Below are 59,458 nucleotides of genomic sequence, written 5' to 3'. Positions count from 1 at the left end.
GATTCCCAGCACCAGTGTTCTGCCAGCCGGGGTGGGATGAGGAAAGTGGGAGTTGGGAAGGACTGATGGATGTGGAATGATGTCACCCAAAGGTCCTGGTGCCAGGGAGCTGCTCCAGGAAGCACGGGAAGAGCTCTTCCCTCCGGATTGATGGAATTCCCGCTGGGCAGGGACACCTCCCACTGTCCCACGCTGCTCCAAACCCTGCCCAGCCTGGCCTTGGGCACTGCCAGGAATCCAGGGGCAGCCACAGCTGCTCTGGGAATTCCGTCCCAGCCCCTTCCCACCATGGCCACGTGGAATGTTTGGGAGCAGAGCAGGAATTGCTGCTGATGGAAATGCATTTGCTCAGAATTCCATGGAAACGCTCCTGTTCCCAGGACATTTTTCCTTCTTGGGACACCCCTGCCGATCCCACCACATTTCTGAGGGATGGGAGAACTAGAAGGACACAAAACAAATGGGAAGGAACAAGAGCACCACCTGTTCCACTGGGAGAACAAATTCATGGATAAATCCTGGAAAGTTAAACAGGAAATTCTGTCCTTAAAGAACACCAGGCAGGTTCAGTCCCAGCTGAGCCAGGAGTGTTCCCATCACCATTCCCTGGGATTGTGCCAGGAATTCCCAGTTCCCAATATCCCACCCATCCCTGCCCTCTGGCAGTGGGAGCCATTCCCTGTGTCCTGTCCCCCCATCCCTTGTCCCCAGTCCCTCTCCAGCTCTCCTGGAGCCCCTCCAGGCCCTGGAATGTGCTGGAAGCTCTCCCTGCATCCTTCCCTTCTCCAGGGGAACATTCCCAGCTCTCCCAGCCTGGCTCCAGAGGGGCTCCAACCTTGGAGTGGTTCCAGGTCCTCCTTGTGCTGATTATCCCACAAACCCAACCTTCCCACACCTGCTCCATCCCAGCTGAACATTCCAGGGGAGTTTTCCCATCCCATGGCCTGAAGTTTGATTTGATTTTAGATCCATTTAAACTCACCTGGGCAGGATTTCCCTCTAGACCTCCTTTTCCTAAAATTCCCTGAATTCAGCACCTGGAGGCTTTCCCAGGCTTCAGCTGATGTGGGGATGGTGACAAATAAATTAAAAAATCATCTTATTTATTTTTTATTTATTCCCTGAATTAACAGAGACATTCCCAAACCTGTCTCCTCCAATCCCACTGCCTGGAAATGGATTTGAGGGCAGATCCTGCTGTTTTCCCTCGGGAAAATTAATTTCCAGTTTGAAGTGGGAGTTGGAACAGGCAGTCATGGCATCAGTGCCAGGATTATCCTGACCCCAAAAATATCCTAATGGATAAATCCAGAGGGAATCCCTAAATCCCTTAAATAAATCCCAAAAAAGGGGATATATCAGATTTCCAGGGAAACGAGATAGAGGTTGGTTCCTTCTCTGCAATTTTATATTAATCCTAATTATTAACATTTCTGAGACATTCCCAAAAAAAAAAAAACCAAAAAACCAAAATAAACGGGGAAACACCTCCATGCCTGCATTCATCCCTCCCAAAGGGATTACTGGGTGATTCCTCCCGAGGCTCCACAGCCCATCATTAACAGGAGCAGTTAATTACCTCTAAATGCTTTAATTAACAGCAGGGGACCAGGGTTTGGTGTCACCTGCAGCTCCAATCCCACCACACACCTGCAGGGACAACCTGGAACAGGGAATTACTGGGAAAGGGGATTTTATTTGAGGTTTTTCCCTATTTTTTTTCAGACAAGGAAGCAACTCTGGATGCAGGGAATCTCACAAAATGAGTTACTAATGAGTCCTTTTGCGATTTAATTGATTGAAGGGCACTGCAGCAGTGTAGGATGAACTATAAAGTTAAATATTCATATAGACATTTTATTTATAAAATAATAATATTATAAATAAAATCTTAATTTATTTGTAAAACTTATTTATAGAATCCTAATTTTATAAATAGCTCCTGCTCCGATGTCAAGGAGCCTTGGGATGGGACCGGGCAGCGTTGGGAATGTGGAGCTGGCCCCCTTTGGAGCCAGGGGTGTTCCATAGGGAAGGGACACTGCCCTCTCCCACTGTCCCCAAGACATTCCCGAACTCCTCCTTCCCAACCCAACCCAACCCAACCCAAATTCCCGGCCCCAGGACCCACCCAAGTCTGTGGTGTGGCCAAAATCCCGGGGAAGGAGATGAAATAAATAATTGATTCCTCTTTTCCTGTGTGGAAATTCCTGTTTAAATTTGATCCTGATGTTTTCCCACTCTTTTTACAGAGCTGAACAAAACCTCCCCCTTTTTGGGGGGATCTTTTCAACCACATTTTATTCTTTTGGGGTTATTGGAGGATGAGGAGGAATATTTGGGCAGGAGGCTGGAGATGAGGCCCCAGTCCAAGTTAATCCAGGACATTCCAGCTCCATGCACACCCAGCAATCCCTTTTCCAGCTGAAGTCCCTCCTCTTCCCGTTTAATCCAGCAGACATCCTCTGTCATGTCCAGCACACCCATAAATCCCGGGATGAATCCAGAAACACCAGAGCAGGATACAGAAAATACTGGCATTTTTAATGACCCAGTGCATTTACAGAGGTTTTTGGGAATTGTGAGGAAAATCCTGGGAAATATTTCCCCACTTACCCATGCTGCCCTGGGATTTCAGTCTCCTGAGCCTTCTTGGCAGTGAGAATTCCCAAAATCCCAGCCCAGCCCAGTTGCATTTTGGGTGGCTCCCAAAGGACATCCCGGGAATGTCCCTGTCCCCACATCCCAGCTGGGAGCAGCTCCCGAGGGCCAGCAGCACTTTGGGAACAGACACACCTGCAAAGGGATTGAGCCCCCAAATCCCTAAAAACAGAAAGGAGCCTCTGTGGTTCCTGTGGGAGTGGGAAAAGCTGGAGGCAGAGCTGGCTGTAGATCCAGGGATGGAGCTGTGCCTGCGGCCTGCTGGGATGCAGGGATTCATGGATTCATGGGCTGGGATGGAGGGATGGAGGTCGTCCAAGCTCCAGAGGCCTCAGTTTTGCTCCTTCCAGGTGTCCCCGGAGCCCCAGGTCTGGCCCCAGTTACATTCCCATGGAAGGCAGGGACAGCTCCATTCCCATGGAAGGAGGGGACAGCTCCATTCCTATGGAAGGGACAGCTCCATTCCCATGGAAGGAGGGGACAGCTCCATTCCCATGGAAGGAGGGGACAGCTCCATTCCCATGGAAGGAAGGGACAGCTCCATTCCCATGGGAGGAGGGGACAGCTCCATTCCCATGGAAGGAAGGGACAGCTCCATTCCCATGGAAGGGACAGCTCCATTCCCATGGAAGGAGGGGACAGCTCCATTCCCATGGAAGGAGGGGACAGCTCCATTCCTATGAAAGGAGGGGACAGCTCCCTCACGCCATTCCAAGGTCCCATGAGTTCCACTCCTTCCCCTCGGCATTCCCATGTCTCCTGTGGCCTCATTTGTTGGAATTCCTGGTGAAGTGCAGTCTTGGCCTGGTTTTCCCAACACCAGATCCCATTTTTTTCCCCAGCACAACCCAGGAAGCTTTGGTGCTGTCAAATCCCACTGGGCACGAGGGAACACCCAAGATCCTCCAGGATATTCTCCAGCAGAGCCCAGCACATCCCACCAGCTCGGGCCACACCTCCCAGGACAGCTCCCAGTGCCAACTGGTACCACAGGGCTTTTCAACTGGGCCACCTCTCTGTGGTGACACGTGACAACACCACCTCCATATCCCGACTTCTCCAGCGTCAGACGATGCCTCTGGAATCCCTGGAGTGTGCCGGTGTCGGTGTCAGCAGCTGTCGGATCACTCGGAGGCTCGGACGAGTCCAAGGGCACCTCGGCTCCAGGAACCCTGCAGTCGGGAGAGGGCTGGGCACCGCCGGGTGCAGCAGGAAAAGCAGGAAAAGCGGGATGGGAGGCGGGAATCAGGCCCCCAGGGTCATGTTGCGAAGCAGCCACTGCTGGGAGCGGCCGCTGCCGCATTCCCGCATGGTGGGCACCAGCCGGTCCTCGTCCGACGGCTCCGCCAGGCACTGGTTGCTGTTCAGGTGCCTCAGGGTGAGCTTCTGCAAGGGGGGGACAGAGAATTCCTGCTGAAACCCAGCATTCCAAAGGAATTACAGCTGGGGAGTGGCATTCTGGGCTGGGTTTGGTCGTGTCAGGGAGAGCCAGGAATGTTGTGAAGTTCCAGGGCATGGAAGGGACAGATCCGTTCCCGTGGAAGGGATAGATCCGTTCTCATGGAAGGAAGGGACAGATCTGTTCTCATGGAAGGAAGGGACAGATCCGTTCTCATGGAATGGACAGCTCCATTCCCATGGAAGGAAGGGACAGCTCCATTCCCTGTCCTGGAGCTCCAGGACATCCCCATCACATCCCACACGGACCCACTCTGCTCCTCCCTCTGCTGAGCCAACAAATCCCCCAGCAAAGGGAAAAGAATTCCAAGGAAATCGTGCATTTCCAAGGCAGGGCTGTTGGATGGAGGAGTTTGGTCTCCATGGCCACGTGGAATGTTTGGGAGCAGAGCAGGAATTGCTGCTGATGGAAATGCATTTGCTCAGAATTCCATGGAAACGCTCCTGTTCCCAGGACATTTTTCCTTCTTGGGACACCCCTGCCGATCCCACCACATTTCTGAGGGATGGGAGAACTAGAAGGACACCAAACAAATGGGAAGAAACAAGAGCACCACCTGTTCCACTGGGAGAACAAATTCATGGATAAATCCTGGGAAGTTAAACAGGAAATTCTGTCCTTAAAGGACACCAGGCAGGTTCAGTCCCAGCTGAGCCAGGAGTGTTCCCACCACCATTCCCTGGGATTGTGCCAGGAATTCCCAATTCCCAATATCCCACCCATCCCTGCCCTCTGGCAGTGGGAGCCATTCCCTGGGTCCTGTCCCTCCATCCCTTGTCCCCAGTCCCTCTCCAGCTCTCCTGGAGCCCCTCCAGGCCCTGGAATGTGCTGGAAGCTCTCCCTGCATCCTTCCCTTCTCCAGGGGAACATTCCCAGCTCTCCCAAGAACTCTGGGAATGGGGAATTTCAGAGTGGAAATCCTGGCTGCAGTTCATCCACTGGAGAAGGGCCTGATTTCACAGCAAGGAAACAAAGAGCAAAAACCAGGATGGGCAGGAAAATCCTGGGGCCTCTCAGGAGAGGGGAGAAAGGAGGAATTCATCCCAAAATTCATCTCAAACTGCCCGTTCTGATGTCAAAACTTGGGATCTCCTCAGGGATAGAGCGGTTGGAATGGTGGGAGCTGCTTGAGGGCTTGGGCTCACCCAGTAGGATAATTATTGATATAATATTAAAAAAAACCCATATAAAATAAATAAATAACAAAAAATAAAATAACATAAAATAATAATGAAAATATAAAATAAAATAATATAAAATATTGTGTTATAAATAATACAAAATATATTAAATATAATATAGAGTAAAACATGTACCATATAAAATAAATAACATAAATATAAAAATAATATTAAATAATAAAAATAACATTAAATAATATAAAATATAAGGTTGTGTAATATAAAATATTAAATAATATAATATGGAATAATAAAAAATATATTATGCAAAATGTAAAAATATATCAAATAGTATAGACTAATACAAAATGTTTGAAAATAATACTAAATATGAGAGAATATAATATAATTTTAAATAATATAGGGGATAATAATTAAAAATAAAAATAAAATAATAATAATAATAATACTCTTAACTGAAGGAAAATCAGGAATCATTTTCACAAGAGCCTGATGCTGTCAGGGCTCATAAACACCATTTATGTTTATTATTTATAATATTTCTACATAATATTATATTTATTGAAAAATATAGCATTATATTTATATATTACATAATAAACATATAATGGTGCTTCTTTGTGTAATTTAAATCTGCTATATTTCTATATATTTTAATATTATATAGAAATAGATAATACACATATATATATGTATATGCATATGTATATAAAAGATTTTTTTCTGGTGTTCCAACTAAACCGGGTTATTCTAACAGGGAATTTGGTTTTCCTACCACCCATCTCCCTGTGCTGAATATGAAAATTCCATCAAAATTAAAAGAAAAAAAATACTTAAAAAATCAAATTCTAGCGAAACTCTAGGAAAAATCTAGGGACTTTACTTAATCTAAAATTAATTAAAACTAAAAATAATTAAAGCTAATAATTACTAATAACTACTAAGAAGAACTAAGATTGAAGATCTGTCCTATCCTGTAGCTATAAAATCATTTTCTGTCTTGTCTTATATAATATTTGATATGAAAAATTCTATTTAATGATATGAAAATTTCCATGAAATTCTAGGAAAATTCTATGAAAAAATTCCACTGAGTTTTATGAAAATTCTGTCAAAATTCTGGTAAAATTCTACAAAATATTCTATGAACATTCTAGGAAAATTCCATGAAAAATCTCTATGAAAAAGTACATGAAAATTCTATGAAAAAATCTATGAAAAATTATATTAATAATGTCTATGAAATGTGTATGAAAAATTCTATGAAAATTCTATTTTAAAGTCTATGCAAAAGTCTATGGAAAAGCTTATCAAATTCTATTACTATTCCATTTAAAATTTCTATGAAAATTCTACAAAAATATAAGAAAATTCTTCAAAAATTCTACAAAAATATAAGAAAATTCTTCAAAAATTCTACAAAAAAATAATCAATTAAAATTAGGTGAAAATTTTATGAAATTTTATTTAAAAACTGATGAAAATCTTTATGGCTCAAAAGCAACACGAAACTACGAAAACTCTGTGGAAAAGTGTTTGAGAAATCCCCTTAAAATTCCATTAAACATTCCACGGAAATCTACGAATTCCGCGAAAAACGAATGTTTTCAAAATCGTCCAAAAAAAAAAATTAAAAACCCAAATATAAAACAAGACAGAAATCCCGCAGAGCTCCTCCGGCAGAGCTCAGAGCGGGAAGATTTCCTGGGAATTCCTTACCCCAGCACATCCTGGATTTGCTTCCAATGCCAACGGCCCTACAGGAAATACTCCGTGGGGCTGGAGTAAACCTTCCTAAAGACTTCCAGGCGGGAATAATTCCTGAGGATCCAGGTCTGCAGGGGGCTCCCATCGCAGGCCTCCACCGTGGGGCCCTGGGAGCCGTCCTCGATCCTGCCCAGCGTCAGGCACGACTGCGTGATGATGTGCAGGAACGTGCGCCGCTGGAAAACCGGGAATCGTCAGCGGGAATGGCCGACGGTGGCGGGAAGAGCGGGAAAACCGGCGGGCTTGGGTAAGGACAAAGTGGGAATTGCTAATGGAGAACGGGCTGGGAATGCTCCGGGTACAAATGTGAGTGTCCAGGGGGAAATTCATGGGCTGGGATTTAATTCCATGTAAAATCTCCCTTCTCAAGACCATTCCTGTGATCCAGAATGGATTGTGGTTCCCAATCCCATTCTCCCTATCCCTGGATTGCTGCAATTCCCCACTGGAAAGATCCAGGCAGACTTGGGGTTTTCCTAGCAGGAATATCCCAAAATTTCCTCCCTGCTCTTGAGACCATTCTCATGGTCCAGCACAGATTATGGCTCCCAATCCCATTCTCCCTATCCCTGGACTGCTGCAATTCCTCACTGGAAAGATCCAGGCAGACATGGGGTTTTCCTAGCAGGAATATCCCAAAACTTCCACCTTGCTCTTGACACCATTCCCATGATCCAGAGAGGATTATGGCTCCAAATCCTGCCTTTCCAACCCCTTGGATTGCTGTAATTCCCTACTGGAAAGATCCAGGCAGAGATGGGGTTTCTTTTCTGTGCAAATATCCCAAAATTTCCTCCCTGCACTTGAGAGGGAGAATGAAACAATTCCCAAGATCCATCATGAAGCATGGCTCCCAAGCCTGCCTCTCCAACCCCTCAGATTGCTGCGATTCCCCACTGGAAAGATTTGGGCTCAGATGGGATTTTCCCTGCACAAACCACCCTGATTCCCAATTTGGAATTACCCAATTAATTAATGAGGTTGTTTTTCTCCTCCCAACCACAATTCCAGCTTTTCCTTTCCAGTGTCAATTCCAGGAGGGGTGAGATGAAGGAAGGGGAGCTTCCACTTCCTTAAATTCTTCCCACTGCCACCCCATCCCTGAGACAAACAGGGCTGGAGCAGCTGGAATGCTCTTCCCACATCCCAGCCCCTCACTTGCTCCTTTTCCATGATTTTGGCTGGGGAAAGGGAAAAGTGACGTGAGGATAAAGGAGCCACTAAAACATCAGGGCCAAGTGTCCCTAAAATGTCACTTGGAGTCACCGGGAGGGACAGCAGAGCTGGATCACTCTGGATCAGCGCTCCCTGCTCCCTCCTGTCCATGGATTTTCCAGGGGAAGCAGAGGTCCATAAGGAAAGGACGTGGAATTCTCTCTCTCTGGTGTTTACAGGATATGAAATATCCAAAGGTAGCGGATTCCTCACATGGGGATAAATGTCAATGTGGGAATCTGAGCAGGCTTTTCCTGCTACGTGGATTCATGGAATGGTTTGGGATGGAAAGACCTTAAATCCCATCCCAATCCAGCCGGCAGGAACCTCCCAGGCTGCTCCAAGCCCAATGTCCAGCCTGGCCTTGGACACTTCAGGGATCCAGGGGCAGCCACAGCTTCTCTGGGAATTCCAGCTGAAACAGGAATTCCCAATTCCCAGTATCCCACCCATCCCTGCCCTCTGGCAGTGGGAGCCATTCCCTGTGTCCTGTCCCTCCATCCCTTGTCCCCAGCCCCTCTCCAGCTCTCCTGGAGCCCCTTCAGGCCCTGGAATGTGCTGGAAGCTCTCCCTGGATCCTTCCCTTCTCCAGGGGAACATTCCCAGCTCTTCCAGCCTGGCTCAGGGAGAGGGAAGCTCTGGAACGTTGGAGCAGCAGCTACGGAGAAGCTCTGAGCGAGGGCACTGCTACAGGAGCTATTCCAGGGATTGGGATTTGGCACAGGGATTGCACCAGACTTACCTCAAAGCTGTATTCCCATTTCCCAAAATACTGAGGGAAGGGAAGGGAAGGGAAGGGAAGGGAAGGGAAGGGAAGGGAAGGGAAGGGAAGGGAAGGGAAGGGAAGGGAAGGGAAGGGAAGGGAAGGGAAGGGAAGGGAAGGGAAGGGAAGGGAAGGGAAGGGAAGGGAAGGGAAGGGAAGGGAAGACAGAAGGAAAGCAGAGTCAGTGATCCCAGGAACATTTTTTGTACCACCTCAGCTCTCCCTGGATGGAAATCCCACAGCTTTGCGCAGACACCACCATTGGGGACAAATAGTGGCAACTATCCAGGAAAAAAAATTACGGAATTCCGAGCGGGAAGGGATCCATAGGGATCACTGATCCAACCCCTGGCCCTGCCAGGATATCCCAACAATCCCATCCTGTCCCTGACAGCGTTGTCCAAACACTCCTGGAGCTCTGGCAGCCTTGGAATAAACCCTGAGAGAACTCTCAGGAAGAAGTCCTGAGGAATTTTTCAGGAATCAACCCTGACATCACCACCCATCCACAGGGAATTAAACTCCCTCCTATTAGCTGTGACACATTTCCAACTGTATTTTTTCCCTGGATTCTTTCGTGCCTGTCACGTCCCAAGATTTCATCCCTCTCCACATCCAGAGGTTTCCCCAGATGTCACAGTGGGATCACCAGGTGTTGGAGCCTGGAATTCATTCAATATTTAAATACTACAAATTCAATTAGAAAATTATAAAAAATTAATAATAGCAGGAAATCATAGAAAATTCCATGAAAGTCCCTCAGATAAATCCCTTTTTAGGATTATTTCATGTCCAGCTGTGGCCCTGTTGTCAATTGCCAAGCCAGAATTCCTCAGAATTCCTAGAAACCATCCAAAATCCCTCCATGCAATTCCTAAATAAGCAAGGAAAAGAAAAATCAGTGTAATTCCACTGGAAAATCAAATTAGTGAATACGAGGAATTCAGGAAATATCCTGTAATTGTTTCTCTGGGGGAAAAAAAATGTAGCATCACAACTGGCTGTTTTCTTGGGGAAAAAAAAATCCTGGATATTAGGAATGCTTGGAGGCTAATAATACACTAATTAATATATAATTAATAGCAATAATGAAATTAAAGGGAAAATGGGCAGCTGAAATCTGAATATTCCAAGGAAAATTGGTAATATAAAGATTTGCTGAATAAATCCAGGGACAGGGAATGCAATGGGACGTTTTCCAGGAGAACAAGCAGCCAATCCTTGGAGACGCCATAAAAAACACGGAGCATTCCTGTTTTTGGAGCTCCATCTCATGGCCGAGCTGGGTTTTACACCATTCCTGGGAAATTCTGCTCGATTTAAAAAAAAAAAAACAGCACATTCCCTGTGCGCATTTTATCGGAGGAATTCCAGCCTTCAGGCAGGAAAGGTGGAGGTGTCCAAGGAATTCCGGGATGTGGCTGGGCTGGGGACAAGGTGGGGATGGACTTGATGACCTGGGAGGGCTTTTCCAGCCTCAGGGTGGACATCAGCAAGAACTCCCCCATGGAAAGGGTGCTCAGGGATTCGAAGCGACCAGGGAGGTTTGGAGTGCCCATCCCTGGAGGCGATGGCATTTTGGAGCACCATGGAATCCCTCCAGGAATTCCTGGAGGCGCCACTCAAAGCTCAGGGCTGGGGACAAGGTGGGGATCGGACTCCATAACCTTGGAATGCTTTTCCAACCCAGGGATGCTGGGATTGTCCCAGATCCACCCCCCGGGCCCGGGATACCTCGGCATCGTATTCCCAGAGCTGGTTGCCCCTCAGGTGGTGGCACTTGAGCATGAGGACGGGGCCGTTGAGCCGCGACACGTCCAGGCACAGGTCATCCGTACGGATCTCCTTGTCCGCCGTGTAGGAAAACACCTGGAACGCACAGCAGGGCTGGGAAAGGGCTGGGAAGTGAAACCCCAGCCCCGGGAGTGACCCCGGGCTGGCTCAGGAGCTGGAGCCTTCCATTGGAAAAATCCATTGGAATTAGAGAAGGGAAAGGTTTTCCTTTGGAGAAATCCATCGGAATTAGAAAAGCAAAAGGTTTCCCATTGGAGAAATACATTGGAATTAAAGAAGGGAAAGTTTTTCTATTGGAGAAATCCTTTGGAATTCAGGGCAAGGGAAAGGTTTTCCGTTGGAGTAATCCATCAGAATTCAGGGGCAGGGATAGGTTTTCTGTTGGAGAAATCCATTGGAATTAGAAAAGCAAAAGGTTTTCCATTGGAGAAACACATTGGAATTAAAGAAGGGAAAGGTTTTCCATTGGGGAAATCCATTGGAATTAGAAAAGGGAAAGTTTTTCTATTGGAGAAATCCATCGGAATTAAAGAAGGGAAAGGTTTTCCAAACCAAAAAGCAGCGAAACGAGGCCAATCTCCAGTGAGGATGGCAGAAGTGACAGGAGGAGATGGCAGGAGTTGGGATGAACCTGCAGGATAAATCGGGGATGGGAACACGGAGCATCCTAGCCTTTCCCACCAGGAATGTGGGGTCTGGAATACCAGAGCTACCAGGGAATTTTGACTGTACCAGCCTGGCAACACTCCTGGAAAATTTCACACATAAATAACAAAAAAAATATTTCTAATTTATTAAAATAGAGTTAATTTTTAATATACCCACAAGTCCCTTCATTATCATTTACATCCCAAATCCCATCTGGAACAGCCCTGCTAATTTGAATATCCACTTGAATATGCAAATTTTATTCTAATTAACCCAGAGTCATTGGTCACAAGACCAAGAATTCCATCCACTTTTCCACTCCCTATCCAGCCCCTCCAAATGAAAATCCCCAGGCCCTCACTGCTGGAATTCCACTAAACAACTCAACTTCCATGAGTATCCTGGATATTTATTTTCCCTGCACACATTCAGAATAAAAGGATCCAGCCATATTTATGGAGATTCTTGCCCACTCCATTTTTTATGAAAATAAATTCAAATTCCTGATCAAATTTCCTAATGTTCGTGTCTGAAATGTTAAATTTCTTATTAAATGACAGCAGGATTCTATTCTATATATTCACTGGGATACTCCCCATGGATAAGCACCAATATTCCCCCAAAAATTTGAGCTGAAGTTGGAGGAAAGGGCTGAGTCCTCTTAAAATCCTTCAGCTCAAAATCGAAAATATTTTGGAATTTTCATTGGTTATTTTGGCATTACTTTCGCACAAGATCTAAAATAGAATTGAAATAGATATTTAAAATATTCCAAAGGAATTCTTGGACAAACAAGCCTCTTTCCCCCCTGTTTTTATTTACCTGGTTCCCTCCCATGCCATGGCAGTTGAAAAATCCCACTTTTTCGTTCTCCTTGCGGCCCATGTTATCCAAGCACTGGTTGGTTTCAACATTCCTGATCTGGAAAAAAGGAAGAGGTGAAAGATTCCTTAAAATATTCCCTGGACCTGCCAGATTTGTGCAGAAAATTGCAATCTGTAAGCAGATCACATTCCCAAATAGTCATGGAATGGTTTGGGACTTGGAAGTGGCCCCAAAGCTCATCCATGGCCAGGGACACCTCTCACTGTTCCATGGCAAGCCATGAGGGAATTCAGGACGATTATCCCAAATCTGTCAAAATTCCCATCCTTTTTCTGCCTGTTTATCCCAGGAAACAGCAAAATATCCACTTAGGAAAAGCAGTTTGAGGCCTGGTGCTCCTCACCTTTGATTTCCACCATTTTCCCTTGGATTTGAGCCCAGGAGGAGCCATCCAGGGCACGACATGGATCATTTATGGCCTAACGATGCTGCTCCGGCTTGGACCGATCAAATCTTGCTCAAATCTCTTGTGAAAGGCAGGAAAATATCCAAAAAATGCACTTGCAATGCCTTAAAAATTCCCCGTTTCTCAGCTGCTCACTGGGCTTTAATTCCCTTTTCCTGCTCCGCTGGAACAGCCAAGTATGGCTTTAATTCCCAGCTCCTGCCTGAGCTGCTGTTTCCATGGAAACTGAGGCCACACTGCACAAATCAGGTGTTTTAATCACTATTTTCTGCCTTCCTCATCCCATTTTCCAGCCTGACAACGCGGCACAATCCCACTTTATTTGACATTCCCTAGACAAGTCCTTTCCTCACTGGAAATCCCTATTTCCCTTTATTTTGGCAGGATTAAACCTGGAATCCTCCAGTGCCTTTTCTTCCTGCCTACAATGGCAAATTTCAACGGGAATCACTTCCCTGGATGTAAAAAAAAAAAAAAAAAAAAAAAAAAAAAAAAAAAAAAAAAATAGCCACTTGTTCCTTGGAGGGTAATTCCAGGATTGTTATTCCATCACCATCAAATCCATTTCAGAGCTTTTAAAAGGCAGCAGAGGAATGACTCAGTGCAATATTTTTTTTTTTAACTGTGAATTTGTTGAATTTGAAAGAAAATCTGTCTCCTGGTGGCCCCAGTACCTTGGGGTTACCAGGAATGTCCGTGATCCTCAGCTCCAGGCTGGAAAACGCTCAGTGACCAAACATTCCTTTAAAAAAAAATTCCAAAAAAAGCCATTTTTAGTCTCTTTCTAAGCAATAAATGATGATGGAAGGTTCCCCTCAAGGGCTGCATATTCATTGTGTCAAAACATTAATCCCAAACTTCACTTTTCCAATCTCCTGCTCCATTTGGGAGATAAATTAGCGTGGTGAGCACTTGGAATAGACTCTCGATTTAAAGGGAGATTTTTAAGGAGAGGGAGCACGTTTGGAACAGTAACTTCTCCTTGAAAAGGATTTATAAAAATGGAAATAAAGAGAAAAAAAGAATCAAGAGGAACAAGGGAACTCCAGCACACGAGGCTTGGCTCCAAAGCCAGCTCATCCCCTCGGGAACGGATCCATTGGCTCTGGACACCTCCTGGTTTCCAGTCCTTAATGGTTTCCTGTTCTTACTGGTTTCCAGTCCATATTGGTTCCTGTTCTTACTGGTTTCCAGTCCTTACTGGGTTCCTGTTCTTACCGGTTTCTTTTACTTACTGGTTTCCAGTCCTTACTGGTTTCCTGTTCTTACTGGTTTCCTGTCCTTAATGGTTCCCTATTCTTAATGGTTTCCTTTCTTTCTTGGCTTTCCTGCTTTCCTAGACTTCCTGCTTTGTTGCACTTACTGGTTTCCTTTTCTTACTTGTTTGTTGTACTCTGGGTTTCCTGCACTTCCTGGTTTCCTGCAATTCCCGGTTTCCTGCAATTCCTGGTTTCCTGCAATTCCCGGTTTCCTGCAATTCCCGGTTTCTTTTCTTTCCTGGTTTCCTGCTCTCCTGGATTGTTGCACTTCCCGTTTTCCAGCGTTCCCAGTTCATTCCATGCCAGGTCAGGGCCCCTACCTCTCCCAAGGAGTAGTAGCGCCGCGGGATCTGCGAGTCAGGGTAGACGTTCTCCAGGTACCAGGAGAAGGGTTTGCACCTGAGGCTCTCCCGCAGGGCTTTCCTGACGGAAACGTCTCCGTAATCCACCTTCACCACCCCTGGAACGGCGAGACAAGATCCCATCAAACATTTAGGGAAAATCCCAGAGCCGCCTCCAGCTCCTCTTGGTTCCAATCCATGAGCTGGGATGTGAGGGATGAGTGGCTGCCTCCTCATGGAGGTGCACAAGGGGTAATTAATTAATTCCTTCATTAATGGAGCCAAGTGAAATGCTCGGAAAATGATCTTTTTTCTTTCCTTTGTCAATCCGGAAAGGCTGGACTGCAGAATTCCTTGATTTCTCCACATTCCAAAATAATGAAGGAATCTGCTCACAATTTTTACAAACCACTGCGCTCTCCTGACAGGAATAACTCAGACGACGTGGGGAGGTCCTGGCAAAGATTCCCAGAGAAGCTGTGGCTGTCCCTGGATCCCTGGAGGTGTCCAATGCCAGCAACTGAGCTGGATTTTTTTTTTTTTTTTTTTTGGCTAGCATTGGAATTAAATGAGTGAGATTATATTTTTTTTGTTTGGATTTAGATGTCTATTAGTTTTATTTATATTACAGTTTTATAAATTGTTAGTTTTATAGTATTTTAAGTAAATAAAAATGGAGTTTTATATTTTATAAGGTTTTTAAAGGATAGATTGTTTAATTAAGAAATGTTACTTAAATAATTTTTATTTTTAACTTAATAACTAATTATTTGTGCCTTGTAATGTGGATTTTTAAATTTAATTATATAGTAGTATTTACACTGATGAAGAAGGACTAGCTTTTTATTTTGAAATTTTTATTTTGTTTTGTATATATTATTATATTTTCAAACATTAAATTTCAAATTTTTTATTATGTAATAAATATTTTAATTTTAATTATATATTTATAATTTTAGTTTTATTATTTAATTTTTGAAGCTTTTTTTTTTACGCCTTTAGGTTAAATGCATTCAGGAATTTTTGGAAATTTAGGAATATTTTTGGGGGGGTTAATGTTTGTTAGCACAGAAAGTTTAAAATTTTCAGTGACTAGGGTTCTAACAGATCCCAATCCCAATTTTTGTCCTCCCACCCAGGCAGGGAAGAACCTTTTATTGCAGCCAGACAAATGTGAGGATTTGCTGCAATTCAGGAGGAAAATCCCTCCCAGTTTCCTCTCCCAGGATCCTTTGAACCTCATCCGACCCAAGTTGGATCAGGCAGCAGCTCCTGGATTCCACATTCATCCATTTCCTTTCTTTCCTAAGAAATGGGCTTCCTTTAATTCCATCGGAATCGTATCCAGGATTTCTGGGATTTCTGAAGCCCTCCTGAATTATCTGGCTCGTGAGCTGCCGGCCTTGAGCCAGGCTCTTCCCAAGGAAAACAAAACTCCCATTCCTTGCTAATGCAGACTCACACTAAACACAAAAGGGGAATTTTTCTCACTGCTTCAGGATTTTTTTTTTTTTTTTTTAAATCCAGCTTGGATTTATTAAAAATTCCAGCTGCTGACCCATCTCAGCACAAATAAAGATTTTCTTGCTATCCACATAAAAACAGGAGAAGGCACCAATTAAAAACATGCTCAAGATCCCAAAAATGAGAGCTGGGCTCTCCTCCAGCAGAATTCTGTTTTCCCAGGGAACCGGATCGCTCCAGATGTTTAATTTGGGATATAATTACGAGGTGTGCCCCTTATTATGCTGTAAGCTCTGTTTCCTACTGGGAGCAGCCCCTGGCTCCTCTCTCCTGGGATCTGGGCTCAGGAATGGGATGAATCAGCTCCCAGAGGAGATGCGGGATGCGGATGTGCCAGGACAACAGATCCTCATTACCAACAGGAAAATTCCTTTGCTCTCCCAGAGAATTATCCTTTTCCTCATAAATAGGAAGGGAAAAGGATCAAAAGGCAGATTAAAAATATTTAGGAATATTTTTTATATTTAAGAATGCCCTATTTAAGAAAAAAAATCTATTATTCCCTACTTCTTTTAATGGAGAATTTCCATGAAAATGTTTATTTTATTTGCCTTTCTCCTCCATTTCCTTTTAATGCTGGGGAACCACCTCATTATATTTTATCGACTAATTAATACAGGCATTAATAAATAACTTGGGAAGAGATCAGGGAATACAAAGGCCACCTATTCCCAAATTCTTCCCCATGACTGAAATTTTGGATTGCAAGCCCTTGTCACTGGCAGTGACCTAATTCTGCCCTTTCCCTGCAGTCCAATTTTCTCCAAGAAAAAATTTCTCTGTTGGAATTTTGTATCCAAAATCCTGGGAATGTGTAACTGGGAAGAGGAGAGAGCACTTCTAGGAGCATTAAATTCCAGTTGATTTGTACTCATTCCAGAAGAGAAAAACAATTTTTTCCCCATGGACAAACAAGGAATAACCTCACAATAAATAATATAAGCAGGTTGGCATTTCATCCTAATTTTTTCTGTATTAAAGGAACAGATTCCTTAAAAATTGATGGGACAAAATCCACCAGGGAGAGATCCATAAATATATCTATTTTTTACACCATTATTGGGTGCTTAAAATGAGCACAGACTTTTTAAAATTTAAATTTCCTGGCTTGTTAAGAGGTTTCCAGGATGGATTGGGAATATTCTACGAGCTCATCCCGTGCAGCCACAGGAGAAATGGGATTCCACAAGCAGAATCCCAGAGATTCTTTCCAGCTGGGATTAAATGCTGGCTCCTGATATCTTGAACCCCTGGGAAAAATCAAAATCCTGGAGCAGCCTGTGGAAAACAGCAGGAATTCAGCTGGAATAGGTGAGGGATAACACCGAGAAATCGTGCAGGAGAAGAAGCACGAAACTCACACGGATGTTATTGACTTGCCAGGGAAAACTGAAACTGATCCTGCTGCCATGGAATTTCGTTGGGAAGGAAGTTTGAAAATGGGAAAATGGGAAAATTATCCCATAATAAAAGAGCGCTGACACTTCCATAGCTCATCGGCACTCCTGGCCACATGTGGGGAAGAAAATTCCAGATGTTGTGCTCCAAAGGGTTCCTGCTCTCCATGCTGGAACCTCTGCTCTCCTTCCCTTGGATTCCTTGGGGATTTTAGGGATAACCTGGGCCACTCCTAACAAGAGAGACCTTGAGGGGCTGGAGCATGGCCAGGGAAGGGAACGGAGCTGGGAAAAGGCTGGAGAAGTCCTGAGGGAAATGGGAAATGGGCTGGAGAATTCCCGAGGGAAATGGGAAAGGGGCTGGAGAATTCCTGAGGGAAATGGGAAAGGGGCTCAGCCTGGAGCAAAGGAGGATCCAGAGGGATCTTTTCCCTCTCTGGAATTCCCTGACAGGAGGGGACAGCCGGGGGAGATTTGGGATCTTATCCCAGGGAACAGGGACAGGAGCAGAGGGAACAGCCCCAGGCTGGCCCAGGGGAGCTCAGGGGGGATATTGGGACAATTCCCTCATGGAAAAGGTGCTCAGGTGGAGTCCCCATCCCTGCAGGGATTTCACAGCCCTGGGGATGTGGCACTGGGGACAGGGACAGTGCTGGGAATGGCTGGACTCAAAGATCTCAGGGAACTTTTCGAACCCAAACACCTCCACAACCCCACAGCACCTCCCAAGTCAAATTCCCCTTTTTCAGGAAGCACTGCAAACCACGAGCTGATCCCAAATCCAGCCGTACCAGGGGAGATGATGTAGAAGAAATCCTTGAACTCATCCATCCAGACCTCGGCCAGCCTGCGGTTGTTCTTGTTGATGACGTGGCCGGTGCCTCCCGGGAATGTGTAGGGAGTCGCCTTCCGGAAAACGTGTCCCACGTGGGAGCAGGTGACGATCTCCAGAGAGCCTCCACACTGCCAGATCTGAAACAGGAATGTGAAAAATGTGGAGGAAAACGTGGAGGAAAAGAGCACCAATGTCTTGGGATGCAAATCAGGATATGTCCAGCAGTGTGTGTTCCATCAGTTCCATCTGTTAAAGCAGCTGGGGCAGTGCTCTTTATCTTTCCCACAGCCCATCCTTCCTCCAGGAGAGATCTCCTGTTAATGGCCACTGAGTCCCACTGCCTGGCTGAGAAAATTCCATCACCCCATTGGGATTTGCTCCACCCAGGGGCAGGAGCCAAGCATTTCCTACCCGGATCAAATCTGGGATTTGGAACATCAGAGCAGCCTTTTCCCACTGGATCCCAGAGGAAAACCAGACCCTTGCACATCATCACTGGAGCTTTGGAGGAAACCTGCACCTTCCCCAGGAGCACTGCTCCAACAGAAGCACATCTGTCACTGCAGGAGGATGCAGCCACCATTTAATGGGACTGCTCCAACACCCTGAGTGACTGACGGGGGCAGCTTGGATTCTCACTCTGACAGTAATTTGGGTTTGTTTCTTGTAATACTGTATTTTTATTTTAATTTTTCATAGTAAAGAACTGTTATTCCCATTCCCGTATCTTTGCCTGAGAGCCCCTTAATTTCAAAATTATAATAATTTGGAGGGAGGGAGTTTGCATTTTCCATTTCAAGAGAGGCTCTTACCTGTCTTTCAAACCAGGACACCCAAACACAGCAGGGGCAGAGGGGTTGGGAGCTGTGCCCCCGTCTGTGTCCCCACCCAATTTAGCTGGAATTTCAAGGGAATTTGAAGGGAAAATTCAGGGATTTGGCTCTGGGTGGCAACGAACGTGAGGGTGAAATTGGTGGAATTTTGGGGCCTCCTGAGTGAGCACCAGCTCAAATCCAATCGGGAATACTTGGAAGGAGCTAAATGGGGGGAAAAAAAGACTTTTTAAAGGACACTGTGGAATTTGCAGCACGTTTCACCACACAGGAATTCTAATTCCTCCGCATCTCCCCAATAGGAGCTTTGAAAAAGAGAATTTTGACCGGATTTTTTCTGTTCTTTCCCCAAATCCATGGATCACAGGCCCAGCCACACTCCAAGGAGCAATAAAGACAATTTTTGACTGGATTTTTCCTGCTCTTCCCCAGATTTCTCAGAGTGGAATTGTTGGGAATGTGCTGCCTGGATTTGTGCCCTTGGAGCACAAACAAGGCCCCATCCCACTGGGAAAAGTGTCATTCCTAACTGGATTCATGGAGGGCATGGATTTTCCAGGACTCCATAATATTTAAATATTAAAATGTTTAAATAAATATTTAAATATTTAAAGGAACAGAACACAACTTCTACCCACATACTCATATATATCTCCATATAATTGTTAAATATATTTTTATATACAGTTATTTATACATATTAAAAATAGAAATAGAAATGTGTTACAATATATTTATATTGTAATATATTTACATTATATATATATATATATAAATTTTTCCAAGCAGAATCCTGTCCATGGCCATCCTGAGGAAAGTCCCAGCATTCCCAGGATATTGTCACACCCAGGGACACAAAGCAGCATATCCCAGACTCTCCGAGGCGGAACCCGGGAATTCAGGGTGTGTTCTCTGCCTCATGTGCTGGTGAAATCTCAAAAATTCCATAGGAAATGAAGAAGACAATGTGGGGAGCAGAAGGATTTTTAAAATTTATTTTTGGGGATTTTTTTTGGGGGGGGGGATTTATTTTAATTATTCTGAACCGATCCCAAATCTCCTCCCTGCCTTTGGGAAAAAAATCCTGGATGTAAGAACAGCGTTTTCCTGACAGGAGATATTCCCAAATCCTGCTGGATAAGGGCACCTTTGGAGCTGGAGGAACCTTCCCAATCCCTCAGCTCTCCTGGCTCCCAATTCCCCATGGATTTGTTCACCCAGCTGGGGTTTGAACCCCTTGATGCCCCTGATAAAGTCACACAAAATACCCCTGGATTTTCAGTTGGTTTTCCTTCCAGAACTCTCAATCCCAGTAAACAGCACCAGGTGATTCCTTGGAATTCCTATGGCAATATTCCTGATTTATTCCTATCCCTGACCCCATTAATTCTCTGGTTTAGGGTGGGAAATGCTTGAACAGTTCCTGCCATTCCCTGCTCCAGGGATCTCCTGTAAATCATGGAAAACCAAAGAAAATAATTCCTGCACAAGGGCCTTGGCACATTCAAGGAGGAATTATAGGGATTAAACAAGGAAAAAAAATGTGGGAATCTCATTTGAAGCATCCAGGCTCAGAATGGGAACTGAACCCTTTGATTTTCCTGCAAAGGGAACAATTAAAGCCCAGAAAAATGACCTGGAAAAGCTTGCTAATTCCCAGCTGCTTTTCCCTGGAAAAATCTGTTCCCTAAAAAACTTCAAAGGGGTTCCTGGCAAGGAAAATGGTCCTGGTTGAATGAAAAAGACAGGAAAACAGGGAAAGGGCATTCCCAGGATGTGCTGTGGGTACCAGAGGGATCCTGGGGGTTAATTCCCATCACTAAATTCCAAAATTGTGACACATCAAAGCCATTCCCAACATCCTTCCCAACCGTTCCTTATCCAAGCCTCAATTCCCCACTTTTCCTTTCTATCCAAAGGGCAAGGACAGGATGCATTTCCCTCAGAGCTGTGGCTCACACCTATCCCAGCAGGAATATCAGCATTTTCTGCAGGATATGGAATTTCCCCGCCGCAGACCCAGAATTCCAGCCAGAACTTGCAAGTCCATGATATCACCATTCCCACAACGTCTTCAAACACGTTTTTAGTTTTATTTCTTTGACATAAAATTTAATCAAATTTCCACCAAATTTCTCGTTTCTTCCAGGAAGGAATGACTAAAATATATGGAATTTTGGAGGGATGAAACCCTCAACATTAAAAATATTCCAAGCACCAAAAACAGCCCCAACGAGGTTTCCCCAAATTTCAAAAATTCCATTTAACCCATGACTTGCAGGCCAGCTAAAGCAGGAGCTCCCTGAAGGAATGACAGCACAAATGGGGGATTTTTTTTTTTTTTTTTTTTTTTTTGGTGGGAGGGGGAGGGAAAGAAAAGGAAGGAAAACAGGAATTACCCTAAAGGACATTTCAAGATTCTCACCACCCCAGATATCCATTCCTGCATCGTAAGTTCCTATCTCTTCAAAGTAGTTCCTGTCAATAGAAAACAGGCCACCAGCCATAGTTGGGGTCCTGGGGGAAAAACAAACAGGAAAAAAAGAAAAAAAAACAAAACAACAAAACAAAGGAAAACAGGGGGGAAAAAAGGGAGAAAGGAAAGAAAAAAGAAAAAAAGACCTTTTAAAGGACACTCTGGAATTTGCAGCACATTTCACTACATAGGAATTCTATGGAAAACCAACAGGAGCCATGAAAAGGAGAATTTGGACTGGATTTTTCCTGCTCTTCCCCAAAATTCATGGAGTTTTGACCCAGCCCCACTCCAGGGTCGCTCCTATTTCCAGGGATAATTTCAGGAGAATTGTGAGGGTAAAATTGGGTGGAATTTTGGGGCCTCCTGAGTGAGCACCAGCTCAAATCCAATCAGGAATGTTTGGGAGGAGTTAAATGAGGGGGGGAAAAAAAGACTTTTTAAAAGGCACTGTGGAATTTACAGCACATTTCACCACACAGGAATTCTATGGTAAAACAATAGGAGCTTTGAAAACGAGAATTTGGACTGGATTTTCCTGCTCTTCCCCAAAATCCAAAGATCTCAGGCCCAGCCACACTGCAAGGAGCAATAAAGACAATTTGGACTGGATTTTCCTGCTCTTCCCCAAAATCCACGGACCTCAGGCCCACACGCATTCCAGGGTTGCTCCCTGCCCACCAAATCCCATTTCCATGGATTATTTCAGGAGAATTCTGAGGGTAAAATGGGAGGAATTTTGGGCTTCCTGAGTGAGCAGCAGCTCAAAACCAGTCAGGACCGTTTGGGAGGAATTTCATGGCTTGGATTTGCCCAAAACGGCATCAAAGGAGCAGGAAAATCTCAGATAAGAGGATTAGAAATCCTTCGCCCAGGCAATCCCCAGGGCTCGGTGTGGGCATGGTGGATTTCCCTGGAAATGGCTGTTCCCTGTTTTCTAAGGCTCCGTGACCCGGGAATGGCCAGCCCAGCTGGTGGGAGAACAGGGATTAATCTGGGAGGGAAAAACTCAATCCCAACTCCCAGCTTTCCTCCAAGATGTCCCAGCTCAGCCAAATGGGTTGGGGCTCAGCTCATCCCAAACCTGTGGGATTTGGGGAAGTGATCCTTAGGAGAAAGCTCTGGAGCCCCTCTGGAGCTAGGCTGGGAGAGCTGGGAATGTTCCCCTGGAGAAGGGAAGGATCCAGGGAGAGCTCAGAGCCCCTGGCAGGGCCTGAAGGGGCTCCAGGAGAGCTGGAGAGGGGCTGGGGACAAGGGATGGAGGGACAGGACACAGGGAATGGCTCCCACTGCCAGAGGGCAGGGATGGGTGGGATATTGGGAACTGGGAATTCCTGGCTGGGCTGGAATTCCCAGAGCAGCTGTGGCTGCCCCTGGATCCCTGGAAGTGCCCAAGGCCAGGTTGGACACTGGGGTTTGGATCCCCCTGGGACAGTGGGAGGTGTCCCTGGATGAACTGGGATGGGATTTAAGGTCCTTCCCAATCCCAGCATTCTCCTTCCTCCTCCCCCAAATGGAGACACTCTTTGAGAAACTTTTTGATAAAGAATTTCCCATTTTTTCCAAGACTAAGTCTTAAGCAAATTTTGAAGGATGAAACTGAACTGGACATACAGACTTGGATTTTCCCAAAGGTCCCCAGTGTCCTTTGCTTTCTGAAACCAAACTCTTCCCAAATCCCTCCCTAACAAACCTGGGAGTGCCAAGGTTCACACTGGAAAATTCATTAACTCGTGCCCTAATCCCCAACCCAGCTCCTGGGAAAATGGGAATGCAGCAGGCAGGAATGTTCCCTGGGATGTGAATTTAATGGGACACAACCAGACCTGCAGAGCTTTCCTTGGAACCCCACCTCCACCAAAATATCGGGAAGATCAAAGGGCTTAAAGTGGTTTTTAAACTGCAAAATTATTTTTTTCCTCAGTTCTGCATCTTTTTGCTGTGGAATCACCTGACTCTGGGAATCGCTGGGATTGACTCTCATCATCACCTGATCCTGTTAAATTTGGGAAGCAACACCTGCTCCCCATTCCTGCAGCTCTCAGCAGCAGCAGGATTCCCATTCCTGCACAGAAAACACCGCAGGCATCCCAGGACTTCCTGATGGGAGAGGAAGAGGGATGGCAAAGGGATCCCAGCCCTGGAATCCCGCTTTTTCCAAGGAATCCCATCCCGGGCTCCACCAGCACAAAATCCCACAAAACCAGACCAGTGTGGGAATAAAGGATTGGCACCAGGATCAACATAAATCCCTGCTGTTCATCACCCGGGGTGGGTTAATTAACTGCAATCAACTCGAAGTCTAATTATTAATAATTAAGATATTAATATCATATCAACGTAATAAGTAACACGTTAATAATATCCAGAGTTCCAGGAGCACTTGGAAAATGTTCCCAGGCACAGGAGGAGATTTTTGGGATGTCCTGCAGGGCCAGGGGTTGGATCGATGGTCCCTGTGGGTCCCTTCCAGCTCAGGAATCTCCACGATCCTGACACATTCCTGATATTTAAATCTTGTGCTTTTCCTATTTTTTTTGATCTCGTGTTTTTCCTAGGATTTGATCCTATATTTTCCCTCTCAATCCCTAATTTATACAAAACACTTCCTGCACCTCAATCCAAATTTTTAGTATTTCTAAACCCAGCCTGGAGCGCCTTCAGCTTCAAAAACTGAGGGAAAAGCATGGGAATATCCATAAAAATGGGCTGTGCCCAGCACTGCCTGAACAATTCCACGATTCCGGGATTCTGTGACACCAAAGACTGAAATTCCTGGACTAAACCCTGAGATTTTGGATTTAATCCAGCCTAAAGCACCAACCCTTCACTCTCAGCTCTTTGTGACAACCGTGGCACAGGTGACATTTGTCCCCCTGCCCCCTTTGCTTCCTATTTTATCCAGAGAATCCCCCAAAATTCCAGCAAAAAATAATGATGTGAGGAAAAAAAAAAAGTAATTAAACAAACCTCATTTTTTTGGCTTTATCAATTCAATTCAGTGTCTGAGCTGGGACTAATTTTGAGCCCTGTTTAAAAAGGTAAGGAAATAGGGAAACAAGGACTGGGATTACATTCCTTTGAAAATTCCCTGTGCCTGGGAATGGATTCGGGAGAGCCAGGATTGATGGAGTTCTGCAAGGCCCTGCAGCTCATTAGGATAATTCATTTTCCCAATTTCCCAATTCATTTTCCCAGTTAATTTTCCCAATTTCCATGCACAGCTGAGCTTTAATCAAGAGCTGCTGACCCAGGGAGGAGATTTTGGATCAGCAGGAAAACAATTCCCATGGCTCCAAAACTCCTTCCTCTGACAACCTCTGCTTGCTTTTCCTGGGAATAAACCCCAAATCTGCCCTTCCCTCCTTCCAGCCTTTCCAGGACATTCAGGGATAGAAATGGGAATTTTGAAAGCCATTTTGGAAGGTTTTTCCTGCTCTTCCATCCCTGAGCTGCCCCCTTCACCGGCAGGACTGGAATTCTTCCCACTTCCCACATTTAAATCCCTTCCATCCACTTGGGAAACCTTTTTTGCTCACTTTTGGAATTTTTCAGGAAGCTCCGGCAGCCAATGGAGCTGAGCAAACATCCCATGGCCAGGAATTTATTCCATTTGTTCCCTTTTCAGCTCCATTTCCAATTTAAGAGGTTTTGTTCCACTCTGTGATTCCAGAAATTAAATGGAAGAGGTCAGGACATGCTCTTGGATCATTTTTCCCTCAGGGTGCTGCGTTATCAATCCCATTTTCCAAGCAATAAACCAGGAATTTAAGTGCAAATCACTGGGCTCAAAATCCATAAATCCTTTGGAATATCTGCCTTAAATTCCAAAAAAATGGGAACAAAAATCTGTTTGCAGCAAATTAACAGAGGGAGCTGAACAGGCAGAAATCTTTGGAATTCCTGAACATTGGGAAAAGGATGGGATGGGGATAAGTGCAAATCACTGGGGTTCTAAACTCAAAAATACTCAGAAATCCTTTGGAATATCTGCCCTGAATTAAAAAAAAAACTGGGGATAAAATTACGTTTGTAATAAATTAACAGAGAGAGCTGAACAGAACAGGCAGAAATCTTAGGAATTCCTGAACTTGGGGAGTGGGATGGGGAATGGGACCGGGATCCATAGGATCACTGGGATGGGATCCACGGGATGGGATTTGCCCAGCGTTGTGGCAGCGAGGCCATGCCAGGATTTGGGCTTTCCCTGCAATTCTGTCTCTGATCCTGCAGCGAAATGTTGGGAATTGGGCAGGATTTTTTTGGAATGGAGGGACACTGACCTGACAGGCAGGGTCCTGTCCCCTTTCCTGCGGTCCATCTCCCTCTGGGGCACGGGATACCAGCGGAAATTCAACTTCCAGTTGAATCCCCCGTAGGTCATGTCCGAGCCCGCCATGTACTCGAAGGTGTCGTCGCTGATCACGTCGATGATGGGACACACCACGGTTTTCCTGAGGAAAAAAGATGGGAATTTAGGGGTTATGGTGGTGTTTGGGCACGGTGGGAGGTGGAGGGGAAGGAGGGAAGGGGGAATAAAATGAGGGAGAGGGAGGGAAAGAGGGAGGGAAAGAGGGAGGGAAAGAGGGAGGGAAAGAGGGAGGGAAAGAGGGAGGAAAAGAGGGAGGAAAAGAGGGAGGAAAAGAGGGAGGAAAAGAGGGAGGAAAAGAGGGAGGAAAAGAGGGAGGAAAAGAGGGAGGAAAAGAGGGAGGAAAAGAGGGAGGAAAAGAGGGAGGAAAAGAGGGAGGAAAAGAGGGAGGAAAAGAGGGAGGAAAAGAGGGAGGAAAAGAGGGAGGAAAAGAGGGAGGAAAAGAGGGAGGAAAAGAGGGAGGAAAAGAGGGAGGAAAAGAGGGAGGAAAAGAGGGAGGAAAAGAGGGAGGAAAAGAGGGAGGAAAAGAGGGAGGAAAAGAGGGAGGAAAAGAGGGGAAAGGGAAAAATATGAGCAAAAAGGTGAGAAAAGGGAAAACAAGTAAAGAAATGGGAAAAAACCCCAAAATTTCAATGAGTTCAGGAGGTCAGAGAGAGAAATTGTTCCTGGTAATAAACAGGGAGGAAGTTTCCTCTGGATGGGAGAGATCCAGACCTTGGAAAAGCTGCTCCCACATTTATTTAGGAATAAGATTTTAATACAAACAGCAGCAAATTTAAGAAAAAAAAAAATTAAAATTATCTTAATTCCAGCTCAGTGAATGCTTTCAATTCCTATTTTTCAGCAGGCAGGGCAGGGCCTGGAGCAGATCCCTGCCTCTGGAGCTGGGAATTCCTCACCTGTCCTCCTTGATCCTGGCCAGCAGCGGCTCCAGCCAGCCCAGGGTGCACTCGCAGTGGGCATCCAGGAATGTGATCACCTGGCCCTTGGAAGCTGCCGCCCCTCGGAGCCGTGCCCGGATCAGCCCCGACCTCTGCTCCATCCGCAGGATTCTGACGGGCACCTCCAGCTTTTTCACGTAATTCTCCAAGGAGGCCTTCAAAAACTCTGCCATATTTGGGGGAAGGAAACAGAAGGAAAGTGGGAATTTTAGGGATATTTTATTTATTTTTCCTGTGTTTTGTTCCACAGAACCTCAGTCTCTTAATCCGGAAGTCGTGAGTTCGATCCCCACACGGGGCACCACTTGTAAAGGTGGTATCTGCACCATTTAATTAGTGGCTTGTCTTCATTTTCTTCTGTTTTACTCAGAGTCAGGATTAAAAACACAGAGTTTAATTTCTCATGTTCAGGCTTGGCTGTTTGTTAAATCTTAGCTAAAGTAAAGAGATCCGCAAAACTTCCAGCTACGAGCTAAAAGTGAGCAAAATCTGGTTAGTTACAAGGTTTTTTTTAAACTAAACAATCCAATAAAGAATTAACACCTATATTATTTATGTTTTTGACCCAATCACCAAAACCCTGTGACCCTCAGTGCAGCACTGACTGTCCAACCAAAAACCACAACGTGAAATCGTGAAGAAGAAAGAAGAAAAGATAATGCCCAAAAACTTCCATTTTCTCTTATGCTTATTACTACATTATAAAAACCCCAAATTCCAAACCCTTCACCATGTGAAATCACACACTTCTGTTTAATTACACACCCATGATTTTGACTCCATCACTCAAATTTGGAACCTTCTCCAAGACCTCAGGTCACAAGCAGTGTTCTCCTGGGGGTCAGTGCCAGAAAGGACAGAAAGCTCAAAAATCCCAGATTTGTGGGATCTAACACCTGCTTGGAGCATCTCACGGAGGTGGGAATTTGGCTTTAAGGTCCCTTCCAAGCCAAACCATTGCCTGATTCCAGGATAATATCTCAGGAATTCTAAATAAAGCACAATCAGCTCCTTGGAATAAACCAGCAACCACAGAACAGAGACATTTTGGGCAGTTTGCTGCTGGTTCGGTCCAAAAAAAAAAAAAAAGGCTTTTTTTGGACGGATTTCCCCATGGGAGCTCTTTGAATGCTTTTAGGAAAAATGGGAAGTCCTTGGCTCAAATCCTCCTCCACCTTCTGGCACAGGGGATCATTAAGCCACTTAATGAGCAGGGAAATCCAGGGAGTGGTTAGGGTTTAATTAATGCTCCATGGGGCGGAACTGAAGGATGCAGTGGCTGCAGGGCTGAGTTTGCCATCAGCACCCGTCCCGGGATCTTTCTCATCCCATCGATTCCATTTAAGGAACTTGATGGGATTCCTTTTCCAGGAAGTTTCACAGGAAGAGTTTGCTTTTTAAACTCCAGGGTTAAAATAGAATTAAAAAATGTAAACAAACAAACAAAAAAAAAAAGTGAAAAGCGAAGGAAATGAAGTGCAAATAGGAGCAATAAAGGCAGGGTTGGAATGAGATGGTCCTTCCCAACCCAAACCATTCTGGAATTCCATGCAATGGACTTAGTGGGGACATCAGTAAAATCTGAAACGTGGAATGTGGAGAGTGGAGAGACGGGAAGGAGAGGATTGATCTTTCCAGGAATAACAAATTAACTGTGCTGGATCCAATCCAGGGCCCGAAAGAACTCCAGGAGAGCTGGAGAGGGACTGGGGACAAGGGATGGAGGGACAGGACACAGGGAATGGCTCCCACTGCCAGAGGGCAGGGATGGGTGGGATATTGGGAATTGGGAATTCCCAGAGAAGCTGTGGCTGCCCCTGGATCCCTGGAAGTGTCCAAGGCCAGGTTGGACAGCTGGGATGGTGGGAGGTGTCCCTGCCATGGTGAAGGGCTGGATTCGATGCCCTTTAAAGGTCTCTTCCAAGCCAAACTATCCCAAACTATCCCACAATTTTTTTCCCACACCCTTAGAGCATCCCCCTGTTGCGTACAGGTAGAGATACTATAAAAAGATAATTTTTATAAAATATGATTCAGGCCCCGCTACTCTAGCTCGAAACTCCCCATGGGAAAAAGATCCTAAGAATGAAAGGCAGGGAACATAACAATCTCTGCTGGAAACAGAACCATTCCCACCTGCACAAACAAGGAGTCTATCCCATGGGAATCAGTGAAGGAAATGGATAAGCTAATAAAAAAATAGGGAGGTTTGCTGGATATGCAAAATGCCATCTAGTGCTAACACGGTGCCTTCTGCTAATCCTATAAAAATAGGAGCTAGGCAATGAAAATTCGGCTTTTCCTGCATGAGCTGGGCATTAAAAATTTGGCTTTTCCTGCATGAGCCATGAAATAAAAATTCGGATTTCCAGCATGAGCTAGGCAATAAAAATTCAGCTTTTCCGGCATGATTTAGGCAATAAAAATTGGGATTCCCAGCATGAGCTAGGCAATAAACATTCGGCTTTTCCGGCATGATTTAGGCAATAAAAATTTGGCTTTTCCTGCATGAGTTGGCCAATAAAAATTTTACTTTTCCTGCATGAAAAAAACAAGTCCCAGCTGCTTATTACTTCAACATTCCCCTTCTCCCTGCTCCCTCTGGGTCCCAGCACTGCTGGTGCTGAAACAGCTGAGATGAGCCGGGTGGGATGCGCACTGCCAACCCTCCCTGAGCTGCAGGATCCCCTCTGGAAGGATGGGGATGGGAATTTGGGAAACCTGGGATGGGAATTGCGGGCTCAGGCCCACCTCTCTCGCTGGCATCATCCACCAGCACGATCTCGGCCAGCAGGCGCGGCGGGGAGCGCTCCAGGACGCTGTGGATGGTCCTCAGGAGCGTGCTCCAGGCTTCGTTGTGGAACACGATCACCACGCTGGTGTTGGGCAGCTCCTCCGGGTACACCTTGCTCTTGCACCTGCCCCACCCCCCCACAAAAAAAAAAAAAAAAAAAAAAAAACAACAAACAAACAGGAAAACACAGGGAAAAGGGGGTCAAGGGATAGCCCAAAGGAAATTCGCGTCTTTCCAGGGTGGGAAAGGGGATTGGAAGAGGCCACGGCACTGGTGTCACATCCAGGGGTGGTGGGGATGGATTAAGGAGCAAACTGGAGATCCAGAGACTGGAATTCCAACTGCTCTGATGCTGAGACAGGCTGGAAAGCCAGCCATGGCACTGCTCCAAGGGGGAGGTTCCACATCCAGGGAGTTCAGGATGATGGATTAAAGGACAAAATGGAGTTCCACAGGCCGGAATTCCAGCTGCTCTGAGGATTAGACGGGCCAGAAAAGGGGCCTGGAAGCAGCCAAGAGGGAGGTTCCACATCCAGGGAGTTCCAAATGCTAGGAATAAATTAAGGAGGTAAACTGGAGATCCAGAGATTCAAATTCCAACTGCTCTGAGGATGAGGCAGGGTGGACAAGGGGCCTGGAAGCAGCCATGGCCCTGCTCCAAGGGGGAGGTTCCACATCCAGGGAGTTCAGGATGGTGGGAATGGATTAGGGATCAAACTGGAGATCCAGAGACTGGAATTCCACCTGCTCTGAGCATGACAGACTGGAGAAGGGGCTCATCTCACTCTCCCATTCCTGACATTCAGACCCGATTTCAGCCCTGCCCTGTTTAATCAGAAATTCCAGGTTCAGCCATTCCCAGGTGGATTTGGCTCCAGGGAGGTCTGGAGCACACTGGGAATGGCCTGGGATGATTCCTGCCAGGGAAAAGCAGAGTTCACCCAGGACTGACCCACCTGGAATCTTTAAATCCTGCAAGTTTTCCCGAAGTTCCCACCCAAGGACCAAACCCTGCCAGCTTAACCAAGCACCATTCCACTATTGAGGAATAATACTTCTGGGAAAACCAGGGTATTTCTGGGAAAACCAGGAATGTGGGACCACTCCATGGCCTTTAACAATGGGAAATAGCCATGGACTTTTCAAAGTGAATCCATCAAATCCTTCAAATCTCCTCTCCCAATCCCCATTTCCAGAGGTCTGTGGGATAAGTGGGATCCCAGATTTCCTGCAGATTTTCTGGGAGAAGATATCATGGGAAGGAGGTGAAGGTCCTTCCTAGGCAGTCTGAAAATCCATCCTTGGAAAAAAATAAAATTCCTGCAAATTAAACCTGAGTTTATCTGGGCTTTTATCCAAACTGCTCCAGCATTTCCTGCATTTCCAAGCCCCTCAAAACCAGGAACGGAGGAAATTTTAAAATCCCCTTTGGAACAATTTTCCTTAAATAAAATCTGTTTTCTCCTCCATCCAGGGATATCTTGGGGGCCCCCCTGAGGCTGCCAGGGAGGAAAATCTGTTTTCCATGATTTTCACACTAATTAAGGAGCTGACAGCTCCTCTTTTCCAATTATATCTCCCGATCCAAACGGCTGCTCCAAAGGCAGCTGCAGCCCACGTGGAAAACATGGAAATGAGAACAAGGATAGTGCTTCTGGAAGGGAAATTTTCAGATGTTCTCAGAATAAAGGAGAACTTCAACAGCCCAAGTGTCCATGAAAAACATTCCCGTCCTTCTGGATATTCCATGGAGTGACAGGAATTCTGGCATTGTCATCGCTCATCCATGGAATCAGAGAATCCCAGGATGGTTTGGGATGGAAGGGACCTTAAATCCCATCCCAGGGACGCCTCCCACCATCCCAGGCTGCTCCATCCCGGCCTTGGACACTTCCAGGGATCCAGGGGCAGCCACAGCTTTCCTGGGAAAGCTGTGCCAGGATCTCCCCATCCTCTGAGGAAGGAATTTTTTATCCAGCACAACTTAGAGCTGGAAAAAACCCAAATCCAGCAGGCTCTGGTGCAGAACAAATGGATCAGGTGTGGCTATCCCAAAATCAACTGATTTTCCCTGCCTTGGGGGCTGAATTTCAGGAATAACAAATTTTGGTCTTACCTAAAAAAATACAGTCAAGAATCCCTGCCCTGAAACATGGATCTGAGGGAAGGATTTTCCCAATTATAGGGAGTTTTCCCACACATCCATTGCCACCCCTGCACTTCTCCTTCCCAAGCCCTTTCCCCCACCCAGGATCACATCCCAGTGTTTTTTTTTTCTTTGGAGAATCCCCACAAAACTCCAGCTCCATGTTTAACCCTGGCTGCTGCTCCTGAAATCCCAGTGTTTCTGTTCAGCCCTGGATGTTCCCAAGCACTGGAACACACCCAGGAGTCAATTCCAGCTGCAATCTCCAGGAGAAAAATCCAATTAGGATGCTCCTGCGACTCATGGAACAGCACTTGGAGCCTCGCTCATCCAGAAAAGATTGAGGATGGATTTCTTCCCTCACTGGAGAAAATCCTTGGGAATGAAATAAGGAATTTCCCCAGTGAGTTAAGCTAGGTTTAAGGTTTAATTAATAGCACTTAATTAGAGCTGGATCTGATTAAAATCTCCAGTTTGGCCATTTCCAACAGGACCCTGGAATTCCAGGGATATTCCCTGGCAGAAAACTCAGGATGGAATGGTAAGCAAGTGAAACTCTGAGTGTGAGATCCCATGGAATTAAACCACTGATCCCAGGGCAGAGACAAAAGGGGAGTCAGTCTTGGATACAGCAATAGGATGGGGAATTCGTGGGATCTTGATGAGAAATCCCATTGCCATAGAAACCCATTGACTCTGGAGCCAGGCTGGGAGAGCTGGGAATGCTCCCCTGGAGAAGGGAAGGATTCAGGGAGAGCTTCCAGCACATTCCAGGGCCTGAGGGGGCTCCAGGAGAGCTGGAGAGGGACTGGGGACAAGGGATGGAGGGACAGGACACAGGGAATGGCTCCCACTGCCAGAGGGCAGGGCTGGGTGGGATATTGGGAACTGGGAATTCCTGTTTCAGCTGGAATTCCCAGAGCAGCTGTGGCTGCCCCTGGATCCCTGGCAGTGCCCAAGGCCAGGCAGGACCGGGCTGGGACAATGGGAGGTGTCTCTGCCATGGCAGAGCTGAGCTGGATAGGATTTAGGCCCCCAGCCCATCCCAAACCCAGCATTCCCAGGATGGGATTTAGGCCCCCAGCCCATCCCAGTCCCCGGCATTCCCGGGATGGGTCTCACCCGTCCAGCCGCACGTCAGGCAGGCTGCGGTTCAAGGCGATGCGGTCGCTGGCCAGGAGGTTGAACTGGTTGATCTTGAACAGCTCCTTCATCTTCTCCTGCTCCTCCTTGGGGATGAGCACGGCCCTGCCCATTTCCCCTGGGCCCTCCTGGTTCCGGGAAATGACGGCTGGAAAACAGAACAGTAACCTGGGAATAGGATTTCTGAGCACCTGGGAATTGGATTTATCCTTCGGGAAGAGTTTGGTGTTCCGCAAGGAATGCTGGAAATCCAAACCCCATTTTCCCTGCTTCACTGGGAGCTTTTGTCCCGCTCTGGATCCAAGAACATCCAGTTTTATTCCAAGGTGATCGAAGCCCCTGGATTTGTTGCCTTCCACTGTCCCAGGTTGCTCCGATCTTCATCCAAGATGGCCTTGGACACTTCCATGAATCCAGAGGCAGACACAGCTTCTCTGGGAACCCTCACAGCCAAGCTGTGGCTGTCCCTGGACCCCCGGAATGCCCCCGGATCCCTGGAGCAGCCTGGGATAATGGAAGGTGTCCCTGGAATGAAATGAGATTTAAGGTCCATTTTAACCCCAACCATCCCATAAATCACAAACTCAGACAACACCAAAGCAGTGCTAAATCCTGCAGATCCTGGAGTTTTCCATGCTGGGATAAGCCAATCCGAGACACGAACATGAAGCCAAACCCAATAAAATAATTGTCTTGGGATGCAAATCAGGATATGTCCAGCAGTGTGTGTTCCATCAGTTCCATCTGTTAAAGCAGCTGGGGCAGTGCTCTTTATCTTTCCCACAGCCCATCCTTCCTCCAGGAGAGATCTCCTGTTAATGGCCACTGAGTCCCACTGCCTGGCTGAGAAAATTCCATCACCCCATTGGGATTTGCTCCACCCAGGGGCAGGAGCCAAGCATTTCCTACCCGGATCAAATCTGGGATTTGGAACATCAGAGCAGCCTTTTCCCACTGGATCCCAGAGGAAAACCAGACCCTTGCACATCATCACTGGAGCTTTGGAGGAAACCTGCACCTTCCACAGGAGCACTGCTCCAACAGAAGCACATCTGTCACTGCAGGAGGATGCAGCCACCATTTAATGGGACTGCTCCAACACCCTGAGTGACTGACGGGGGCAGCTTGGATTCTCACTCTGACAGTGGGTTTGTTTTTCTCTAATACCGTATTTTTATTTTAATTCTTTTTCCTAGTAAAGAACTGTTATTCCCATTCCCGTATCTTTGCCTGAGAGCCCCTTAATTTCAAAATTATAATAATTTGGAAGGATGGTGTTTACATTTTCCATTTCGAAGAGAGGCTCCTGCCTTTCTGAACGAACACCTGTGTTTCAAACCAGGACAATGATGAATTTGTAATCCTCGAGGGGCCGGGACCAGCACTCACCGCGCAACGCCGGGAGCAGCGATCGCTCCTTGCTGTCGTCGCATTTGTTGCACTCGCTGAAGTAGAGCAGCAGGAACACGTCCAGCAGCACCCAGAGCAGGGACGTGGCCAGCACCACCCGGCAGTAGCCAAACCTCCTCATGGCTCCTGGGATCTGCTCCGGAGCCCCGGGAATGGCGGGAGCAGGATGGGATCACAGCCCCAGGGCACAGATCGACCAGGGAGGCAGGGAGGAGCATCCCGCTGCAGGCAGAGCAACAGCAACACCACTTTTCCATGGATTCATGGCTATGCATCCTTGCATTAAACATTATTTGATACTGAAACGTTTGTTTTCCTCAAATAACGATTCTAGACTTTAAATTTCGCAATACTGAAATTTTTATCCAGCCAAAGTTTTTCGGACTCCACCTCGTGACCACCAAAGAATCCTTGGAAAAGGGCACTGCATGTAACTGATCCATGGGTTTGGGCTCCTGCCTGAATTTGGGAATTTGGAAAACAAAGCTAAAGGTGAGGACTCCATATCCAGCTCTCCAAGGGCTGGAGCCAGGCTGGAAGAGCTGGGAACGTTCCCCTGGAGAAGGGAAGGATGCAGGGAGAGCTTCCAGCACATTCCAGGGCCTGAAGGGGCTCCAGGAGAGCTGGAGAGGGGCTGGGGACAAGGGGTGGAGGGACAGGACACAGGGAATGGCTCCCACTGCCAGAGGGCAGGGCTGGGTGGGATATTGGGAATTAGGAATTCCTGTTTCAGCTGGAATTCCCAGAGAAGCTGTGGCTGCCCCTGGATCCCTGAAGTGTCCAAGGCCAGGCTGGACATTGGGCTTGGAGCAGCCTGGGAGGTTCCTGCTGGCTGGATTGGGATGGGATTTAAGGTCCCTTCCCGCCCAAACCATTCCAGAATTCCATGATCTCCCCTGAGGCTGCAATCAGTCATTAGAGGTCTGTAATCAACCACTCCCACTCACCATCACCACCTGCATTCCGTGCCCAGACTCCCTGTCCTGCTCCAGCCATGCTCCCACAGAATTCCCTCACACTGAACCACTGGATAATTTTCCAAGGGCCTGGAAAATTAAAAGAGAAGAAAATCCCATCACTTTTCCATATTTCCTGAAACATAAAGAAATTTCTTATAATTGAAAATCCCTCCTCAATTTTATCCCCTATTTAAGTTCCTTATCCTCCCTTGCTCAGCTCCTCATTCCCAACTGGGACCTCTCCATTTTCCACCTCATTTTAATCCATGCTCATCTGAGCCAAAGGGATGGAAGAGCAGGAATGATTTAAATAAATTAAATAAATGATTTATTTAATTATTCTCGCAGCATTTCTGCACTGATTCCTCATTAATAACAATTTCCATCTGTCCTAAATATCAACCAATGGCTCTTCCTGCGGAGCAATTCCCAGGGAGCTGATTTAAAATCCCAGGAATTGCTGCTCCAGGATAACATCTTCCATTTCCACAGTGGTCGTGGGGAATAGTTTCATTATAGGGGAAAAAAAAAAAAAAACAAAAACAAGAGGAAGAGGAAGAAAAACCAAATTTCCAGCAAAACTGTGGGAAAACACCCTGGGAAGTGTCCAAGGTTGGAGCAATCTCGGATAAGGGAAGGATTACCTGTCCATGAAATGGACTTCAAGACCAAAACATCCCAGGATTCTGTGATTCTGTAAAATCCCCTCCACCAAACATCCAAAGGGAAGAAGCTTCCCAAAAAAAAAAAAAAAAAAGATTTATTTTAAACTGAAATTCAGCCTAACAAGGTTTTCAGGAAGAGGAAAAAGGGAAAAATCCTGAGGTTCTGAGCTCCCACTTCCTGGAATAAACCAAATTTTACCCCAGGATCCTGCAGCAAAGCACAGGGAAATTCCTGCCCCAAAGCCTGCAGGGCTGGGAGCAGGAAAAGCAGAATTTGGGGATGGGAAACTGGAGGCAAATTGAGGAATCTGCCAACATTTCCCAGAACTGACCCCACACAATACTGGGGAAGGAATTATGGAGGCTGCAAATCCAAGTGAGTGACAATTCCAGATTCCAGTCCTTGATTTGCCTTTTCCCTGGATTAAAAATCTCAATTTTCTGAGATTTTCAAATTTTCAATTGTTCAGGTTTTATTTCCTGTAACCCCCCTCCTCCAGCCCCTGGTTATCCCCACAGCCAGGCCATGCCCAGAATGATCAATATTGAATTTTTTGGGGCTCAAAGATACAGAATCCATCACTGCTCCCTGGAAACCTCCCCGTTCCCTTTCCCAACATCCCTGCAAGGTAAAATAAAGATGGATACAGCAAAAGTCCCAACTCTTGAGCTGTATTTTCCCACCTGCACTGGGAATTTATTCCTTTAGTGAAACCTGGGGTAATTTCTGTCTCTTTTATGGGATAAAAATGTGGGAATTGCAGCAGCACCGGGTGGGGGAGGGAAATTAAAGTGTGTTCAGAAGGAACTCAGCAGAATTTGGGGGAATCACAGAATTCCAGACTGGTTTGGGTGGGAAGGGACATTAAGGATTATCCCATTCCACTGTCCCAGGGAGCTCCAACCTGGCCTTGGACACTTCAGGGATCCAGGGGCAGCCACAGCTTCTCTGGGAATTCCAGCTGAAACAGGAATTCCCAATTCCCAGTATCCCACCCAGCCCTGCTCTCTGGCAGTGGGAGCCATTCCCTGTGTCCTGTCCCTCCATCCCTTGTCCCCAGCCCCTCTCCAGCTCTCCTGGAGCCCCTTCAGGCCCTGGAATGTGCTGGAAGCTCTCCCTGCATCCTTCCCTTCTCCAGGGGAACATTCCCAGCTCCCCCAGCCTCTCTGGTCTCATTCCAGGAGGTCAAAGCCGTTCATTCCCAAATGGGCCCTTCCTGTAAATCCGGCTCAGCAGAGCCCTGAGCTGCTCCTTAATCCTCTGTCACCCCTCAGGCTCATCACAGATGAAGTGTCCTAATCCTCAGCAGGACAAGAATAACCTGGGGATGGAAATTCCCAAAGAAATCCCAAAAAACCCCAGAGGAATTGTCTGGTTTCTCACCCAGCTCTTTGACTGATTCAGCAAAGTTGGAATTCTGGAGTCCAGCTGCATCCCAGGCATGTGATTAAATCTTCCTAATTAATTCCAGAACTGCTCTGACCCCAGTGTGACCTCACAAACCTGCAGGACTCCAGCTTCTCTGGGCCACCTGCATTCCCAGGAATACCAAACCTGACTGCTTGGATAAGGAAGGATTCAAAAATCCAAATTATTTCCAGGGAAGCATTGTTCCCAACCTAAATATTCCCATTTTTAATGGAATGAAACCTAAACCAGAGCTGAACATTTTACCAGTCAAAACTGCATTTAATACCACCCTAAAACCCAAACGAGGGTTTCCATGAGCTGAGCCTGGCAAAGCTCAGCTTAACTCAAGGTGTGGGATAGGAACAGGCTCGGGATGGGCCAGGGATTTTCCCTGGTCCCTTGCCAGTTGTGGCCACATCTGCACATCCCAGCAACATCTGGCAAGGGAGGGGATGCTCCCCCGGGCCCCAGGATCTGCCCAGGGCCCCCCAGTTTGTCCAGCAGATCCAGGATGGGCTACTGGGGAGATCCCAGCCCAGCCCCCCCAGGAGCTTTGGGATTGCTCTCAGGGATTTGTTTTCCCTGCTCCTCCAGGAATCCATTCCCACAGGAGGATGACAAGGAAACCTCCTGTCCCCTGGTCACACCAAAAGGATGGAGGAAGAGAAAAATCCACCCTGGCTGGGTGGAAAAATCCCAAATTTTTTTGAAAAATCCCAAAATCCACCCTGGCTTTTCCCAGAGGATGAGAAATTGAACGGGATCCAAAATCTCCCTGGGAATCTTTCACTGTTTGTGCTGCTGCTTTGAGCAAACAGAGAATCAAACCTCACCTGCAGCCACCCCGGGATTATCCCCAGTTTCTCCTTCTCCCCCGTTCCTGACATCCCTCTGGAAGGGTGGAGGGGAAAATTATCCAGGGGGAAAGTGCCTTGGCTGAGTTGTATTTTTGTTGTGAACCCTCAGGCACATCCCAGAGATGGGGACAAGGATGGAATCACCTCCTGTTCCCACTCCAGAGGTGAATTCCTGCCTTTCCATTGTCAGGTTTCCAGGGAATCTCCTGTTGGCCACGAGGGCCATTCCCACCTCACTGAGAGCCCAAACCCAGCTCCTCTCCCACCCGAAGGATTTGGAATGGAAGCAGGTAATCGGATCCTTGGGGTGGCCTCAAACACAGCTCAGCCATGGATCCCAGAGAGTAAAATTCCAGAGGTTCATCCAGATTTCAATCCCTGACACTCAGGGATGCTCCTGCTCATGAGCACCCAGCCCACGGCAGCAGAATCAGAATTTTTAATGGAATTTTTGGAAATGGGGGGGAAAACCTCCACAAAACCCCACAGCAAAAAGGGCTTGAGGCTTCCAGGACTCAGGCAGAGCCACACAGGGCTCAGGAAGTTCGCCAGGAGAAATTCCCAAGCAGGAAAGAAATCACTCACAAATATATTTTTCCACCTAAGAAAGGCAGAATCCTCATGCAGAATTCCCAGCTTTCCCCTCTGATGAATGAAAGGATTATTTCTCACAGCTGTCCTGGGATTCACCACAAAAAAATAAAATATAGAATAAAATAAAATAAAATAAAATATAGAATAAAATAAAATATAGAATAAAATGAAATAAAATATAGAATAAAATAAAATAAAATATAGAATAAAATAAAATAAGCCAGGAAAGGTTTGAAACTCCCCCTCTCCAATTTGAAATTGAATTTCAGGGCCACGCTGATCTAAGCAAATCTGAATATAAAATACACCCTCCAAAAATCATCGTTTAATTCCATGAGCAGCTCCAGTTAATTCTTGGATAAGGAAAAACTTTTAGTGCCAGAACTGTCAAACTCCAAGATCAGTCCAGGAAAGTCCATGCACATTTTATAAGGAATAAAAATAGGGGGGGAAAAAAAGGGAATCAGGTACGTTTAGTCAGAGCCACACCATGTTTTGTGTTTCAAGAATTCCATTTCTTCTGCCTCTCTCCTCCCCTGGAATTTATTAATAGCCCCATCCTTCCCTTGGGAACTCACTCCCGGGACTCAGGAATTCAGGTGGAAAAGCCCTCATTAATTCCTCTCATCCCAGATCTCGGGAGCAAAGGCTGCCCTGGCTCTGGGGGAGCTTTGCTCAGGCCACACCCCACAATTCCAGGCTGCTCCCCAATTCCATCCTCCGGCAGCCCCAGAGCCACTCAGCCTGGGAAAGGTGGGGAATTTGGGAAGAGTTTACCTGGGATTATTCCCTCCTTTCAAGTCCTGGGGCTGTGCTGGTGCTAAGCACTGGGAACCTGCAGATGACTCAAATAAAGATTTTTAGAAACCCCTAAATCTCAATGGAATATCGGAGAACCGTGGAATGGTTCGGATGGGAAGGGATACGAGTCCATATTAATAATCAATAATAATGGATTAATCCACCTCATGGATGAATGGCAGGGACAGATTCCACTGTCCCAGGCTGCCCCGAGCCCCATCCAAGCCAGCCCTGGACTCTTCCAGGGATGGAGCAGCCACAGATCCTCTGGAACAGTCCCGATTTTGGGAATTAACTCTCAACTATCGGATCGCAACCCCTTTTCCTCTGTGAAAAGCTCCAAACCCTCCTGCTATTCCCTTTTCCAGGTTTTTCCCCCAAACACAGCCCACTCACAAAAGCAAATTGCAGGACTTTGCTCACCAGCTTCCCGAACTCCTCCTTCCCAGCCAGTCCTGGCATCTCCCATTCCCAAACCTCCACCTTTCCCAGGATTTCCCGCCCTGGAAGAGCCTCACCAGGGAGGATCAGCGGCCAAAGCTGCCTCCCTTGGTTCCCATTCCAGAGCTGGGAGCTCTCCCACATTCCCGGGAAATGCAAAGCTCTGGAGTGGCACTGGCAGCCCAGCACATCCACCCTGGAGGAGTTTTCCAGCAAACCCAGCACGAGGAAAGGTTGGAGAGGGACCCGAGGAGCAGGGAAATCAGGGAACGGTCACAGGAATGTCAGGAGCAGGGGATGGATCAGTGATCCCATGGGCTCCTTCCAGCTCTGATATTCCAGGATTGGGGGATCTGAGCACAGAACAGAATTCCCTCAAAAAACTCCACTTTTTCCCATCCAACAAATCAGGGAAGAACCCAAATCTCTGAGCTTCCCCCAAATTGTTTAAATCCCACTCGCTCCAGCTTCCAACTCCTCCTCACAACAGGACTGGAATCTCCTCTGCCCATTCCTGGTTTTCCAGGGAAGCGGATTTGTTGGGATCGATCACCTCTCACTAAGTGGGATTTAAAAACAGAACATAAAAATTCCCAAACCTATTCCAGAAAAGCGCAGCCACGTGGAGCTCAACTCTGCCACATCTCCAGGCAAAGTTTTCCTTGGATTCACCTGATGGGCAAAACCCTCTGGAATTTTCTGACGTCATAAAAAAAAAACAAAACAAAAAAAAAAAACAAGGAGAAATTCCCTTTTTTTTTTAATTTCTGGGGAATTCCGCTTTTCCTTCACAAGCCACAGTTTTCCTGTCAGCCGCCAGTGGGATTCGATTCCTGGATTTTCCCACATTCCCAAAATCCCATTAAACATCAGGAGGAAGTGACTCCATCCCATCCCACACATTCCCACGTTTCAACCAGCCGGAATTTTCCTACGGAACGACGTTCTGGGCGTGCAGAGCTCTGGCACCTCTCATTCCCAAAAAAAAATTAAAAAAAAAAATAATAAAAAAAGAAAAAAAAGCAGGAGCTGTTTCTGGAGCAGGTGGGAAGAAGGTGGGAACAGCCAAAAAACCCCAGAACTGTGTGGGATCGTGTTCCCCTTGATGTGGGGGGGAAAAAAAGGAGATTTTTCCACTAAAAAAAAACCCCAGCTTTTTACATGAGAAAAGCAGATTTTTAACCAAAAAAAAAAAAAAAAGCAGGTTTCTGGATAAGAAAATCACTTTTTTTTTCCACAGGAAAAGCAGGGTTTTTTTGACAAGAAAATCACCTTTATTTCCACAAGAATAACAGGGTTTTGGACAAGAAAAGTCACTTTTTTTCCACAAGAAAAGCAATTTTTTTTTGCCCCAAGAAAAGGAGGGTTTTTCTCAAAAAAATACAAATATATTTTTACACAAGAAAAGCAGATTTTTACACTGGTATTTTCTTAAAGCGTGGTTTCATTGATAACACAAAACTCCAAATGTGCAGCACGAGGGGAAAATTTTAAAAATACCAAAAAAACACCTAAAAGCCACTTAAATTTAATCTGAAAACACCCAAAAAAATCTAAACAATATATCTAAAAACATGTAAAAAATAACTTAAAGTACCTAAATGGAAACCTTTTAAATACCTAAAAGCACATAAAAAATACCTTAAAGTACTAAAAAAAATACCTTAAAAAAACTTTAAAACCCTAAAAAAAACCCTTTAAAAACCCTTAAAAATACCTTCAAAAACTCTAAAAAAACCCTTAAAAATTCCTTTGAAAGTCCTAAAAAATTCATTGAAAACTTCCTTTAAAAATCCTTTAAAAATTTCCTTTTAAAATCCTTTAAAAATTCTTTTAAAAATCCTTTAAAAAATCATTTTAAAATCCTTTAAAAAATCCTTTTTAAAAATCCTTTAAAAATCATTTTAAAGTCCTTAAAAAGTCCTTTAAAAATCCCTTAAAAATCATTAAAAAATCCCTTAAAAACACTTTTAAAACCCTTAAAAACCCTTTAAAAACCCTTTAAAAGTCAAGTTCTAAGGCCCCATCTTCCCTTCACAGCCCCGGCAGCCACCAAGAATTAAAATAATCTTTGCCTCCATCATTCCCGGCGTGCCTTAATCTCCCATTAATCTCTCCTCCCGCTATTCCCAGCAAATTCCGGCCCTCATTTTCCAACCAAAAAAAAAAAAAAAAATTAAAAAAAAATAGCTTTTACCAGTTATTTCCTCTTTATTCACTTAGATTCAATTTCTAAGGGAAAAAAAAAGGAAAATAAATTTGATCTTCTGTCAGCTCGGAAGCAGCTGGGAAAGCAGCTGGCATCCCAACTTTAGTATTTTCTGGGAAAATCCCAGTTTTTAACAGCTGACCCAAATCCCATTTCCAGCATTCCGGGCTGTTTTTTATCCTTAATGCCATGCGGGAGGAAATTAAGCGGAATTTAAGTGGAATTTAAGAGGAATCATCCCCGTGCATCCTGCTCTGTGCAAGCTCCGGGAAAAACGGGATGCAGCCGGGCTGAGGCGCTTCCAGGGAAACCTGAGGCTTCCCGAGCAGAATCCCAGGGAATCCTGGCAGCCCAAAGCAGAATCCCAGGGAATCCTGGCAGCCCAAAGCAGAATCCCAGGGAATCCTGAAAGCCCAAAGCAGAATTCCAGGGAATCCTGAAAGCCCAAAGCAGAATCCCAGGGAATCCTGCAGCTGAAATCCACAATCCAAAACATGATTCCAGGGAATTCTACGGCTGAAATTCGCAGCCCTAAGCGCTTTTCCAGGGAATCCTGGCAGCCCAAAGCAGAATTCCAGGGAATCCTATGGTTGAAATCCACAACCCAAAACATTATTCCAGGGAATCCTGGCAGACCTAAGCGCTATTCCAGGAAAACCTAGGGATGAAATGGATAAAACGCTGCTCCATCCTACCACAAGCAGCCTCCGCGCGCTGTTTCCCAGGGATGTTTGGAATATTTTGGATATTTTTCCAGGGATATTTGGAATATCCTCGCAGCCCAGCGGAGCCTCCGGCGTTTCCTTGGGGAGCTCCCGATCGGATCCCGGGGCCGGGATTCGCTCAGCGCTGCTCACACATCGCCGGCCCAGCCCGGCTAAACCCGGATTAAACAAAGCTCCCGGGATCAGGGAGAGCGGCGGGAGCGCCGGGCAGAGGGAGGGATCCCCCCCGGGATAGCGGAGCCGGGAGATCCCCCCCGGGATAGCGGAGCCGGGAGATCCCCCCCGGGATAGCGGAGCCGGGAGATCCCCCCCGGGATAGCGGAGCCGGGAGATCCCCCCCGGGATAGCGGAGCCGGGAGATCCCCCCCGGGATAGCGGAGCCGGGAGATCCCCCCCGGGATAGCGGAGCCGGGAGATCCCCCCCGGGATAGCGGAGCCGCGGCTGAAGGAGCGGGGGGAGCCCGGCACGGCCTCACCTGCGGAGGAGCCCCGAGGTCAGAACCGGCCCGGGGGGATGAGCAGGGTCCGGGGGGGGATCAGCAGGGTCAGTCCCGGGGTTTCCAACAACTCCAGGTCCGGGGGTTCAACCCCGTTCGTGCGGGGGTTCAGCACCTCCAATGCGGGGATTCAGGAGGGTCCCGGGGGGCTCCGCGTCACCCGGGGTTCAGCAGGGTCCAGGGGGGTCCAGCATCTCCAGTTCGGGGGGCTCAGCCCCGTCAATCCTGGGGTTCAGCGGGATCCGAGGGTTCAGCACCCCCGGTCCTGGGGTCTCAGCAGGGTCCGGGGGGGTCTCAGCGCGGAGCCGCCGCCCTCCTCTTCCTCCTCCTCATGGCCGGGGCTGAGCGGGGGGAGCGGCCCCGGGAACGGCCCCGCCTCGGCCGCGATGGCCGCGACTCGGCCCGGGGACAGCGGGGAGCGGTGGGAGAGGGATGGAGGCAGGGAGGGATGGAGGGAGGGAAGGAGGGAGGGATGAGGATGGAAGGCTGAGGATGGAGGGAGGGAGGGATGAGGATGGAGGCAAGAAGGGCCGGGCAGGTGCCGGGGGCGGCCCCGACCTCACGAATCGCGCAGGGATGGAAGGGGCGGAGGCAGCGCGGGAGGGAGAGGGGGGGATGGAGCAGGGATGGAGGGAGGATCGGGAATGGGGACGGAGAGGGGAACAGGGGAAGGCTGGGATGGTGACGGGATGGATGGGGGAATGTGAGGAATGTGGGATGGGATACCGAGAGGAGCAAGGGAAGGCTGGAGGCACCGAGGGAAGCACAGGGAATGCCGAGGGGAGCAGGGCAGGCACGAGCACTGAAGCAGAGCTGGTGATCCCAGGCACACACCAGAGCAGCGTTCCCATCCCCGGGGCCCGTTCCCATCCCCGGGGCCCGTTCCCATCCCCGGGGCCCGTTCCCGATTCACATCCTTCAATCCCAGGGCCTCCACCTCTCCTGCTGGCATTTGGGTGGAATTTCCTGACTTTTTCTTTTGAGAGAAACTCACTCTCTGGGAAAGGAAATCAAAAGGTGAGAGCTGCTCATCTCTTTGTGCAGGAGGAGCAAGGAAGATGAATCCCAGACAGGAGCGTTTCTGCCAGGGATTAATGGATAAATCCCAGAATGGTTTGGGATGGAAAGAGCATTAAATCCCATCCCAATCCATCAGGGACACCTCCCGCTGTCCCAGGTTATTCCAACCTGGTCTTGGACAATCCAGGGATCCAGGGGCAGGCACAGCTTCTCTGGGAATTCCATCCCAGCCAGGAATTCCCAATTCCCAGTATCCCACCCATCCCTGCCCTCTGGCAGTGGGAGCCATTCCCTGTGTCCTGTCCCTCCATCCCTTGTCCCCAGTCCCTCTCCAGCTCTCCTGGAGCCCCTTCAGGCCCTGGAATGTGCTGGAAGCTCTCCATCCTTCTCTCTCTGCATCCTTCCCTTCTCCAGGGGAACATTCCCAGCTCTCCCAGCCTGGCTCCAAATTCCAGATGGAATAAATTCTATATTGGATGTTCCTCATCCAAAAGAGAAGCAACAAAAGCATTTAAAAAATATATTTAAAATGTTTCCCCCTTAAAACTATAAGCAATAAAAACTTTTCCCTTAAAAATAATTAATTGAAACATTTGTCCCCTAAAAACTAATGAATAAAACCATTTTTATATATTTTAATATAGTATATATTTCATATGTATATTTTATATATTTCATATATATTTTCCTGGGGAAAGCTGGGATTCCAGCGTTCCCTTATTCCTGTATTCCCTGATTCCAGCATTCCCTGCATTCCTGCATTCCCTGATTCCTGCATTCCAGCATTCCCTGCATCCAGCATTCCCTTCATTCCCTGACTCCTGCATTCCCTGCATACCCAGCATTCCCTAATTCCTGCATTCCCTGCATCCAGCATTCCCTGATTCCTGATTCCTGCATTCCCTGATCCCTGCATTCCAGCATTCCTGATTCCTGCATTCCTGATTCCAGTATTCCCTGCATCACCTGCATTCCCTGCATCACCTGCATTCCCCACATTCCCTGCAACACCTGCATTCATGCATTCCCTGCATCCCTGAGGACAATCCAGGGATTTCTCTGCATTGCAGCTCCGGCCGTGCCCAGCATTCAGCCTTTCCTGGGAATGCAGGAATGGAAATCAGAGCATCCCTTCCCTCTCAGACCAATCCTCATGGGAAGGGCTCTGCTCCAACCCCAATCCACGGAAACCCCACAGCCCGGGGAGTCCAGCACCATGCAAACCATCCCCAAAATCAGGGAAAAGCAGCAAAATTCTGGGATGGAACCAGAAATTTAATCCTAATTCCACCCTTTTGGAAGAGCAGCAGGAAAATCCTTTTGGTGTGTTTATGGAAAGGTTTGGAAAAACTCTGGAATGGGCTGAGCTTTGAGGGCCCTTCTAAAACATTCTGGGATTTTGGGATGCAAGAACCAGGATATCACTTCCGTGTCTGGAAGCAAAGGGATCTTTAAATTCCTGGTTTTTCCAGGAAAGAAAAGAAAAGTTTTAGCTGGGAAAAGAAATTCCCACCTAAAAAAGTCTTGGGTGCATGAAGATGGGAATGGACTTTGTACAGAAACCAAAAATCCGAGTTTTGCTAGAATTAGAAACTTCCAGGAAACCGTAAAATATTTTAAATATTCCCCAAAAATTTCCCTTTTAACTGTGTGCAAGAAAATTCCATGGAGCCTTTGGAAAAAGCAAGGAAGGAACAATAAACTCCAAGATTAGTTGGGAAATGTTAATTAAAAATGCTAATTTTTAAGCCTGGCAGTCCCAAAACTTTTCCTCTAATCCCAGATTCCCACATGCCAGGCTCCAACATAATTCCAGCATTTAGGATTCATTAATTTTTCAGATCTGAGTGAATCCATGGCCAATCCACAACAAAGCAGAAAATGGGGAGAGGGGAGATATCCAAGCCTTGGAAAAGTTCCTCCCCTTTCCCTCATATTCCCTTGGATTTTTTTTCCTCCTCTCTCCCAAAAAGAAATTCCCATCTGGAGATTTGAAAACATTTACAAATGAAAATACGGGGTGGGGGGGGAAGTTTTAAAAAGGAAAAAAAAAATATGGAAAATGATAGGGAAAATAAAAAGGGGGAAATAAATATGGGGGAAATAAATAATATTGGGGAAACGAAATAAATATGGGGAAACGAAATAAATATGGGGAAACGAAATAAATATGGGGAAACGAAATAAATATGGGGAAACAAAATAAATATGGGGAAACAAAATAAATATGGGGAAACAAAATAAATATGGGGAAACAAAATAAATATGGGGAAACATTCTTTGTACATTTTAACTTTAATTTAAATGCTCAAAACATGCGGAAAACAGATGGGAAAGAGCCATGTTTGCACCTGAGGAGGTTCCTGAATTCCCTATGGAGTCACCATTATCCCCTTTTCCCAAATTTCCAGGAAATGGAAAAATAAAAGGAATAAAGGCAGGAGACTGGGGAAAATCCATAGACCACTGCTCCAGAGGTTTTCTGGAATTCCCTGCTCAAAATCCAACTGTTCCCAAAAAAAAAAAAAACAAAACAAAAAACAACCAGCTGAGAGGTTTTGCTGGATTTGGGAAGCATTAGCAGCTCCTTGGGCTCATCCCAGCTCCCTCCTGGAAAAAAGCCTGGATCAGGGCCTGGAAATTCCCCCCGAGAGCCCAAAGAGCCTCTCCTACCCCATTCCAACATTAAATTAATTAAAAAACAATTGCTACTAATTAATAAATATTAATTAATTAAAATAATTAATTCTTAATCGATCCATGGATCCCACCTTTCCTTTCCCGTTGCACTAACAGGAATTCAGCTCCAGGATCTCCTGGGCCAGGAGCAAAACCCAGCCTAACTCAGAGCTTTGCCTGATCTAAGCCAGGCTCAACCCCCCCCAGGCTCATTTTCCCGTTTTCCCCAAGGCTCTTCCCAACCCGGGACACCTGGATCTGATATCCAGGGGGTGGGAAGAGCTGATCCCTGCACCTGGATTTGGGATTTCATTCCCAAATCCCAAAGAAAGAGACAACTCCACCCTCCTAAAGCACTCAGACAAAGCCAGTCCTTCATTCCTTATCCGTGGCAGATGTGGATGAGCACCGTTCCCAAGGAAATCTGTTCTGTTCTCCAGGAAATCTGTTCCATTCCCAAGGACATCTGTTCTGTTCTCCAGGAAAATGATTCCATTCCTAAGGAAATCTGTTCCATTTTCCAGAAAAAAAGGATGGAATGGCGCTGGCAGATTCATTTTCAATGTTGTTTAATTAGAATTTAATTGGAATTTTTATTGTTCTCTGTATAAAACTCCATCACTGCTGCTCTGGGAATGGGACCAGAGCTTCCCACATTATCCCATGATCCCGAAGTTTTGGGAAGCTTAAAAAATCCATCTTGATTGGATGTCTGATAATAACGGGAATTTGTGGGTATGAAACTGATAACGGTGACCTCAAACCAGGATTGCATTTCCAAGGATCCTTCCTGGAATTGCAAAAGGCCCAGAGCTCCTCTGGGAATTCCATCCCAGCCCCTCCCCACCCTCCCAGCCAGGAATTCCTGTACAATATCCCGATATCCCAGTACCCCAATATCCCATCCATCCCTGTGCCCTGTCCTTCCACCCCTTATCCCAAATCCCTCTCCAGCTCTCCTGGAATGTTCTGGAAGCTCTCCCTGGATCCTTCCCTTCTCCAGGTGACCATTCCCAGCTCTCCCAGCCTGGATCCAGCCCCTGGAATGTCTCCATGGCTTCTGGAGTGGCTCAGCAGCTCCACATCCCACGGATCCATGGAATTGTTTCCCTTTCATTCCTGCTTATCCCACTTTCATAACCAGAGCAGAACCAAGCAGGGAATTTTTATATCCCAAAAAAGGAGGATCCTGGAGTGGGATGTTGGCCCTGCTGGCAGTGTGGATTCCCAGCTGGATCCTAAAGTGATCCTGGCACAATCCTTTCCCAAATTAAATTTTCCCAATTTTTGTGTGCGTTAGCCTACTCAGAACAGAACAACTTCCGATCACAACCAAAGTGAAAATGTAGGGGAAAAAAAATAGGGAAAAATCAAAGCTGCCAGGGCTCTAAAATTTCCCTATGGAGATTCCCAGGCTTTTCTCAGGCACTGGGATTCCCGGGATTATTCCCAGAGGGAGGTGAGTCGGCTGCAGGAGGTCCCTGCCAGCCTGGGATAGTGGGAGGTGTCCCTGTCCATGGAAAAGTGGGACGGGACGGGATTTAAAGTCCCTCCCAGCCCCAAACCATCCCATGGTCTGAGATTCCAGCCACGGAATTCCCGGGAAACTGAAGCTCAAGGAAGAGAGCGGAGCTCTGCAGTGACAGCGAGTCCCGGTGCTGCTGGGATTTCGGGAATGGGGTTTGTGTTCCTGGGGAAGGGAAGCGGTGGAGAAGGGGCTGCCCGGAACCCGTATCCCGGTGCCTGCATCCCGATATCCCGGTGCCTGCATCCCGATATCCCGAGTGTCACTAGGTGTCACTGCTCTCCCGGCAATCCCGGCCCCGCTCCGCAGTCCGGGATACGGGGCCGAGTGGGACACCGGGAATCAGGAATGGGACTGGGATGTGTGGGACAGGGATGGGGGAATGGGAATGGGATGTGTGGGACAGGGATGGGGGAATGGGAATGGGATGGGTGGGACACAGGAGGAGGGAACAGAAGCCTTCCTGCTTCCAATTGCTCCTCTCAGAATTTAGGGATTGGACTCTTCTTGTCCCAGTTGAGGGATGGGATTTTTCCTGCCGCAACTGAGGGATGGGATTGCTCCTATCCTAACTGAGGGATGGTGTTGTTTCCATCCTAATTCAGGGATAGGATCTTTCCTGCCATAATTTAGGGCTGGAAGCATTTTCCCGCGGAGTTGCCAAGAGCTGGGAGGTGAAGAGCTCAAGGACAGAGCTGGGCCCACGAGAAGGGACAGAATCCAAACGGGAATTGTGCACAGTTCCAAGAGCTCTTCCAGCTTTTCCCTGGCTGCCGGAACTGCCAGCACGGCCTTGGCTCGTTCCAATCCATCCCATCTTTTCCTTCCAGGGGGAAAACAAAATGTTCCCATGGGATGAGGGAGCGGGGAGGGGGGGGCAGTGAGGGGGACCCGGGGAACAGGACAGGGGCACAGGGGACATCCAGGAGCCAATCCTTCATGGAACCATGGAATGGCTTCCTTGGAAAAGCTCCCCAAGGTCATCGAGTCCAAAATTCCCCCAGCTGTGAGTCCCAGCAGGACAATCCAGCTGGAAGGGGTTTGGAAAACATCCCTTCTCCAGGCCTTGGCCTCCACTGCTTCATTCCCATGAGGAGCATCCCAGGAAATCCCCACAGGCCCCAGGGCCACAGCACGGCCTGTGGGCAGGGATTGTCCCACCCCACTGATCCCACATGGATTCCACTGATCCCACTGATCCCACATGGATCCCTGGGGATGTTTGGGGTGATCCCAGTTCCACACACGGATCCCTGGGGATGTTTGGGGTGATCCCATCTCCACTCGGGAAGGACAGCGCAGGGTTAAGCTCGGCCGCCGCTCCCAGCCCTGCATCCACATTCTCCTCCAGGAAATCTCCCAAGTCACGGCTGGGCCGCAGCTCGGGACTGGCTGTGCTGCCCATCCCTGGGAATTCCAGGAGCTGGAATGTCGGGATACAGCCAACCCATGGCTCTGCCTGCCGGGAGCTGCTGCCACCCTCCAGTTATTCCCAAACCTCCAAAATCGTGGGAATGAATGGTCGAAGGAGCAGCGCCAGGCTGGGCGCTCCCCTGAGCTGGGTAGGACAAGAATTCCCAACAATTCCAGGTATTTGGGAAGAGTTGGAATCCGCAGGGATGGGCGGTGCGATCCAGGGGTGCGCAGACCCCGGTGTCACACCCGGCTGCCACCACGCCTTTGTCACCTCCCCGGCACACACGGGAGGGCTCCAAAACACTTGGAGCTGGATCTTCCATGAAAACAGAGCTGGGGGAATTTTGGGAATGGGGGGATTCAACCACCTGAGCCCACAGGGCCCCAAAGGGATTCCCTGGCTCTTCCCACAGCTCCCAGGGCTGGCCCTCCCCACAGAAACCTCCTCCAAAAGGTGTTTTCCCAAAAAACCCCACACTTTTCTGGGAATGCAGAGCCCAGAGCTCGCTCCCGCTAAAACCCTCCTGGGAAATCCCACTCCCACCAAATCTGATCTCTGCGAGTTCCCCTAAAAGCACTCCCAAACCCCATTCCCTCAGAGGCACCCCCCAAAGACCCCTCCCTCAGGAAAGTTCATCCTTGAAACCCGTTTGCCAAAACCCTGCACAAATCCCACCGGGAAAGAAAAAAAAAAAAAAATCCTGCTCCCCCATTCCCCCAAAGCCTCATCCCCGTCCCAACTTCTCCCCTCAAAACCCATTCCCTAAACGCCCCTCTCATCCCCTCCTTGCCCCATCCCATCTCTCCAAGCCCCCAATCCCATTCTCCTGACCCCCAAATCCTCCTCTCGCCGCACACCAAAGCCCCCTCCCAGCCCCGCTGTGCCCCCAACCCCTTTCCCCACGCCCCCTCGCTCCTTCCCAAACCCGCTCTCCTTCCCGACCCTTTTCCAAGCCGGACCCTCTTCCCTCTTCCCAACAACGCCGCCCTCCCCCTTTTCCTGATCCCCCCACTCCGAATCCCAAAGATCTCCCTCAAAGCCGCTCCCCTTCCCGACCCCTTCCCCCGCCGACCTCTCCTCTGTGCCCCCAAAACCCCTCCCTCCTTCCCGTTCCCCTCCCTGACCCTTTCCCATCCCTCCCCTCCATCCCTCCAACCTTTCTCCCCTCCCTTTTCCCTCTCTCCATCCCCAAACCCTTCTTCTCCCTTCTCCCCATCCGAACCCTCCCTCCCTAAATCCCCAAACCTTCTCCACTCCCTTCTCTCCCTGCCTCACCCTTCAAACCCTCTCCCCCTCCTCTCTCCCCTCCCTTCTGCCCCTCCCTCCCCAGCCACTCTCCTCTCCCTCCCTCCATCCATCCCTCCATCCCTCCCTCCCTCCGTCCATCCATCCCCAAGCCTTCTCCCCTCCCTCTCCCATCCCATCCCATCCCATCCCATGCCATCCCATCCCGGTCCCTCCCCGGCTGCCCCGCGGGGCGGAGCGGAGCGGATCGGGCGGTGCCGGGCGGGCAGCGCGGCGGCTCCGCGGGCTCGGAGCAGCGCGGAGCATCCAGGCTGAGCTCACCTGGGCTCGGCGCGGCTCGGCCCGGCCCAGCTGGGCTCGCCTGGGTTCGGCACGGCTCCGCCCGGCCCGGCTCGGGCCGCCTGCATGCGGCGGCGGCGGCGGCGGAGCTGCCGGGAGGGATGAACGGCTCCTCGGCGGGGCTCCCGGCGGGGACGAACGGCTCGCTGGGGATTCCCGGAGGGATGAACGGCTCTCTGGGGATTCCCGGAGGGATGAACGGCTCCTCGGCGGCGGCGGGGCTGCTGGCGGGGGCCGGGGGCGCGGCGCTGGAGCTGGAGCGGGCGCTGCGCTGCTGCACCGCCGCCTCCGTGGTGACCGACGGCAGCGGCGCGGCGGGGGACGAGCGCAGCCTGTACATCATGCGAGTGGTGCAGATCGCCGTCATGTGCGTGCTGGCCCTCACCGTGGTGTTCGGCATCTTCTTCCTCGGCTGCAACCTCCTCATCAAGTCCGAGGGCATGATCAACTTTCTGGTCAAGGAGCGCCGCCCGTCCAAGGAGGTGGAGGCGGTGGTGGTGGGGCCGTACTGACCGCAGCGCTGAGCCCAGGGCTGACCGCCCGCAGCCCTCCCGGGCTCGGCTCCGAGCTTTTCTTCCGGAAAAAAAAACCATCAGGCCGACGGATCCCGGCACGCCGGAGGTCGGGAGATGCTCGGGGTGGCCGGAGCCGCCCGGCCCGGCCCGGCCCATCCCGGTCCCGTCCCGCCGCCCGCGGCTGCCGAAGTAAAGCGTGCTCTGATGGCAACAGGTCTGGGCTCCTTATTCCGTCCGCTTCCCTTCCCTTTCCCTTCTCCCCCTCCTTCTCTTTCCCCTTTCCCTTCCCTCCCGCCCGCGAGTCCCGGGATGCGGCGGAGGGGAGCGGGCAGCGGCCGGGATGAAGCTTTCCCTGTCCCCCCGCGGCCCATCCAGGTGGGATTCCCCTTCCAGTCGGGTTAAAAGTTCCCTTTTCCCAGCGCTTTCCCAGCGCTTTTCCAGCCCCCGCGGCTGGCAGAACGCGGGACCCGCATCCCTGCGCTCGGGGAGATGCGGGAATTGCGTCCCGGCCCCCGGATCGCAGCTGTGGCCAGGAAAAGCACCCAGCCCAGCCCGGCTGGATCCCGATGGAACACAGCGGGAATTCTGGCTCCGGGAAAGCAGGAAATCCAGATTTTATTATCCCAGCTAAAAGCTGGACCAACAGGTGACTTCGCGCGGGCACATTCCAGGGAGTGGGAAGCCGCTGCTCCCGCGGGATTTGGATTTCTCCGTCTATTCCTTCCATAGGGATCTTCCCGTGCGAGCTTCCCGAGCTGTTTCTCCCATTCCCGGGGGGCTCCTCTGGCTCCTGGGGATAAATCCGTGCATCCACATCGGCTGCGGGAGGAGTGGGAGCGCCAGAGGCGCTTCCCGGGAGTCCCAGCGGCGGGATGGGGACACAGAGGAAAATCGCTCTGCTGACACCCAAATTCCTGCTGGGGAATATTGATTGTCCATGTTTTTAGTGCTGGAACCTTTTTTGGAGTTTATCCGGGCTTATCCAGGGAGTGGAGATGGCCGAGCTCCCGAAATTTTATGGACACCCCTAGGGGAGATTATCAGGAGTTTAAACTTGGGATGGAAAAGGTGAAATCCATTTACAGCTGGGCTGGAAGGGGGTGGAAAAAGCTGGAGCTGCCAGAGGCACTGGTGGGAGAGGCTGAGCCAATACAGAGCATCCCCATGGAATCAATTCCCTGAGCCCGGCAGGAATCTCGGCATTCATTTCCAGCCACGTTTCGGGAAAGACAAAGAACAGATCTGCCCGTTCTCCCGGGAACAAACACACCCTGGGTCGGGAATCGCAGGGCAGAAATGTTCCCGAGGCATCGCGGCCGAACCGCCTGGAGAAATTTATCCAGAAGTCCCCTTTTTTACCCTTTAGTGCCAGGGGAACCTTAGGAAAAGAGGAGTTTTAGGACAGCACAGTTATAATGAGGTTTCAGTCATTCCAAAGCATTTCCAGCTGTTTAACTGGAACACTTTGTGGTGTTGTGGAGAGCATTCCCGAATCCTGGAATGCTTGGGCACTTTTTGGGAGTTAATTCATCAGGAATCCTTTACTAATTACAGGGAACACATTTTAATTAACCTTTGCCCGCAACCACAGCTTTTCCCAGCGCCAGAATTCCATGCCAAGGCAAATTCCTGGTTCTGACCTAAAACTGTGCAATTTTCAGCCTCAATCCGAAATCCCTCCTTGCCCGGTGCCCCCACTCTAATCCAGTGTTTGTGGCTCTAATCTCTAAAAATATCCCTCATTTTAGGCAGGGAAGTGTTGGGGGAAGGGTTTTCCCTTGGGTGATGTGGAGATGTTGGGATCCAGCACATCCATGGGATTTGGGAATTGGCACAGAGAACAGATGGGATATTCATCACCTGCCCATGCATGGGGAGAGGGAAGGGGAGGAAGAACCTCTCGGACTCTGGGATCACCTCAATCCCACATTTTTGGGGTGACGGGGGAGCAGGAAACCCATGGGGAACAGAGATTTCTCCAGTTGCTCCCATGGATTATTTAGGAATACACCCGGAAAGCTGCAGGAAGAATCTGTGGGATCAACAAGTTTTGGGGTTTCTGGGCTGTTTTGGAGTGAACATCACCCACAGATTCCCTGCAGCCCCACTCAGAACAGGTCCCCCATGGAATATTTGGAATTCTCCTGGAGTGCAGCGATACAAAACTCCAGTGTCACTTTCTCAGAGTCAGGGTTGGAATGTTCTCACCTCAAGCTTCCTGAATTCCTAATTCCCCGTCTCCGCAGTCATGACATCATTTTTATGGAATGAATCCTAGCCCCAGCAGCTCCAGGGCACAGCTTGAAGCCGCACACCCCTCAGTGTGTGAAATCCCAGGAAAAATCAGAAAATCCCAGGAAAAAAACTTCTCCTGGGAATAAACCCGCCCAACTCCCCCCTGCATCCCAGGGCCAGCTGCTGCAGGAATGCAGGCTGGGAAGAGAAATCCAAGCATGGATTTCACCCCTGAAGCTCCAAAATGCTGCGGATCCTTTGGGAGACAACCTTGGAGGTGCCTGGGATGATCCCACAACCCCTCTGGAGTTTTTGGGTCGATATCTGAACCAGGAGAAATTCATTCAAAACCCTCCTGGAGCTTCCAGCGCCTCTGGATAACCCCGGGAGCGCTGTGGGTGATGGCTCTGGGTTTTTAATTGTCTGCTTCCCACTTCTTTTTTGGGAATCATCCTGGGATGAGGGGGGTTAATTCCAATTCCACGGTCAGGCCAAATTCCCATTGATTTTTAAAGCAGCTCAGCTCCAGTGAGGGAAATCTGCACCCAGAGTTCATTTGGAGCTAAAAAGGGAAACCTTTGTAGGGACAGAGCAGTTCCAGCTTCCTGGTTTTCCTTAGTACTTGTTATTCTAAATGGAATCTGTTCCTGGATCCTGCAGTGCTGGGGCTGGTAACTCTTAATGAAAGGATGTTCCCTAAAAATCCCAATATTTGGATGAAAGCCTCCCCTAAAAATCACAATATTCAGCTGGGATCCCCCCCCTAACATTCCTGGTATTCAGTTGGGAACTCACTTAAAAAATCACAATATTCAGATGGAAGCCCCTCCTAAAAATCCCAATATTCGGCTGAGAGCCCCTCTTAAAAATCCCAGTATTCAGATGGGAATCCCTCTAAAAATCCCAATACTCAGATGAAAGCCCCTCCTAAATATCTCAATATTCAGCTGAGAATCCCCTCTACATATCCCAATATTCAGCTAGGAACCAACTTTAAAAATCCCAGTATTCAGCTGGGAGCCCCTCCTAAAAATCCCAATGTTCAGCTGGGCTGCCTCATTAACAGGAGCCCATTAATGATCATTAATGAGCTGCTCCTCCTCCCAGGCCTGTTTGTGTCCGTGAATGGATCGGATCCCATTGATTCCAGCAGGAGTAACTGCTCCAGCCCATGGAGCCCCAGGGACAGCAACTCCTCCCTTTCCTCTGGAAAAGAATCCAGCAGTGCCAGCTCCAGAATTAAGGTTTAATTAATTTTGTCCCAAAATCGGATTTTTGGAGCTATTGCTGGCTCCAAGTTTCTCCAGCCAATTCCCTGAGCCTGGAATCATAATTCCCAAACTCTGGGGTCAAAGGGTGGTTGCAGGAATTATTTAGAGTTCAAGTGTTGGAATTAAGGGTTGGTTTTACTCATCCCAAAATTCCGTGAATCCTCCAAGGTGGAATTTTAACGACGGCATCTTCTCCCTTCACTGAGCTAAATTCCAGACCAAGGAATGTTGGTGGATATAGAATTTATTCCGTCTGGAATTTGGAGCCAGGCTGGCAGAGCTGGGAATGTTCCCCTGGAGAAGGGAAGGATGCAGGGAGACCTTCCAGCACATTCCAGGGCCTGAAGGGGCTCCAGGAGAGCTGGAGAGGGACTGGGGACAAGGGATGGAGGGACAGGACACAGGGAATGGCTCCCACTGCCAGAGGGCAGGACTAGGTGGGATACTGGGAACTGGGAATTCCTGGCTGGGCTGGAATTCCCAGAGCAGCTGTGGCTGCCCCTGGATCCCTGGAATGTCCAAGGCCAGAGTGGACAGGGCTGGGACAGTGGAAGGTGTCCCTGCCCGTGGAATTGGATGGTTTGAAAGTCCCTTCCAACCCAAACCATCCCATAATAATTCCATGATTTATCCAATGTTCACTGATGCATTTATACAGATCAGGGGTTTTTATTATGGACAACTTCATTATTTTATGCCAAAAATCCGGTATCTTTTACCGCTGGAGCCCAGACACTTCCTCTGAAGATGAAAACCGAAGGAATCCGGAGCTTTCCAGGGTTGAGTAGATCCATCAATTCGGCCATGGGCAGCTTGGGACCTATTCCACTGTTATGGGATGTATTTTTAGCCCATGGAAAAACAGTGCCAGGAGCACCTGATATGACAAACACACAGAGCAATCCATCACTGTCCCGGCCGTTATTCCAGCACAATCTGCAGGGGTTTATTTCCCCACTCCTGACTGCTGCTTGGGAAGTGTCCCCAGGGAGCCTGAGTGGAGCAACCAGGCAGGGAGATGGAAATGGGATGGAGGAGATGGAAATGAAGGAGATGGAAATGAAGGAGATGGAAATGAAGGAGATGGAGCAGGGATGGAGGGGATGGAAATGAAGGAGGAGATGGAAATGAAGGAGATGGAAATGAAGGAGATGGAGATGGGATGGAGGAGATGGAAATGAAGGAGATAGAAATGAAGGAGGTAGAGAAGGGATGGAGGAGATGGAAATGAAGAAGATGGTGCAGGGATGGAGGAGATGGAATCAGAATTAAATAAATGGAGTGGGGATGAAGGAGGTGGGGTGGGGACTTTTCCCAGTCTCCAGCAATATCCAAGGAGCTGAAATGAGGAACATAAGGATTAACCCATGGATATTGGGCTTAAGAGGAATTCAGGGATGATTTTACAGCGGGAAAAATGTAAACATGGATTAAAACCTCCCACAGGAATTCTCAGGTTTGTTTGGGGCTGGATTTGTGAATGTGCCATGAATTAAATGATGGATTCATAGTCCTGGATAATGGAATTTTGAAATCCCACCGGGAAGGGAGAGGAACAGCAACAAAAAATCACCAGGAATCCGGAAAAGTTATGAAGAAATAAATCCACAAAATAAAAACGTGTGGCCTTGGACAGAGAAATGGAAAGGAGGGTGAAAGGTGGGATCCCAGCAGCAAGCAATCCCTAATTCCATGTACCAAACCCCTCTGGAATGCCAGCAGAGAGGGAACCATGAATTATCCTAATTCTCTGCACGTTCTACGCACTTCCCATTCCTTTTCGCCCTTTTCCAATTGTAATTCCCAAACTGTGGAGTCAAAGGGTTGGTGCAGGAATTATTTCCAAGTGTTCAGGCACCTGTTGGAATTAAGGGTTGGTTTTTCTCATCCCAAAAATCCTCAAGTCCTTCAAAGTGAAATTTTAACAGCAGCATCTTCTCCCAGGCCAAATTTGACACAGGAATTGCAACTGGAACAAAGCAAATCCACGGGACATCCTTTAAGTGGGAAATTAATTCCCTTGGGAAAAAAAGAAGAGGATTTTATTGGAAAATGGAGGCCAGCAGGAATTAGCTAATGAGCCATGACATTGGTCATCGCTTGGACACAAAAGGAAAATCCAGACATTAATTAAAGTAAGGGTTTCGGGAAAAAATTATGAACTTTGCTATAAAAAGAGCTGAGAGCTTCCAGGGAGCTCCGCTGTGCCATGGAGGAGCTCCATTAATTGGATTAAAGGCTTGGAGAGACCTGGAACAGCAGCTCTGGGTTGTGGAACAGGGAAAAGGTTTGGGAATTCACGGCAGGCTTGGGGATTGATACAAAACCACGGAATTGTTTAGTTTGGAAAAGAGCAAGCACCATTAACCCTGTCCCTAGTGCCACATCCACAGGTTTGGGAACACTGCCAGGGATGGGGATTCCACCACTGGGCACCTGTGCCAGGGCTGGAGAACCTTTTCCATAAGGGAATTGTCCCAATATCCACCCTGAGCTCCCCTGGGCCAGCCTGGGGCTGTTCCCTCTGCCCCTGTCCCTGTTCCCTGGGATAAGATCCCAAATCCTCCCTGGCTGTCCCCTCCTGTCAGGGAATTCCAGAGAGGGAAAAGATCCCTCTGGATCCTCCTTTGCTCCAGGCTGAGCCCCTTCCCATTTCCCTCAGGAATTCTCCAGCCCCTTCCCATTTCCCTCAGGAATTCTCCAGCCCCTTCCCATTTCCCTCAGGAATTCTCCAACCCCTTTGCCATTTCCCTCAGGAATTCTCCAGCCCCTTCCCATTTCCCTCAGGAATTCTCCAACCCCTTTGCCATTTCCCTCAGGAATTCTCCAGCCCCTTCCCAGCTCCATTCCCTTCCCTGGCCTCACTCCAGCCCCTCCAGGTCCCTCCTGTTGCATCCTGGAGTTGTCCCCAGCCCTGGGCTGTGTCCCTGCTCAGGTTCCCAGCAGGACACTCCCATTTTTTGGGAGATGGGAATGACTGCACCTCCTGACCCAGCGCTATTTTGGGATAAATTGGAGCTCTGCACTCAGCCCAGGGATTTTCCTGGATCAAACAAAGGTGGGATGAGGGAGAAAACCTCAATCCCATCATTCTTTCCCAGCCCTGGGTGCTGGTGGGTGTCACCTGTGCCAGTGGAGCTCATCCATACCCACAGCAGGGCTGGAAAGGGGCTGGAAAATCCCTTCCCATCCCAAACTGCTGCCGAGGATGGACGTCCTGCAATTTTCCAGCTAAAATCCGGGAGCATTCTGAGCCCTGGGCTGGTTTTAATGCTGCTGGCATGTCCTTATTCCCATTATTCCTCTTATTCCCATTATTCCTGTTATTTCCATTATTCCCATTATTCCCATTATTCCTGTTATTCCCATTATTCCCATCATTCCCATTATTCCCTTTATTCCCATTATTCCCATTATTCCCATCATTCCCATTATTCCCTTTACTCCCATTATTCCCGTTACTCCCATTATTCCCATTATTCCTGTTACTCCCATTATTCCCATTATTCCTGTTATTCCCATGGCTCAGCAGCACATTCCAGGATTCCAGAGCTCATTCCTTGGCTCCAGCCTGGCCGCCCCCTGGAGCGAGGAGGGAATGGCTCCTCCTGTGCCAAGATTCCCTCCCTAACTGCCAGGAAAAAAAGTGGATTTAGGCACCTCAGGAAGTGAGGAGTGCCACTGATCCCACCCAGGATGAGGCCAGAAATAATTTGTGCTGCTCCTAAGGCATCCAACAGGATCAATATCCCGGATTTTAGGGCAGGACTGGGGTGCCAGGGGTGATCAGCTGGGGGTGGAGGAGCCAAATTCCAGCCAGGAAGAGTTTCCATCATTTGTTCTGG

General features: G+C 48.0%; 2 protein-coding genes across 4 annotated transcripts; one reads left to right on the top strand and one right to left on the bottom strand.

Moving 5' to 3' along the window:
• Window positions 1–3,906: 3,906 nt before the first annotated feature.
• On the bottom strand, window positions 3,907–34,329 carry GALNT13 (polypeptide N-acetylgalactosaminyltransferase 13). Of its 3 annotated transcripts, none has more exons than XM_062498098.1 (11): window positions 34,188–34,329; window positions 32,778–32,946; window positions 29,467–29,633; window positions 26,674–26,881; window positions 25,689–25,859; window positions 21,329–21,446; window positions 18,053–18,233; window positions 14,320–14,459; window positions 12,272–12,370; window positions 10,742–10,876; window positions 3,907–4,047 (listed from the first exon to the last, which is right to left on the bottom strand). In XM_062498098.1, exons 1-11 carry the CDS (start codon window positions 34,327–34,329, stop codon window positions 3,907–3,909), a joined length of 1,671 nt encoding a protein of 556 aa, XP_062354082.1. The 3 variants fall into 3 exon arrangements, with proteins under 3 accessions (XP_062354082.1, XP_062354080.1, XP_062354081.1); XM_062498096.1 differs by lacking the exon at window positions 3,907–4,047 and adding an exon at window positions 6,370–7,205; XM_062498097.1 differs by lacking the exon at window positions 3,907–4,047 and adding an exon at window positions 6,370–7,175.
• A 17,364-nt stretch (window positions 34,330–51,693) lies between these two features.
• RPRM (reprimo, TP53 dependent G2 arrest mediator homolog) lies at window positions 51,694–52,104 on the top strand. Its single transcript, XM_062498584.1, has one exon. It carries the CDS (start codon window positions 51,694–51,696, stop codon window positions 52,102–52,104), a length of 411 nt encoding a protein of 136 aa, XP_062354568.1.
• Window positions 52,105–59,458: the final 7,354 nt, after the last annotated feature.

The sequence above is a fragment of the Cinclus cinclus genome, chromosome 9, assembly GCF_963662255.1.
Source record: "Cinclus cinclus chromosome 9, bCinCin1.1, whole genome shotgun sequence".
Classification (NCBI taxonomy): Eukaryota; Metazoa; Chordata; class Aves; order Passeriformes; family Cinclidae; genus Cinclus; species Cinclus cinclus.
Note: the sequence above shows the minus strand (reverse complement) of the source record. Positions and strands in the feature narration are given on the sequence as shown.

What these genes read in the sequence shown, in the direction of transcription:
- RPRM (XM_062498584.1), top strand. Translation starts at nt 51,694, where the DNA reads ATGAACGGCTCCTCGGCGGGGCTCCCGGCGGGGACGAACGGCTCGCTG.
- GALNT13 (XM_062498096.1), bottom strand. Translation starts at nt 34,329, where the DNA reads ATGAGGAGGTTTGGCTACTGCCGGGTGGTGCTGGCCACGTCCCTGCTC. An exon ending in ATCTTGAAATGTCCTTTAGG is followed by an intron (nt 18,234 to 21,328) that starts GTAATTCCTGTT and finishes TTCCTGTTTCAG; the next exon opens with ATCTGGCAGTGTGGAGGCTC. An exon ending in TCTGGGAATACGATGCCGAG is followed by an intron (nt 7,206 to 10,741) that starts GTATCCCGGGCC and finishes CCGGTTTTCCAG; the next exon opens with CGGCGCACGTTCCTGCACAT.